Genomic DNA, 60,799 nt, shown 5'->3' on the forward strand with positions numbered 1-60,799 from the left:
TCTCGCATCACTCATCACATAAGACTTCCTCTTAAAATTAACAGAGTAATTTTTTGAGTTTTGTGTCTTTTATCGGTGTTAATGGAGGCACTGTTGCTTTGAAACTACCCGACCAGCAACGTTATCAATTGACAGGACTATACTTGTCGGCAGATAATTCGTTGACAAACAATATGGAACTTCATGGTCACCGTGGATGTAAGAACAGTTGCAATAATAGAACAAGAACTACCGCTGTCAACGATTTGGATTCTGATTTAATTTATTCGCTTAGAACATTCCTTGCGTCTTTGCATCAGAATTAAAAGCTGTTCACTGCTTTTCTTCTTTCGTCTTAAGTTCTTGCTTTCAAACACTTTCTTAGTGTTTATTTTTTTTTGGGGGGGGGGAGGGGTTGGTGTTTTTGTGTTGAACGTTGTTTGGTTAGTTGGCCTCCCGATTATTTACTAGGGACATCCATTTTGGTTGGGAGCTAGTATATGTCTCCTTTAGTTCCCAGATTAGCGTGGCTAACATCTCTATATACACCGAATAATATACTTCTATTTATTCATTTATTTGTTTATTTCTTCACAGTATCCACGATTTTACACATTTCACAAAATAAGCCACATACTGAAAACAATACCACACTCAGATACAGAACATAGAATATAGAATATAGTATAACGTGATCTGTTTTCAACTGCTGGTACTCCATATACAAGGGCGTGGCATTTCTACATGCTCAGAACAGCATGTAGCTCACACCATTCTATAGCCAACTGGAAGTGAGTTGTTGAGTTGTTAGCCTTTAAATAGCTAAGACACACGAGCTGTGGGTTGAACCCAAGCATTTTTACATCTCTCGGCTCTCACTTTTTGTGACAATATTGATTTATTTATTTATTTATTTATTTATTTGGTGTTTTACGCTGTACTCAAGAATATTTCACGTATGTCGTATGGCGGCCAGCGCTATGGTGGGTGGAAACCAGGCAGAAACCGGGGAAAACCTACGACCATCCAAAGGTTGCTGCCAGACCACGTACGGCCGGAGGCAAACTGGACTTAAACCCACAGCGACCTCATCGTTCCTCTCGGTCACGGAGGCCCCCTTTTGTGACAATAAACGATGGACGACGCTCGCGTTGCCTTTTGCGCACTTCCGCCAATATAGAGTACATGTCTTTACATCACACATGGCGAAGTTCCTCAAATACGTGCTTCAGGTGACTGGTTTTTGCCGGGCACCCCAGTTTAACTTACCCGGAAAAGAAACCACCGTCGTAAAAGAGATATTTTAGTAAGGCACTGGTTATCTACCAATAAAATCACTAAATTAATATAGTCAACAATATGAACATACATTCCTCGCTGTGTCGTTTCGGTCTCGTCAGAAAGTCTGTCAGGTACCTCATGAAGGTACCACCCTGGACTACATTGTAGTCCATCAATAACCTGAGCGCTTCCAGTTTCCGGCATTCAAATTCAAATTGGCCTGCAAATAATTTCTATGATTCCTGGAGTTTCTGGACCTGGAGTTTCTATTTTGAAAGATCTTGTGAACAAATCAATCTATCCAATCAAAACAATCGAAGGGTTTTAAGAATTTGTTTCCTTGAAATGTTACTAAAGTTCCACAAGGCATTCGCATACCAATCGTCAACCAAAATGGACGTTCAAAGTCAAAGATCAAACAAGGCCAATTCCTAAAACCACATTTAGCACAAACCACCAGAAAACTAAGGAAGTATATATAAGTACGACATTATGACGGAATCATGCAAGGAAAAGCAGTCCACAGTTTTCAATGATGTTGGAAAGATGCAAGGAATCTTGCAGTCGGCGAATAAGACCGGGAAACTTACCACAGTCTTCTCTCTGGTTAATATTTCGGTATCAATTGCCACGAGGAATGGAGATAATGGCGCAACTGGCACCAAGGAGTTTTGTTTTCTGCACTTATTTTAGTTTGGAATCAAGAATAAAAATAATCTGGAAGACATTTTGGTTCATTTCTCTCATTCACGTCTTAACAGTGGTGGTGATCCCAGCGGCAGCTACTTTGCACATTTTCACCGCGCTCTTCCTGAATTCCTCCAATCCACAATAAACTTTCTACACTCCCCCCTGTTTTGGGGAAAGGAATAAATGATATACGTCTGTCCACATCACTGCGAAACGTAATGTCAACGTAAGTTGACAAACGTGTAACGTTTAATGGCCCATTGTTTAATCCATTAATCCAGGTGTCACAACAGACATGCGTATACGAATGAATATGGTGTAACGTCATGTCGTCAATATTTCAGGCCTACTGTGGCGACATTCGTATATATACAAGCCGTCAACCTTTACGCAAATTCCGAGTCCATAATAACAAGATTCATTTTCAAAACATTCATTTAATACAAACCAAAAGCAACCAGAAAGTATATAATGTAAAAATTTGTGACGGATTAATGCAAAGATCGCAAGGTACAAGACTACATGCACAAGATGATTTATGTTCATCTCTCATCAGCACTATTTAACACACATATATTGCTTATATCACTACCCCCTGGCACGTGTTAGGATATTTAATACAGCGTCATTTCCAGAAAAAAAGACACAAAAGTCAAATTTCCCTATTAGTTTCCGTATGTTTATCGCTTAAATATTTCTCAACTTATACAGTTTAATTGGACGTGTTTCGTCCATGTAAGTGTTGCATTATAAGATGTTTGATAGTTTTACTTTCTCTTTGATTTCTTATAAATCTCAATGGCTGAAAAGTGTGCCGCCCAAAATAGCATTGATGCTACACGTACATGACATGCACATTTATTATGAACACTGACTACCACTCATGTGAGATATTTCAAGCGATATAGTAATGATTCGGGAAATTCCTGGTTTCTATCTGATAGTGGTCTTCCTCAAATACAAAAAGATCAGGTCAAAATTTTGACAGCATGGCTAATGTGAAAAGTAAACGTGTGTATTAACATGGTATGCAGTGGACATCTTTACTGATAAACCCTCTCTGATATAACAACTTAATACCACAGTATAATTACGGCCGTGCCAGTCATACCGTACTGCTTATAGTGAAGATTGGTACAATACTTCTTCGTTTTTATTTGGTTGCTCACATAAAATTAATTCATGGTGAATTTAGTAGTGGACATGAATTTATTTCATTGGTGTTTCTCATTTAGACAATTATTTAACGGTTAGATGGAAGAAAATGAATAATCCAACAAAATCATCCTTTCGCCCACTTTCTGACGCCACCCAGCCAGAGCATGATTCAAGCTTCCTAACTAAATGGGATAGGAGCTTATCAACCTGAGTGTCCATGCAGGCTCGGGAGTAAGCACCTAGCGTTCTCTTGTATACTGTATTAGAAAATGTTTTCACTAGGAACCGGGCGTATGTATCTAAACCATTTCATTCAAGAATAATGATAGTCTTTGGACATCATTTTATTTACTGACATTCCCCAATCGGGCACAATTAACTTAAGAATCGTTCAAACGCACATACAACGACCGCGTTGAGAAAAATCATACTTGAACGTCAAAATTGATATTTCCTAAATTTGCAATACGCATATAGGGGAGATAACTCGACGTCACTACTTGAGTGACAGTCATTTATGCCAAAACTTTACATCTTGCGTGCATTGAAGTTTTTTAGTGTTTTCACAGATAGTTCAGAAACAATATTTTAGACATTTAGTGACCAAATGTGACAATAATCCACGACTTTTTTACCACCTAAAACGACAAAATCAGATGACTAGTATCACATCAATAATAAGCTGCTCAACTGTTTAACAATCAGACTGAATAAGAAATAAATAAATAAGAAATAAAATCCACTTATCACCGTTCATTCCAGAAGCAAGTCATATTGTTTATTAATTTATTTATTTGATTGGTGTTTTACGCAGTACTCAAGAATATTTCACTTAAACGACGGCGGCCAGCATTATGGTGGGTGGAAACCGGGCATAGCCCGGGGGAAACCCACGACCATCCGCAGCCACCAACTGAGCCACCGAGGCCACCAAGTCACAATGTAAACCTTAATACATACATATAAACATTTAGATGCTCAAAAAAAAAAAAAAAAAAAAGAAAATCAATGAGATGCCAATTTAAATTTAAAATTCATAACATTTTTTTTACAATAATCACGACCGGGACAGTCTAATTTGATTAGTATTTATCGCCTTTCTCGAACATTATTTACATACATACGTCTAGTTAATTTAGTTAGAAATCATTAACGCTCTAAAACTGAAACTTACATGAAAGACTTACGTTTTTGATACGAAAATATTGGAAATGAATTAAGTTCAAAATCGGAAATTTACACAATACAGTACTACATAGGGGATTTTATCCATTTTTGCCGATCAGCGTCACAACTCCGTAAGGTGATGCAAGATTAAGTATTTCTGTTTTGTTGATTAAAACAATTTTCAAATCCTGGATCGCGTATCGCCTCGTTTCATTTGTTTGTATATTTCCACCACACCCAACTATGGGATAGTTACGCTGATCTGTTTCAGCTTCCAGTCCTTTTGAAAAATAAAACATAACCTACTAATTTAAAAAGAAAGTTTTGTTAGAGTGATGCTATAATGCTATTATTATATTATTATAACATAGCAATGTGTCATATTTAACATGATATCCTATAAGTCTAATACAATCTTCAAGTTGAATTAATATAATAGGTGTGATATATATATATATGCAACAGAATATTTTGCTGGAATAACTGAGTGCAATACAGTATCATTCAAAGAAAAGAATTTCTGTTAAATTTAACAGATTATTTTGCTGGAATAACTGAGTGCAATACAGTATCATTCAAACAAAAGAATTTCTGTTAAATTTAACAGAATATTTTGCTGGAATAACTGAGTGCAATACAGTATCATTCAAACAAAAGAATTTCTGTTAAATTTAACAGAATATTTTGCTGGAATAACTGAGTGTAATACAGTATCATTCAAACAAAAGAATTTCTGTTAAATTTAACAGAATATTTTGCTGGAATAACTGAGTGCAATACAGTATCATTCAAACAAAAGAATTTCTGTTAAATTTAACAGAATATTTTGCTGGAATAACAGAGTGTAATACAGTATCATTCAAACAAAAGAATTTCTGTTAAATTTAACAGATTATTTTTCAGCGAGCATGTCTTCACAGAGACGGAAAAACTTACTGGCCCATGTACAGGTAGCATATGGCAAGCCGACCACCATAATGCTGCATAATGCTGCACCGTCGTATAAATGAAATATTCTTGAGTACGGTGTAAAACTGAAAATATTGGAAATCATTTGCGCCCAAATACTGAAACTCACTAATATTAGCGTTTTTGGTATGAAGCTATTGGAAATTAACTGGGCACTAAAATTTACACACTATAGTGCTATAGTGGGATTTTTTTGTTTTTTCATTTTTGTCGATGAGCTTCAAAATACAAACGCCAACAAACGCCGTAAGGTGATGATGCAAGATTAAAAACGTCGGTTTGATTTAAACCATTTTCAAATTCCGAATCATGTATGTTGGCTAGATGTACATACCCCAGCTTTATATTCTCTTCAGTATCTCAAGTACATCTTAAACGCCATGGATTGGTTGAGTTGGCGTGGGGGCGGAGCTACGGTGTCCTTCCCATATATATATATACAACTGGGGGCATTTCTGAGGCTCTGCAACACATGCAATCACGATCACACCCGAGTCTCTAAGCCAATCTTTCCACCGCGAAAATGTCAACAAAAGAAAAGTTTCCAAGAAGCTTTTTACACAGAATTATGCCAGCCTCCGGATGGCCGATTCCTCCAAGATACCGGCGCCTGATCGTCGTTGTTCTCTTTGTGGATGTTATACTCTGCATTGCGCTACTGGCCCTGGCGATCAGGCACCAAGTAGACTTCACAATAACTGGTATCAACTGCCCGCACTTGCAATACACGGAGGGTGTCCTCGGGATAGATGAACACTGTGTTACCACGGTGAGCAAATCTAACGACGACATCTTGAACCAGGTAATGTATGCATGAAGCTTCCAAAATTTGCCTAGGCCAGATAGATTGACAGGTTAGCTCCACCTCCTAATACTCGAGATACCTCTCCACGTCATACGTTTATATGGATGTCGGGTGGCGCCATATGTTGTAAACATCAGAAATAAAACAACGATGCAGAATATAGTGTTACATATGTGTAATACAGATAAAATGTTCATTCACATATTTTATGCAATTGCTGAAACTTGTACATAGCTGACTGACAGACTGCTGGACCGCCTGACTGACTGTGTCTGTATCTGACTGTTTGTCTGTTACTGCTTGACCGCCTAAATGACTGTGTATGTGTATGTCCGTGTAACTGACTGAGTGTGTGACTGATGACTGTTTGACTTGAAGACTGACTTACTCTGCATGTTTGCGTCTGTCTGTCTGTCTGGTTGACTGACTTACTGTCTTGCTGACCAAATAAGTGACTGTCTTACTAACTGGAAGACTGTCCGACTAATCAGCTGACTGACTACCTTAATGACTCTAGGTCTAACTCACTCACTGCCTAACGACTGACTGTCCGACTAACCCACTGACTCACCACCTTTATAACTAACTCACTCACTGCCTAACGAGTGACTGCTCGACTAACCCACCGCCTGACTACCTTAATGACTGCCTAACTCACTGACTCACTAACAACTGAGTAACTCTGTGGCTTATTGTCAGATTCACTGACTAACCGGCTACTATCTATTCCCCTGAAAAACAGACTAAGCATCAGACAACTGACTGAGCATCAGACAACTGACTGACTGACTGAATGAATGAATGAGTTAATTGCCTGTTAACTAAATAGTAAACCAACACAGGGTATATTGAATTTCTTCAGATGGTGGAGACAAGAATGAAGAACAAAACTGAGGAAAAAGTACACCGAGGTAAAAGCTGCATTGACGTTTCTATTTCTAAGCATACAGTCCTCATGTACTTTAAGGTTACCATTACACCAGTAGATGGCGTTGTGATATAACTGAAATTTAGTATCGAAAATTACATAATGGTTTATTACTTTATTACAGTCAGTTTACCGCGATGATATATATGTTTTGCACATCTTAATTAAGAATTAACACCTTAAAAAATTCATCCCTCTGAAGTAAACTTTCACAAAACAAAATAAGTTGAGAAATAAAGCAAAATACCGCCATATCCCGAGATACGCTTTTCAGGTGGTATCTTAACAAACCGCTTACAACGTTAATTCCTGACAGGTTCTAAACATTGTTCATTGTTGTTCGTTTATCTGCAGATGATATCCCCATAAATATGAGACCCCACGGATTGCTGAAAGGTGTAATCATGGAGCCTGGGTCATATGAATGTGAGTTACATTGTGCTTTTCTGTTTGAGTAAACACGCTACTCCCACTCTCCGTCCATAACATTTTTCGCTTTCTTCCAAAGCATGGAATGTTTTGCTCATATGATGTGTTTCACAATTTCTTTCACCTCCCTCCAAACACACACAGTTTGTGGCTGTTTCTTATCCGGCCTGAAGCATTTTCATTTAGACGCTTCGAAGTGCACATAATGGCATTTCCATGTACAAGGTAGCTCCGGTTTGCAAGGGCTTAGTTCGAACCGTCTTCTGTGAAATTCAACTGCTCTATTATGACGCGAAGAACTAAAATAAGATCAGGTTTTGTCAAATGGAAAAGACACAAAACAGCTCATTAAGTGGAATATTGTACGTGATACAAAATATACGATGCCATCATATAATAAGTTCACATAGTGTATTTATGCTGAAGCTCGTGGGCCAACTGATTCAACATACTTTGTTTCCTGCGCAGACACATCTAAGGCACAGACGATTGAAACCTGGTGCGAAGAAAAGAGTGGTCACTCAGAGCTGGACTTTGGAGTCCGCATGCGCCACGGAAGACTGGTGGTGCCACGTAGCGGACTCTACCAAGTTTTCTCTCACATTTATTTCAGCGAGGACACGGACCCCAGAAAGTCCAATAATACAGAGCTTGAACACAAAATGTATAAGTTTAACATACTTCACGAGGACAGTGGAGAAGAAGAGCTGTTGCAAGCCGGTCTAACGCCATGCTTGCAATCACAAAAATGGCAGCCACAAGAAGAAAACGCCGGCTCGTATGCAGGGGCGATAACTCACCTACAAGCAGGAGATGAAATCTCAGTTCGTGTTACATATATTCATTTCTTGGAAGGGTGTAAAGGCGAGCATTATTTTGGTCTTCACAAAATAGGATCTTGAACTCAGATGGCAGAGTTAGAGCCGAAGTGCAAAGCTCACTCTCAAGTGTCAGTGGTTCATCCACAAAGCCTAGGTTAAATCCAAATCCCCTAAGGGGGGAGGGCTCAGTTGGTTAGCGCGCTAGTGCAGCGTAATGACCCAGCAGTCTCTCACCAATGCGGTCGCTGTGAGCTCAAGTCCAGCTCATGCTGGCTTCCTCTCCGTCTGTATGTGGGAAGGTCTGTCAGCAACCTGCGGATGGTAGTGGGTTTCCCCAGGGCTGTGCCCGGTTTCCACCCACCATAATGCTGGCCGCCGTCGTATAAGTGAAATATTCTTGAGTACGGCGTAAAACACCAATCAAATAAATAAATAAATAAATAAATCCCTAAGCCCGGGTTCTATCCCGGGCTTAGTGAGAGCACTGGATGGATGGGTGATTGACTGAAACGGTGAATGAACGAGCGTGTGTAAGCCGGAGATGCATAATAAGGATGGGGTGAACATGCGGACGACTGAATGGAGGGATTGTCTGGTGATTGCAATACCTCACCCCAATTTCATGTATCCCAATTTGCAAAGTTCTAGTCGGTGTAGCGGTGCCAGAAAATTCATGTATACCTCTCTGTGATAAAACTCTGCATCATTTGAGGTTATTCTTCATTCATTCATTCATTCATTTTTTAACCCTATCGTTAACTTGCACTTAAAGTAAAGAACATTTAAATGGGTTAAAACTGCGTGTTTTGTAAAAGGTGTGTAGCAATGTACTGTAACCAATGCCTTAGTAATAAAAAAATTTAATAAATTTAAGTGGCAGCAATTTATATTTGTTCATGTTGAAACACGTCATGCTTTGATATGAGATGTTATTTCTTTGATATATTCAATGTCATCCGTTTATGGGAAATGAGTTGACTCTTTTGTTTATGTTAAATTGTCTTCTGAACGTACAGGATTTATTTATCATACTCTTCAGCTGACAAGTATGATGTATATATATACTCATAACTTTATCTCCGGATTCTGTGATTATCGTGACCTCATTATACTGCACGGTTTCACCTTCCTCTTTCGGTGTCAGACTGAGGTAGCAGCAGGTTTAATGTGCGCAACTTGCATCTTGAAGACGTTGAGCAATTCTCCCATGGCGGAAAGGGTTAATTATGAAGTAATTCTCTGCTAACAGGTAAAGATACCAGCTGCGAGTTTAAAAATTCAGACTGGCATACTGAAAGCAGCAGCAAACTAGTTTCCTAAGGCACCCTGGGTTTATGCTACCGCTGAACCGATTGTGCCATTCAAATTTGGAAACACAGATTTTCTGACAACAACCACCAAGAAACCGGACTGTTTATTTGGGGGAACTGGGTGGAGGTCACTAACTCCTTGAAGTAAAATGGTTTATCCCATGCAACCGTGAACAGCATGTAAAAAATGCACCTGACTGTGTGCCAGAGGCCTATTTATACATTTTTATTTTATTCAATTATTTGATTGGTATTAAACGCCTTTAAGTATTTTTTACTTCTGCGAAAGCGGTTTAAGGATGCAGAAGGCTCGAAGTAAGCTGCCACTCGTCCCCAGATATTGAACAAGCCTCACGCAAACACGCAGCCGAACTAGCAAGAGCAGGATTCGAACTTAACGCAGACGTTAGGGCGTGTTCGGCTGTGGCGAGTGGAACTCTTTACGCAAATGAGCCAGCCAAGCTAAAGCTGTCATCAGAGGTAGTCATGCAGCGGAAGCAATAGCGCAATGTGATCTCCTTGATTTCGCTGATGAGACGGACGTGGTTGGGATTTTTAGTGCGAACCTTTTTGTTACATTTTACTTTTGAAGCGAGCTTTGGATATCCCGCAATTTTGTAATACGTACGTTACTTCCTTATTCAAGGAATGACCAGCCTTGATGGAAGTACCCGAATTTGATCAGCCACAATGATTAACTGCAACTGATCCGTCCGTGAAATTTATTAACTAAGGTTAACCACGTTTGAACCAAGGCAATTTACTTCCGTGCATTTGAAACTGACAATGTACATTGTCAATGTAAAGCGCAATATATTTCATAGTCTCACGTGGTTTAATACAAAACTAAAGGACGGATAAATCCTTGAAAATCAAAGTAACCTGGGTGTTAAAAAAAAGTAAGGATTACGAGCGACAGTGCACCAGTCACGTTCTTTCACTCTCGGGATTTGACAAAACATGAAACAAGTTTCAGCAGGTGTATCGCTGCAGAGCAATGTACTAACTATAGTTTGAGTTCTTTCCTGTTCTGAATCTAGTGCTAAGAATACCCATTTCAACGCTTTAGGGTATGACTCGATTCGGGATTTGAAACCTGAATCTACCGTTTATGAAGCAAACGTCCGAACTACTAAACGCCAACACAGCCGGTACAATGTTCGCTTCTCCACTTTTCTAAAGATATTTTCTCTACACAGGGATTTTGTATATATGTCTCATACATACATTAAATGATCACGTCCTTGTCCTGCTTTAACTTTGCACTTTGGAAGAGAGCGTAAATCAGAGCGTCTAAAATGATACGTAAATTGACTCTTAGTCAATGACTGAGCATATTAACATGCGCTCGGGACCCAGTTGTATATCAACAATAATGATATCACCGATACCCCATATAACACAAATATACATTACTTATAAATGTGCTAAATGTATATACATCGTGATCTAAGAACAAAACTCACATCATACTCGCAAAAGAGAGCATCTTGAAAATTAGTCTTCTAAAATGTTTCTTTCCCATGAAGCCCTTCTCAGCGCATTGTAACATTACCTATGTCGTGACGATGACATTTATCCTGACTAAAGGTTTATTCTAGTAAATAAGTAAATCTAATATTTAAAAGTATATTTAAATATATACTCTACATTCATATGTGCCATGTCTATATACGTTATATAGATATATGTATATACTTGGAAATTCCAGTATACATTTAGCCGGGCGTTCCTCTGAACTCTAAGGAATACTACACGCCCAGCTTTATACGATACAAAGCTGCCATCAGCAGGTCGTGGTAATAATACTCGTGTGTTCACGTGTCTATACATGAACAATGGGGGAACTGTTGCAGTGAACTGACGCATAACTTCGTATTTATCAAGAGGCCAGACACGTATGGAATGACGGCACGATGACCCTTATCCACTGTATATTGATTCACGTCGAAACCTGTTCCAGTATTGATTCTCATGTTAGAGGCTGACTCATTCGCACCTATCTGGAAAACTCATTTTTACTTTTGGTTTCGTTATTACTGAGTACACCAAATATGTCTACCTCTAAAAGTTGACCAGGCCGAGAGTTCCATCACCTCGTGTACGGTTAATATATAGACTAGTTTACTTAAACTTAGGCCGGGAGTTTAAGACTTTACCCATTTGCAACCAGATCAATTAGATAGCCCAGATGTTCAAAACTGCCTTCGTGATTAAGCCTGTAGTATTAACTTTAGTCCATATCGTGTTGCCACAAGTTGAGAAAGGGGAGACGAAACTCGTCTGTTAAGGTCTTACAAGTAGATGATAATTGTCAGTCACGTGATCAGGTCCAGTCTATTTGAATCTGTTAGCCGGGTGGTTAATGAATTGTCAGTTTCTTCTCAACCAATATCGCGGGGAAGGAGGGGGGGGTGGGGGCGTTGTGATCGTACCTTCTGTTTCTCTGGATATCCAGTCATTTCCCCGGCATCGCATGCGTAGGAGAAAAAATTTAGCGTAAGCTTACCAAATAAAATGGAAAATCCAGGGTATATTCTGGTCATGATATAATATAATACAGGAAATTATAGGTTTATATAATAATGTGGTATGTAAATACCTACAAATAATGGACCTATTTATAGCAATCACGCCACTTGAAAAAATTATCCCTTTGTCGTCATGAGGAAATGCCTCAAGGTTATCTTGTTGGTTTGACGATCAAATCACGTGACCACATTTCGTGGTACTTCCGTCTGAATCATGACTTCCAGGAAAAAACCAAAATACTAGTACACAATATAAATTGCACTATCTTGTGCGATGAGTCACATATACCGTATCTTGCTGTGTAAGAGCTCGTATTGTATCTGATCGAAAAGGAAACTGTGCACGGTTTTATCGATCCGATGTCAAGTATTAGCTCGATTCCACCCATTATGCGAGGCAGTTTCCTAGAAAAGACAGAAAGCTTGCCTAACAATGAAAATACAGCTCCGGTTTTACAGCGTTTATATTCTACTGAATGGCCTTTGTAAAACATACCAGACTGCGTAACAGTCACAACGGTGATAGAAACTATGAAAGTCAATTTCTTAACTTAAAAATATAACGGTATATATATACACAAAAATTCTGCGATGACGTCCCGTTTCAAATGGACGTTCTCGTACATGCCAGTTTGACACAGAATCCCAAAATTCTGGATTCTAGAAGTTTATAAAGGAGCAGCTGTTACTTCATACAAAATTCACTGTGGAAGAAAGCATGTCTTCAAATTCATTATTTCTTCAGCATAAAAAAAACACCATACGTGTACCAACGAGCACACAAGGTTAGATTAACACAACAGTCCTTTGAACTTCATGGACATCATTACCACATTTGCCACTAATAAAGAATATTCATTGGGTAAATTTGAAGCAGATTTGTACACCTTCAAAATGCGCCAATGCAAAATATTGAAAGAATACAAAATAATTTTCAAAAATTTGAGGTACCGTCAATGAGGAATTTCGTGGATAGTATATGTGATGTTGGCATGTGCTACCGCCAAAATGACATTGCATACCAATAGCTAGAGAAGTCAACAGCAATGAAAAGGCCTTCTGTCAGATTACCACGGCCCTTTAATGCAAGGCAACAGCCTAGAGAGTAATACAGAGAGCAGCCACGACATGTTTACTCCAAATAGCTGGCAAATGTCCACACTTAACCGATGAGATACGGCCTGTTGTGAATTAACCTCAGTGAGGGTTTATCCTACATGCTCTTGCAAATGTTTTAATAGTAGCAAATTACACACTTCCTAGCACCATGGCTTAAGCAGAATTGGGTAAAAAAAAACGTTGGCAATGATGTCACTCAGTTTTCCAGTTGTCACTCTGTTTGCGGTTTGGGCGGTTTGAGGTTTACCGATGATTGACAGCTGTCACAGATGTCGATTACGTTCCATATATTTGTTTATTTATTTATTTGATTGGTGTCTTACGCCGTACTCAAGAATATTTCACTTATACGACGGCGGCACACGCACGCACGTTCCATATATAAAAGCTAAACAGTTTTGATAGTGAAGCCAAATCAGCGACAACTGTGAAAGTTTGTTACAGGCTTGTGTAAATAGTCATTCATAAAACAAAGTGAGTCATGCCAAAAATTTTGCAGGGTATGACCCAGCATCATTTATACACATTACCACATGGCCAAATAAATCTCGTCAAAGTTTCCTGTTTCGTTTCATCAAACCTACTACATCTACACAGACCAACGCAGTCGTATCGATAAAAAATAACAGTTAAAAATGTTCCCATTTTAGTATTCTGAAAATTTTTTCATATTATCCGTTTTCTGTACAATATTGCCACACACAGAGGGAATAAGTTGAAACTTAGCCTACAGCCAAAATTTAAGTACAAAGCACCAGTTCTACAGACTTGTATACGGATACGCCCAACAGTCTTACAGGTAAGAAAATATTTTGGTTATCCCTTTTGTATATTTACAGGCCCAGAGCACTACATAATTTTTATGAGAATCTGCGGTAGTTGTGCGACAGTTGTCCTTTCACGAACCGCTCTCACTCGGCGTGGGTACTAAGCAATAGGCCGACGAGGCTCCACCAATACGGTCTGCATATCTCTATACCACAAGTAACGTGTGGAAACGTTCGTCAGTAACCCATGTATAAAAAGCCACCACCATGGTAAATGTGACAATACATGTTGTAAAACAACAATGAAACAAAGTTAATATCATACTCTGAGAACCGATGAAAGAAAGAAATGAGCGAAGGGAGAAAGAAAAAAAGAAAATAAAGAAAGAAGAGCAAAAAAAGGAAAGAAAGAAATAAAAAAAAGAAAGAAAGGAAAGGGGGAGGGAAGGAAGGAAGGAAAGAAGAAAGAGAAAGGAGGAAAGAATAGAAAGGAAGAAAGAAAGAAATGAGCGAGTGAATCAGTCAGTAAGCCTAGTCGAACAGTAATTAATATACTCACACATTTTTCATACTTGCATGTTGAACACAGCGTCCAACGTTTATCTTACGCCTCGGGAAGCCTTTATATTATGTACAGCAGAGCTTATTTAATTTTCGCTATTAAATACGGAATACCATAAAGCAACGGGCATTATAGAATTTTCCAAACTTCATAAGCACTGCTGTAAGTCGGACATAAAAAGCTGCGGATATACATGGTTACGTTGGTATTTACTGAAAGATGACAAATCAGGCCTGATTAACACTTCTTTTTTCCCCCCTCAAAATCTGCATCCATAATGCTTATATTAGTTGACGTGAAAATTTATAATATCCTAGTTCCATCAGTTGTACACAGATACCCTGAATGACAAATGTGTGGGGTGGACCAAAGTGTTTACGGTGCTTCAAAAAATCGTTTAACATATTCTTGTTAAACAAAATAAATAAATAAATACATGTAAACGCTTCCATCATTTTATTTCTCATTATAGTCACATATCTAGTTAAAGCTGAGAAATCCATGCGGTATGGCGGTCAAGTTTTCTCACAAATGCACGTGAGACAGCCAATAAGGAAATGTTTAGAAAAACAAAAACAAAATGTTTAAATCACTATTAGACGTTAATCAACAAATCTTGTCCTTTTATGAACAGATCAGCTGAGATAACTACATATTTTAATTCTACCTGGAAGTTAATCACCTAGGGACTATGAGTTTTAAACTCGAACAGGACGTTCGCAGGCTTAGAATAAGAACGCGTCTGCCTTGCATCATTCAAACCTTATGATTGCTTCTCTCTTACGAGTTACCAGCTTGATTTGCTATTATATATGACTTTTACATGTTGCCTTGGAAACTGGTGCTTTAGAAATGGATCTTGCTATTATACACTTGGAACGCCCCTTCGTACTCTGCAAGAGATATACGAATCTCGAACTTCACGCATGGATTTCATGGAATTGCTTCAAAATACTTCAGTCTTCATCACCCGCACATTCTCAATATAAAATCAACGATAGTACAAAAAAGGGGAAATACGACATCTTGTTAAATTACCTCAGTTACATAAATGTTTTATTTTAAATGTTCGTGTGGACGCTTACATAGTAGTAAATTACACGCCCCCCATAGCATTATGGCTTAAGCATGATTACGTGAGAAATATATGCAGTGATATTTATCGCATATACTGAACGTCAGATGGAGAATTAATTCAAATGTTATTACCCGTGAAAATCGCTTTTACTATAATGACGTTGTCAGTCTGACCAATGCGTTTTATTGTGCCCGCAATAGTACCAAAAATCATGTTCTATCATTCCTTGCAAGTCTTTTGGCGTATACGTTTGGCATGTACTTAATCATGTCATTTCCCTATAAATATGAATTTACGTAACACATCTTTCTAGATAGATTTATGATACTTCTCGAAATGGGAGAGTCATGTACCATCAGGTTGCTTAATGCTGCCTCTTTTAATACGCGTAATTTTATGTGAGTGAGTGATGATAGTGGTTTAACACAAACTTCGTTTATTTGTTATATTCCACACTCTGGGCAAATTGCATATCTTCATAAATACCAGAAACGTAAGCCATAACTATAAGCTCCAGGTCGTCACCCGCACTTAGTATCAAACCAAAGATTTCTTTTTTATTGTTTTTTTTTTTTGTACATCTACGCGTCGAAATAGACATTCGTATACCAGCTATCAAACAAAATCAACGTTCCAAGTTCGCAGGTGATGGGCGACAATTTTTCACATCTTGGAATCCACCAAAACTTTTGCATAGCTTTGTTCACTAAGATGCACGTGCATAAACTTCTCTTTTTTTTCTAAAAAGTAGTTCATCTTTGCACCCTCCAAGAGCTAAGTAAACTACCAGGCAAAAGAAAGGTTTCACCGTATTTTTTGTCATAAAAACAGTAAAAGCGCGGTTCCGGGTTTGATTCTAAGCAGGACTTAGTGTATGACTGCATCGTTTCCTCTACCCGAACGCACCGTTACGAACGCAGCAATTGGAATTGTGAAATTGCGACCACATGCAAAACGTCCTTTTGAGGCATGGCTCGTGATGCACGTGCGGTAATGTTGCATAAATACTCTTGCTCGAAAGAGCAGACATTCAGTGACCGAAAAAACACAAACAGTATGCCAAGACAACGCAAGCGCAACGAGACCAGGCCATCGGTATGTCCACCATGGGAGTCTCGCAACGTCACATGGCAAGAACGTTCAACTGCAGCCAAACCACCATCAGGAGGTTATTGATGCGCTATCAGCAGACAGGCCAGACCCAAGACAGACCAAGATCGGGAAGACCGAGGGTAACAACTGCGGCTGAAGATCGCTACATCCGGCAGATCCACCTCCAAAACCGATTCGTCACGGCGACGTCAACAGCGGCGACGGCACTAGGCCATGTCATCAGCCCCAGAACAACACTGCGTCGTCTTCGTTCAGTTGTTTTACGACTTTACCGCCCCTTCCGTGGGATGGCCTTGACCCTTTTACACCGTCAACGCAGATTGCGATGGGCACGTATTGTACGTCGGTGGCAGCGACGTGACTGGGCGAGAGTGTTGTTTACAGACGAGAGCAGGTTCTGTCTATTCAGGAAGGATGGCAGAGTTCGAGTTTTCCGACGGAGAGGCGAGCGTCTCGCGCCAAACGGCGTAAGAGACGTTTATCCGTTTGGAGGCGGAGGCGTCATGGTTTGGGGAGAGATTTGTGACCAAATGAAGACGCAGCTCGTTATTGTGCAAGGTAATCTGACTGGCCAGCGATACGTTCATGAGGTACTGAGACCTGTGGTCGTTCCTTTCCTCCAACGGCAGCCAAGAGGATCGATCTTGCAACACGACAACGCAAGACCAGAGGCATTGTTACAGACTACCTCGAGACCGCAAACGTCATCGTGTTGCCCTGGCCAGCCAACTCAACAGACATGAACCCCATTGAGCATCTCTGAGATCACCTTGAACGCCGTTTGAGACAGCTGGTGCCTCCTCCAACTAACCAACAGGAACTTGAGCAAGCTCTGTTAAATCTATGGAACGTTATCCCTGTTGACGTCATCCGGCGACTGACGACGTCAATGCGGAGGCGTGTGCTTGCTTGCATTGATGCCTAGGATGGCCATACTCGCTACTGATGACTGTAGTCCTTCATTTCTGTGGATACTGTGACTTTACATGCACTTGCCAGTTAACTTTACATTTGTGTAATTTTTTCTTCTGACCCCTTGTCTCTTTCATTGTGTTTTGTGGCTAATTGAATGCCAATATTTTAAAACCTTTTTGAGAGAATATTTCACAATGATTTCTGTTTATAACCCAATCTTCTTAATTCTTATATCTGCCTTTGTTTTTGTTTTATGGGCTCAAGAAGTGGGTGAAACCTTTCTTTTGCCTGGTAGTTTATAATGGATTTTTGTCCCAGCCCCCAAAGCTCCCTTTGTAACAAACAGCTGGATCACGAAAGCAGACGTGAATCTCTGTCTAGTAAATCACCGAACTATGGGCAATAATTTCCCTTCACATTATTGTCAACATCAAGACTTTGCCGAACTGATGGCGGGCATGCGCATTGAGCTGGTTCTAAAAATAAAAGTCCAGTAATGTTTACGATCCAGGCCAGATCACGTGAACGTTTGCTGACTGTAGGTGTCGCTGGCAATGCCCAAGTTCAGGGTCAATCATATGCCAGGTGGGCAAATTATATAACTGCACAGAAACTTTTATTTAGCTTTCTCTCTGTAAGAATTAGGTAAAATTCCAGCAAACCTTAAATGAAAATGTCATGTCGATCCGCTATTTTTCATTTACCTCTTTGAAATTTAAGATCTCAGAGACATTATTTATCTAGTAAATTTCACAGGCCTTGTTACGAGTGAGATATCTATTCCCAACACGTTCCATGAATACAACAAAGCAGAAATATCTCAAATTAATTAAAAGTGTGGTACAACAATCACATTAATGTATAAGATATAAGAAGTGTGTGAAGTGTCAGGCCATGCTTTCCCTCTGCACGTGTTGTTTAATTACATCATGCCTGCTTGTCTCGTTGACGTATGCATGAAGAGGTTTCTTAAAGCCATTAACTTTGTTAGGAATATATGGCAAAACTGACAGGCCTTACAGGGTATTCAGTTTTATGTTTAAACCTTACTAAAACAAACTACGGCGTAACGAGGGCTTCTTGGACTTTCTCCAATGTCTGTTAACATTTTAACCCACGTATTGGTGAGTCTAGGGTTATAGCAGTGTTATTTGCATTGTTTTTTTATTGTTGGCAAGATTCGTGTTTACCAGCGTGAACTCTACCGATATACATACCAATGAGACGTAGAATAAACGCACCTCAGGCTGGCCTCACGCGAGTTCATATCCCTCCGCCTCTTAATCGCTAATAAGTGACGTGAACGGAAACTGGTGCAGAGCCGCATACGTTTTGTTGTCACCATACTCCCTAACAGCTCTGGTGCACTGTGCAGCTGTCACGCAACATGAATCAGCCAATCCAGCCAATAGAAATAGTTCACCCTTCAACCTCTCACGGGTAATGTCGCTTGATTCATCCCCACCACGTGGTGTGTGCGAGTACGAGGAAATCTTGCTTACCTTACTTCGTTACGACAAAAAACTGTGTAGCCTATGTTACTTTGCATTCAGGTGAGAAAAAGAATGACATAGATATAATGAACTAAAATGGTGACATCGATTTGCCGCTTTCAATTAAGCTAAATGACTCTGACGAAGATCGTTGTTTTTCCGTTGGTTTGGTTCGGATGGCAGCCATTACTGAAAAAATACAGTTTTTGACAGAACATTTTCATGTGCGAAGTGAATCCAGGAAAGCAGATATCGGAAAATTTTTCAAAAGTTCATGCACTTAGTTTGATAAAATCTCATCACAGTTTTACCACAAACCCTCACATGTTCTCTTGAATGTTCCTAGGTACAGGTAGGTTGGTAAGCAACGTTATCATATCTTATAGAAAAGATGTATGTGCGCATGCGCTAGAACAAATTTTGACATCCACTAACTGTGGGTATTTTAATGTTTCGACAATAGACCTGCGTAATGTGGCCATGGCTTTTTATGCAATTACACATTCAATAAACACTGTCAAACCAATTCTGGAATGAATTATAAACCAAACAAGATCCCCTGGGTCGTTTATTATCAGATTAATCACTTTTAACGTAAGATATATAGATGTAAGTAGGAAAATGTGGCATGCAAAGAACATTTGCATACTTACCCTGCAAATAGTTGAGTGGTAAATCCCCTCGCAATCCCATGGTGCAAATTTTAATAAACGGCACAGAGAATTCATCATGCACACAATACGAAGAAAGATGACACAAACATCTCGCACAAAAAATAGACAACAAAACTGCAAAGGGCGCATGATGGAATAAGATAAAACTTCCAAGATCGACGTAGAATTCTTGACGTTTTTTCAAAAAAAAAACACACACACACAACAGGCTGTTGCTCCGTCATGTTGGAAAACACCGTAAGACTTGTCCACCAGGAAAACACACTTTTGTGGTATCCGAATGCTGAATGAATCGGCTACAGCCTTTGAACTTTTCTTCACCTACTGGACATCCGGTAGTACGCTAGGGCAAACTCAGAATTGCCGAATCTTCAATGAAATCTTGAGGATGGCCATTAACATGTAGGCCTACAATGCACGCGACCTGTGAGTGCGTAATTGCGCACTATTAACATCCTGATGGAAAACGTTGGCCGTCGGTAGGTTGTCAAGTCTGAGGCTGGGGAGGGTGGTGGTGCTGAGGGGATGACTGGCTGGTCGACATCCCAATCCCACACGGAAACTAGTAATTGAAGAAAATAAAACACATGCTCTTTTCCACTCCGCCACCATTCTGACCGCTGAAACTGGGCCTTTCATAATACAATATTGGAAAACCCCCTTCCACTATTTATATCCGCATGCGAAACAGCGCCTTCATATAATGATATCCACCTGGGACAATGTATAAGCAATGTATAAGCAACTGAGAGCTCCTGAAAACCCAATGACCTCAAGAGACTTGATCTTGCCTGTGGCGAGACTGCGAATGCAGTAACAAGGCATGCCGATAACTGTATGAACAAATCGGTCATCACGTGCTCTCCAAGGTCATTCGGTGTACAGGCTTACAGTAAACAAGCAGAGGGATCCGCCATGCATGTGGGGTGGGCTGATACATATGCAAGCAATTGTGACGATGAATTTTCTTCCACAAATATGTACGGTATGTATTTATAACGTTTCACACAACATTTCTTTCTTTTATAGGATAGCAACCAGTATTATGGGTGTAACAAATATCCCTTACGCTATATAGTATTAGCTTGACAAATAGGCCTACTGTCAAAAAACACAGGAGATAAAAAAAAATGTTAAACATGCATGTATGGGTATATATTGGCTGTAGCTATACATCTGAATAATTGCATAATCAATTAGTTATTTTAACTTTATTTTTCTGGTAATGGTTTTGAACCGTAAACATGCATATATATATATATATATATATATATATATATATATATATATATATATATTTGAATGTTTATGACAGTGTCTTAAGTTATTGTTATTGTTATTATTATTATTAATAAGTTATTGTTCAATGAACAGAAATGAACGGAATCATACATGTACTCACTCTTCAAGGTGAACTTGAAATTGCCTAATTTGGGTGTATAGCAACGTTAAAGTCATACAGTAAGAAAATAAACAATTTCATACTCTTGGTGTATAGCAATGTTATCGTCATACGGTAACTAAATAAACAATCACTTACCCTGGGTTTACAACTATGTTACTCTCATACAGTAAGCAAATAAACAATTACTTACTCTGGGTGTATACCAACGTTACCGTGGAACAGTATTAAAGGCAAATAAACAATTGCTTACTCTGGGACGCAAAACACCAATACTACCAGGGAAAAGCCTGTACATTTCTAACACTTTCTCACCGTGACATATAATTCTTTCTTAGTTTTTATGCTTTGAAGCACATATACGCCCATTCTTTGGTTAAAACAGAAGTTCAAAACCCTTACCTGATATACAGTGGCATTACATAAGAACTATAGCATGTGCCACAGACAGTTGTCCTCATTTCCCTGACTCATGTGGCTTATTATACTTAAATTGCCGGGGAAGGAACCCAGACACAGTTCCAATGGCTGATTCCGAACCAACAACCTTGTAACCGATATTAACCAAGACTATACCAAGGGTTGCACGGGAGTAGAATCCGTTGAAACAATACTAAACACGTCAACGGATGGAGAACAACTATGTACATGTGTTACAGAGTATTTCACATGATATCGCGTAGTACTACATGCACTATGTAGGTCAGTCCAGAAAGTTCTATACAAGAATACATGTAATTTCATTCATTGATCACGTGATACATGACGTATTATCACGTACGTCACTGTCACGAGTTTGGACAACACAATGTTGTTCTAATTCTTCAGATAGTTATGTTACTGCCAGTAAAGTCTAACTCAAAGACGAAGGTTACGTTATTTCTTTTAAACGGTTAATTGCTCAGTGTTATATAACAGGAATGACAACAGCTTTACGCATCGAGTTCGTTCTTGAAATATCAAATGTGTCTTTTCAGCAATGTAATACTTGGAACCTGTACAACTGTGCTGCAACACAAGGAGTGTGGGTGTGTTTGTGTGTGTGTGTGTGTATGTGGAGGGGAGTGGGGTCGAACTTGACTGAATACGTCCTGCCTGCTAGCTGATAGGAGATCTACGATTGAGCTCTGAGCATAAATGTACCAGTGTACGGTATATTTCACGCCACTGCATTCTTGTTGGGCAACCTCATGTATGTAGATGCACATAGGTGTAATCCCCAACCTTAGTTAATCAAAAGTTGTTTTTCGGGAATTTACATTCATGCAAACAGATATGAACGAACACCTCAAAAAAAAAAAAAAGAATAGAGCGCCAAAATTATATCTATCAGTGAAAAAGTTACTAAAAGAACTGTTAATATTGTAGTCACACAGACAATATATAAATTAGTTCCAAATCCAGAAAATAAAACAAAACAAAAACACTTACCTATGCCTTTGCTGGCTACATGAGTTAATCACAAAGCTCGTACAGGGTTAAAGCTAGGTCGATAATATTATAACTCTTCACACCATTTTGCGCTCAGTCTGTATCAAAGGCCTTCAAAACAACTGAAGGGTGAAATCAAGCGATGCAAGTCTTTCATAACACGGTATAAAACGCCAAGGCGTGGTTCGAGAATATTAAAATTAAGGTGTGGGGTGATAATGCTCGAACGCGTCAACCCACCGAGTCTATTTTGGGATTCAAAAAGTGGGTCTGCTAAAGATCCAGTGAAATTTATATACTGGCCGTGGCTTGCTAACTATGACTTACTCTTGTTTTACTCTCTATGCTCACTTTCACATATCATTGTCAAAATTGTCTATTTTGCTGAGCCTAGAGTTTACATAAGACACAAATTTTGTAAACATTATATGCATAAATAGCGCAGTATAAACTGTAATAGACCATTCAAGGTGCAGGAATATAGGAATGAAAGGCTATGACGCCAATGCCTCACGTGAGATCAGGGTAGAGGATGAACAGAAAAAAATACGCACCGGTGTATATTTATGCCATCTAAATATAGTGACCTACTTTAGTCTCGTAGGTCAACACAAATCTACATGTTTACATACCGATGTATCACGTTTTACAATAAACAGTTACTTTTTTCAAGTACACAGAATGTATACACTCACCTTTATCTTTTTCTAGTTAATATGTAATAATTATATTAATAAACTTCAATGTATGTAAGCGTCGAGTGCAAGATTCGCGAACCACTCAACGTAGACGATGAAAAGGGCGTTCCAAGTCCATGATCGCAGGATTTTATTTCCAGAACAACTTTTTTTGATTGTTTACAAATATTCAAGCACCCGGTGTTTTTTACATCGCCACGATGCATTCATGAACATTTGCAATCAAAGGGCGACTGAGATACCTAGCCACTATAGTTACATTTGACCTGAAAATCACCCACGGACAATGAGTTTATACATTTATGTTGGATAGCATGCCTGTAATAAAAAATGGTCTATACTGTTGGTTGGATATGTATCAAATATCTTATTACAAAATCAAGATTTGCAGGCCAAAGTTGTTCAAGTGTAGATAACAGTAAATCTGTAGTAAACTTACATTTTACGATATGAAAATTCCAAATACCATTTTAGGGCTTACATTGACGTGTACAAAGACGGTATTCATTCCTTGATTTAAATAATATCACATTAAAACGAAATTACTCAACAGGTGTAGAAAGCAGATATAGGGGAAATCTAATTACTGCCACACTCTACTTAATGACTACAACTTGTTTCGAACACACCACCGCAATTTAGACAGCTCAGTTAGCAAGGACTAACATGTTCATATGTTATCAGAGACAATCAACGTTCTGGTATTACCAGTCTACCGTATACAGTTATACATAAAATTACCTTATTAAACAGTATACCCCCTTCGTATTGATACACCCAAGAAAGTATATAAATTCCACATCATCTCTCCTTAGCGTGTAAGATAACAGGAAGAACTGACCTTATCTAACGCTCGGACAGTTTGTAATAGACGATCGTTGATCACCCCTGCACAGTTCTTGAGTAAGTGAGTGCTTGGGGTTTAACGTCGTACTTAACAATTTTTCAGTCATATGACAACGATACACTGTTCTTGACCAAAGATGTTCAAACCACTGAATATTGAAATTAAACGATTGTGTATCTCTTATAAGGAGTTATTATATGACACGCCCTTCCGGATAGCGTAGGTGTGTCCTGGATGTGTGTCACAGGGTCAGGATACTTTTGGCACAAACAGCACGTCTGAGTATGAAGACGGTGGCATATCGTTATGCCAGTAATGGCCGTGCATAGAGTGAGACATACTTGTGCATGTAGGCTATATTGTTAGGACTGGTTTCAACTGGTTGATATAAGGGAAGCATGTGGTTTGTCAGATATGTAGGCAAACTATTGTAGAATAAGTAAAACACACTTAAGAATGGCGTAACTGAAGCATCTATGGTATAAATTGATCTGGATAGTTTTAGGATGAAAATGTTAAGCAGACCTTTGCGCCCTGTATTATACCTAAAGGAAGAAACTGTTGTTTACCATTGATAGGCCTATGTGTGCAAAAGTTCCTTTCACTGTTAGCCTAATATTGACATACATGTAGTTAATACAGTGAAAAGAAATTATGGGGCACCAAAAAGAAAACACCTGTATCTCCAAGCATCAATTCAAAGAGCCCATGTGACGCGAATATACAGTAACAAAACAACGAATCTGTCCATACTCGATGACATCCTGTTGACCTACTCTGTACGTGTATCGTATAGCCGAAGTTTGGGCTGGCTGCCATTCTAGATGTGTTGATATAGTGCGACATAGCCAGGCCGAATCACCGCCACAAAATCGGGTCAAGGTCATGGTTGTGTACATACAAACAGCTAGCTGGGCCTTGCTCCTGACGACATAATTATTTAAAAGGAGGGGTTTCAATAACATGCCCTACATCTAGTCCAAAGGCTGACTCAGTTTAAGCGAAGGCCTCTATATGTTGTTGGAGCAGGGAGATAACAAAAAGAGAGCCGTGTGCAAACCTTATGTTACTCGCCCCGGTGAAAACAAGATATATTTTTATTTTAAAAATTCCCGGAGAGACTAAAAAGCAGAAAAACATTTCGGACTAGGAGTCGAAAGTTAATTTTTTTTTTTGTGTTTGAAGAGTTGATTTAACCGTTGACTCGTGAGGTGAAATAAATTTCTCTTTTACTTTTGTTATACGCCCTAGATTGATGCCAATCATCTCCCTGTACTGCCTTCGGGCAAACGCCTGGAACCATCGTCGGAAAAAAGAAAACGTACCTAAACACCAGTGATCTATTTAATACATCATGTGGTACAAACCTTTCTCGTGTTAATATTTATAGCAAAAAACGCCATGTCAGTGGGTCGTATCAGCGTCCCATACCTGTTTGGTCGTCATGCACTTCCCGGGTGACACGTGTCAGTCATAATTGAAAGGCTTTGAAAAGGGAAGGTGGAATATTTCAGGGGAATCCCATGCCCTTCTTCATTTGCCGAACTGTTGCACAGCACAAATATAACGCCCCATAAATGTCCATATTTATTTATTTATTTATTTATTTGATTGATGTTTTACGCTGTACCAAAGAATATCTCACTTATACGACGGCGGCCTGCATTATGATGGAAGGAAACCTACGACCACTCGCAGGGTGATTAGGCTAATTGCACGGCTTGGACTCACAGCGACCCCATTCGTGCGAGACTCCCAGGTCATTGCGCCACGCTAACATGCTATCGACCTCAGCCAGGGAGGCCCCCATAAAATGTGCAACCAAACATCTGGTGCTAGAAAGCCTTTGTTACCGGTATATTGCTTTTTCAGAACAAAAGAAAAAAGTAAGCGATAAATAAAGTGCATGTTACTAAAAGGAAGGAGACAACACATCTGCACTTAATGCTCGTTCTGAAGTCTTGTGTGTACTGAGGTCTGCTAAGTGGCAGACAGGCCAAGCTTGGCCTTCTGATGGACATTGGGTTCTGTTTTGTTCAGATCCAGACCTTGAAAGGACCCAGGGTCGATGTTGTAAATAAAGGGAAACAATATACCTCTGCCATCATGTCTAAAATGAATGTTAAAAAATTTATGTCGATTGATAAAATAGTGCGTCAATTCTGCTAGCGTTCACTTCTCAGAATTGACTATATAGGTCAGTAACCAACTACGTAATGCTAGGACTGTAAACACTACTCTGCAGTTCGGGATAATGTACTGAGGGTGGCAGGTAAGATCACGTCTATTTAACCATAACTTCTGCGTGAGGTGTATCGTACGATATAAATGCCCTGTCGTAGTTTTGGGCTATACTGCTAGCTGCGCTGCTACATTCTAGTCATAACGGTCCACGGTCTGCTTCTATAACAACACAAATATATATAACTTGCGCATAATTTCTGACTCGTCCAGCGTATTCTGTGGTCTTTGGGCTAGTACAAATTGTTTGAACCAGCCTGAGCTTGACTGCCATAAGGCGGCAAAATACGGGCTCCCGTTAGAGCGAGGAAACAGCACTGCTGGGCCCGCTGTCGGTAAAATGTGATTGTCATGCCTGGTGCCATCAATTATATATTATATCCTTAATACACACCTCTAGATCCCAATCGGTCATACCCAAAAGTGTGTATAAAACTCCCTTAATACACACACCTCCAGATCCCAATCGATCAGACCCAAAAGTGTGTATAAAGCTCCCTTAATACATACCTCCAGATCCCAATTGATCAGACCCTAAAGTGTGTATAAAACTGTCCCTAATACACACCACCAGATCCCAATCGATCAGACCCAAAAATGTGTATAAAACTGTCCTTAATACACACCACCAGATCCCAATCGATCAGACCCAAAAATGTGTATAAAACTGTCCTTAATACACACCACCAGATCCCAATCGATCAGACCGAAAAATGTGTATAAAACTGTCCTTAATACACACGTCCAGATCCCAATCGATCAGACCCTAAAGTGTGTATAAAACTGTCCTTAATACACACCACCAGATCCCAATCGATCAGACCGAAAAATGTGTATAAAACTGTCCTTAATACACACGTCCAGATCCCAATCGATCAGACCCAAAAATGTGTATAAAACTGTCCTTAATACACACGTCCAGATCCCAATCGTTTTCTACAGACAAAGGCAACAAGGTATGTGTCCCATGGTGAACATACAAGCCTACTTAACCACACCATGGTGGAGGATGTTTGATCAAGTTAAGAAGCGGGAACGTCTCCACGTCTTGACCTGTGAGACATCAAGCATTCATCCGGTTACCATTGTTACTAATTTCCTGGGAGAATATTTTTCATTTTGTCTTTGTATCGCGTGTTTGTGAAGAATCAAATGAAGATCTGTTACATAGGGCCTATTTCCCCCATGTAAGTTTATTGACACAAGTTTCAAATTTGATCACCGACCATCACTTATCACCAAAGATTTTGTGCCCTCAGGACAAAATTTTCACGATTTATTTCTTGTATGTGTAATATTCCCGCCCAAAAATGTAAATTTAGTTTTTAATGGATTGTGATATTGATAGTTCCTCGTGACTTTGTACACTAGAATAGCGTCAATCTGTAAAACACATTTTTGCCTTGGCGGAAATCATTCTATGTAAGACTTATGGCATGAAATTGTCATCCAAACTAATTTTTGTGTGTAAAATGTGAATATCGAAGGAAAAGAGCGAATGGAGACAGTAGTTCCTTGCTAAAGCACTTCACAATTAATTATTTCTTAGAAGGTGGTGTGTGTTGTCATGCTCTGTGCTCTGATTGCTTGTTTCGAAATGATTCACAGTCTTTCTTTGAAAACGACATGAATCAACTTGCCAACGGTTTTATTTTGTCTGTATGAAAATACGAACATCTTTACTGATTACCTCACACATCATTGTATTGAATGTAACGACGACATGATTTTGAAGCGAAGCCGACCAGGTCAGTTCTTAAAATTAATTTATATTCTTTATATTGTGTGTACTAAGAAAATGGTCAGTTTAGGACCAGCGTTTAGCGGCCACCTTGGCATAATGGCTATGATCATTTGGCGCATGTTTTGTTTGCATCCTTCACCTCACAGAATTTCACGAACACGTCCCGTGTATTGTTTCGAACAAAAATGGTCAGAAAATCTGTTATGTGACAATCTGATAAGTTGTTTGTCAGACCAATATGCAGTATGGTTAGAGATTTAAATATTATATCGCTGAGCGTGAAAATCTACAAAATCTCTTGTCCAAGGCTGTGTTTGAATCGGCACCATGTGATTTAAGCACGAATGCATGGTAACATGAGAAAAATAATGGTTTAGTGCTGAAGAAACAAGAGCCATGGGTAAAGGAACACTAGCCATGGGACAATGAAGAACAGATATAAATGTGGAGAGAGAATCCGGGATCAGTTGTGAAGCATTATCAATTTACGTGATATCATAAAACTTCGTGTCATAGGCCTTTGTCACTCCAACCCATGCGTAAATTATTTTTCCTCATAGTTCCTTGTCATTCAGGTATTTTTGTTTCGTTTTTCGTGGTTTTGGTCATAAAGAAACTAGCTATATCTACTATAACTACATAATGCCACTTGCCTATAGACAAATAGAATGCGTACCGAAATGAAATTACAGGACACATCTGATTTATTTTCATACTGGTTACTGTCGAACCTCTCGACATTTTCTTGTTTTGTCAGTTTTTTAAGTGAGTAACCATCTATTTGCGCAGATTTCCATGAAGACAAATTACACATCAAGCCTTGTAGTGGCATATTGTATAGACCAGAGAAGGACTGGTACAGTATATTGATAGGTTACCTGACTAAATCGCAGGTTTAATATTATTCCACTCAGCATCCCAATATTTCCCTTGGTTTGTAGATGATGTGACTAAGTGTAGTATTTCTATATTTTACATGTTGTGATTTAGTTGGTCGAATGTTTGACTTATCTCAGTAATTTGACATGATTAGTCTAAGAATGACTCATTATATCTGCATTTTCTACTGATTGGTCGAATGTTTGACTAATCTCTGTGTTTTGACCTGTTTAGTCTAAGGTATGACTTAGTATATCAATATTTTCACCTGATTAAGGTTTACGGTTTAATTTATTATTTCGGTATTTAGACCTGGTTAGTGGAAGGTTAGACTTATTTACTAGCTATTTTTGGCCTGTTTACTCGAAGGTTTGCCTGATAATCTCCGTATTTTGACCTGTTTAGTTTGACTATGAAGTGACTTTTTACTTCGGTATGTTGACCTGATTAGTCGCAGATTTTACTTATTATCTCGGTAGTCTGAGCATAGAGGGACTTTTTACTGCGGTATTTTGACCTGTTTAGTCGAAGATTTGACTTATTATCTCGGTAGTTTGAGCTGGTAAATTTTGAGCATAAAGTGACTTTATTTCGGTATGTTGACCTGTTGACACGAAGATTTGACTTATTATCTCGGTTGTTTGAGCTGGTGTGAGCATAAAGTGACTTTATTTCGGTATGTTGACCTGTTGACACGAAGATTTGACTTATTATCTCGGTAGTTTGAGCTGGTAAATTTTGAGCATAAAGTGACTTTATTTCGGTATGTTGACCTGTTGACACGAAGATTTGACTTATTATCTCGGTTGTTTGAGCTGGTGTGAGCATAAAGTGACTTTTTACTTCGGTATTTTGACCTGTTTAGTAGAAAATTTGACTTATTACAATGTATATAGGTGTATTTTGCCTTTTTAAGTTGCAGTACAGTATATGTGAATATTGTTTGCTTTCCATGAATTTGCATGAGGTATTGGGGCCTACTTTCTATTGCTGAGAATTACTCTGGCCATGGTATTTCTGGTAAAAAACCGCGGACAGATGAAATCGAAAATGAAACGCCCATGCATGTATAATGCAGGTACACCCACAATGTGAAATTCCATGATGATGAGCACAGGAGACTACTCCTACATAAACATGTGTAGGGCGTGTAACCAGCTTCCAACACGTTGTGTCATCGGTACCGTTGTAGTCCGTGGAATATCTATATAGGCTTTATGATCATATAGGATTAACGGATTTTATGTGGATTCCAGGAAATAAAGAAATACGGTTATCTTCCGACGACACCGAAGGCATTTCTGTCGTTTCTTAGTTCGGATTTGTGATTATTAACCACAGCTATAAATTATGATAGTTGCGAATGGCGTCTGTGTGTGTGGCAGCAGACAAAAACAGATTCTGAAAGTGACTATTAAATTGGCGGATGACGTAATTACCATGAAAGAGTAGGAGATCATATGTATGGAGGTTCATTGAAGACCGTGGGAATTCAAATACGTGAATGTGCGGTTATTTTTTGTGATCAGTTTTCACATGGAATTACGTCGTTGATGAAGCTTGTTTAACGTCGATAATAGAAGAAAATACAGGCATGGACGTACGGTTGTATTGTTAGCACTGGACCAAATGGATTTATTTGGTGTTATTCTGGAAATCCAGAAGGTGTGATTGATACGACGGGAAAACGCTTTCATCGGCGTCTTAGTGTTTTAAGTGATACATCGCAATATGTGTTCGAAAACAAGCCCAGTCACTAAGAATCGAATGGCCGCGGTTGCTTGGTTGTCAAACGAAGGGAGGTAAGTCAGTAACTGAAATTTTTCCTGACTTAGTAACCTCCCACTCTGGATTAAACAGAGGCACCCAAATTTACGATATATATATATATATATATATATATATATATATATATATATATATAACAACTGACTGTTCTTCGAATACCAGGTTTATGTTATTTGAACGAACGTAGGTATTACTGATTATCTTTTCTTTCCTGCGTTTTGTCCTTGTCATGTACAATGAAAATATTACAACAGAGTGAGGATTTATTCTTATTATTTCAAATTTGATTTATTTTCTAACTGATATTTGTCAAATTACGTTTTTTTTCTAATGGTTATTGCTGTTATCAGTAATCTATCGACACCAAAATTTTGGCTCACTTTTCCAACACAGGTCATCGCAGTGAATAGGGAACTTCATACACGGCTTTACTTGACGAGTTGTAGACCAATTATGAGTTCCGGACCGTTTGTACAAAACTATAAACCGTTTTTATCCTGTGTTGGACTTGGAATTTTTTCCCCGACTTTGCCAGAACATTTCATTTTATATTGAACTAAAATAGGTACAGAGATTCAACATGACGAGTACAGACCAAAATCAACTTTTGAGCCATTCCGTTCCTTTTCGGCAAAATTTTGGTTGTTTTTTTTTTTCTTTTTTTGTTTTGTTTGTCCTGTTTTGGACTTTGGATAGTATTCGGGAGCGATTATTTTCCAAAAAGCGGAATCTGGGGCTTTACCATGCATGGCACGTTACAGATCTATTCGAGAATTGCGCTGTTTTGCTCATTTTCAATTTAAATTATGACCTAAATGGTTGGTTATTCTGAAATTGAAACTTTACCCATACAAGTCACTCGAGCAGGTTTGAGTCTTGGGCATTTTCGTCCATTTTCAACAAAATTATGAACAAATTATGAATTATAAACTTTGATATACATATACATGTAACTATGAGGTAACTATTAGCCTGTGCCTCAAGTCAGTTGGAGACACACATTGCGACATCAGTTCTTCCAATATGATTGTAATTGTTATTATTATCATTGTTATTGCACTACCTCATTCCCCTAATAGCTCCGTTCACGCGGCAGCCGAGGGCCCCTACGAGCGTGGGGTTCGCGAACTTTACTTTTCTGCTAGAAGATTTGTCACACATACACATAGCGAGCGGGCTAAATTTCCGACTTTCCAAAACATTACTCGCCGTCATACAAGTGAAATATTCTTGATTACGGCTTTCCTATAAAACATTTACATGAACAGCTAGAATAAAACTGAGGTAAATAGACTAGGGGTTGGATTTCACGGCTATATACGTGTAACCGTTTGCTTGCACACACTGTCGTCGCTCCTCTGGTTTCAGGGGGCCTCCGTGGCTCAGTCGGTTAGCGCTCTAGCAGAGGGTAATGACCCAGGAGTCTCTCACGAATGCGGTCGCTGTGAGTTCAAGTCCAGCTCATGCTGGTTTCCTCTCCGGTCGTAAGTAGGAAGGTCCAGCAACCTGCGGATGGTCGTGGTTTTTCCCCGGGCTCTGCCCGGTTTCCTCCCACCATAATGCTGGCCGCCGTCGTATAAGTGAAATATTATCGAGTACGGCGTAAAACACCAATGAAATAAATAAATAAATTCTGGTTTTATTTATTTATTTATTTATTTGATTGGTGTTTTACGCCGTAATCAAGAACATTTCACTTATACGACTGCGGCTAGCATTATGGTGAGAGGAAATCGGGCAGAGCCCGGGAGAAACCCACGACCATCCGCAGGTTGCTGGAAGACCTTCCCAGTCTGGTTTTACTCTCTATGCTGTAGGTCTTGAGTTATATTTTTACCCTAAACAAATAAGTAAATGAATAGGCCTGCTGTGTAACTATTGTCAGGTACAGGTTTACTCCGGTTTGTCCGGTTTCCTCCATCCATCATGAAACCTGATCACCTTCACATGAAAAGTGAAAGTGAAAATAAATAAATAAGATTAGTGATGCTGTTGTTTTGTTGTTAATATGCACATGCTAATATTTCAGGGTGGGCAAAATCATGGACCAGGACGACAAATCACGCCAGCAATTTCTTGAAACCAACAATGTCGCGGCAAGACCTCCAACAGCAAAATCTGCGAAAAAGGGTGATCCCCTGATTGCGATCTGTATCTGCCTTATTACACTGATCATTGTATTGCTCAGCTGTTTAGTTATAGCCCAGATCAGGCGTCGCAGTGTGCCGGCTTGCTCGTACCCGAAAACTTTTTGCCTACCCTGTGAGTCCCTCCGACTCAGCCCCGGGGAAAACAAGTACCATTTCAAAGATTTTGGCCACGACCGTGTGGACCGTGCCCTGGACCAGGATTGTTGTGCTGAGAATCCAAAAGACCTGCAACGTCTTGTCGAAATTGTGAGTTACCGGTACTTTAGTGTTGATAACAGTGACGTGTACTGCAAATGTTCATTTTTTACAGCACCTTTTTTGTGCAATTTATGCATATATTTATTATGAAATGGGTGCTAAACATTATTCGTATGTCTCATTATACATACACGCTTCATAAAACTGTGCAAGTTATTTCTCAACACGCCATAGTTTTTTTCTCAGAATGTTTCAAAATTATTGGCTGCACAGGTGGTTGAAACGGTTGAAAAATTAGGGCAGAGAGAGTAAGACCGGCCAGAAGCAGCGACGACTGCTAGTGTGACACGTAAGCGGTGAAATACGGCATCTTAATTGTCAGTTAACATCAGTTACGGTTTTATTCTAACTATTCATGCAAAATGCTGAGATAATAGTGACCCACATAGCACCAATTTATTGAACGTTCTGAGTTTGGCTTCCCGAGCACTTCCAGTTTATGACTTGAGTTTTAAGTTGCTTGATAAATACAAACCATTGGCCTTGTGTTTACCGGTAGCCAGTGTGACCCTTTTCATTCAACGACCGAGGCCAAACGCTGCATGGTCAGTTGTTTCAGTTCAGTTCACTGGGACTTACTTTTACATTGCCGGTATATAAATCGTCTGCATTACAAAAAGTGCAGCGACGACGGTGGGATAGTTGGTAAATGGTGAAGTGTATCATTGGTGAAATCTGGCCACTTTTTACCTCTGTCGGGTTTTTATTCTAACTGTTGGTGTATAAGCGTAGAAAGTAGCAATGTGTACGCCCCTGTGGCCCAAAGAGAATTGGGTAAAAAAAATGCAGTCATGTTGGTTGCAATTTATCATGCAGAAGTAAGTGGCAATTTATCAGACGTCAAGTTACACATTTTGCACATCAGATACAATTGTAGCACACCTGCGACGGAATCAGTAACATTTACTTAAAGACATTTCTCAATTGTTTATCACGAACACATATCTGACAAATCATAATCAAAAGCGGATATATATATATATATATATATATATATATATATATATATATATATATATGTGTGTGTGTGTGTGTGTGTGTGTGTATATATATATATATATATATATATATATATATATATATATATATATATATATATATATATATGTGTGTGTGTGTGTATATATATATATATATATATATATATATATATATATATATATATATATGTGTGTGTGTGTGTCTGTGTCTGTGTCTGTGTCTGTGTGTGCCTGTGTAGCCGGAGTGGAGAGTCAACAGTGTCGGTAGAGTGTACTTTATTACTGGATAGTTTTGAACACAGTTTGAAAACAATCAACGGAAAAAAGGGTCAGCAGCCTAGCTGTGGAAGAGCAAATAAACCCCTTTTAGTACAAACTCAGTGAAAGTATGCAATCACTGACAGATTATTTCAATTAGAGAAGTTAACAAAAGTACAAACTTTAACAGAGAGATGTACCTTACATACAAATTACTGGTGTTCTCCCTACTGATCAAAAATACTAAGGAAATACAGCATGCTGTATTAGTACTGACACATTCATTACACAATTCCCAGCCATAAAAAGTTATTTTATCATACTTACAACATAACTTAGCTCACCACATTACACATTCTCTATAACCCTATCTTGTCTTGTGAATTTATCTCTGAACTAACCAAACACGTTTGAATTCCCACAACATGTGACAATTAATGACATATTTAATAATAAGATGTAGCATGCTTCATCACAGAAGTAAACATTACACAGGTATACAGAAAATGTGTACAATGATCCTTACCAGGAACAAACTATACAAATCTCGCAATGCCAGACCTAGCGCTAGACAATAACAACACAGCTGTGCCATTTTCTCTGTCGTTAGATTTAGGCCTAACATTTCTATACTCATTTCACTACCCACATCGATTATCAGTCACAACAACACTTTGCAACATCGTGAAAATACCGATATTTAAGAACGATGAAAAATACAGCTATCTTACCGTTAATAACAGTCTGGAGATCGGTTTGGCACAATTTCTTATCACGGCTCAGGTCATTCTCCGGACTTACAGTTCCTGTCCCTATCATAGGTTAAATTTACATTAATACCAGTTTAGGAATCACAACCGAAATTGAATAAAGCAACATTTTAGGTTGTTAGCGAACCTTAACAAACTTTAATGAAAACTAATTACCTCGGCAGTGAATGAGGTTCACAGTGAAAACACGTCAAAGGGAGATAACCCTACAAGGTGAAAACAACAACAAAAAGGCCTACTTATTTCCCCCATTACATATATATATCGGATATCAATCTGATTTTTCTTAGGTCATTGAAGCACTTAGAGGGGTACTGGGCGTGTTGGATTCATCCGTAACTATCTAATTTTTAAAACAATCACTTTCATGAGTAAGTGGTATTTTGTGATGGCTGTGAGGAATAAAGAAAATAATTGGAGATGGTAGTGTTTATAACAACTGCGGTGTTTCAATTGCATAAAGAAAGTCTGCTTCGAGCATGTCTCTGCCTTATATATAGAATTTCAACTGCAATGTTGTGTATTTATTTATTTATTCGTGTTTTACACAATACCCAAGAATATTTCACTTATACGACGGTGACCAGCGCTATAGTGAGTGGACACTAACGCCATGTAATATAATTCTTTGCATTATAATATATTAATACTATTAATACTGGCTAGTCTTTACTGACATTTCCCTTTTTTCTTTTTTTTTCTTTTTTTTTTGGACAGTTTGTTAAACGGAAACAAAGAATTCAGCGCTTGAAGGAACTTGGTAAGACTTGTTATTAACGGTTTATAAAATGTAACATTTATTGTAAAATTTTAGAAAGAAAGTATAACATAGATTTTGGCAAAAAGTGACTAACACAAAGCCAAGGGAATTTTTACTATTATCTTACAATAGACCAAATAATTACCATTCACGAAATGTCAGTCTCGTCGGTGAATACGTTACGTTTAAAAACTGGGAATAACACTCGTAAAATTGATAACGTGAGCTCCAATATAACATGCTGAATTAGACGTTGCATCATAACGGTTAGGACGTGACGTCACTTGACGAAAATTCCCATGTAGGCCTACTGACGGAGTAAACGGACTGTTGTCATCTGTTTAATTCACTTTTGTATCATTTTTTTTAAATGAGCTTTTGCAGTCATCGTTTCACACTTACACTTCATTAATCTTTTCACATTATTCTGTAAAATGTTTTGCGTCACTTGTTTGATCACTTATTGAAGAAAAGAACATCTGTTTAACCCATTTAAGTCAACACTTTCATATCTTGTATCTTCTAGCGATTTACAATGGTAGGAACACTCCTGAGGAAAGAAGAGTTCCCGCTACACATCTTGTGAAGTTGACCCCGTCTATCGTCACGATTAACGGTATTCAATCATACTGAGTTAATCAAACATATATATATATATATATATATATATATATATATATATATATATATATATATATATATATATATATATTGAATTTCCGTCACTGAAACAACTTTCCTGAGATCATTGAAAATACTGGCTGGAGTGAGACTCGAACTCACGGCTTAGGATGTATACTCCGTGCAACTTTCACAACTCTAAACTATTTATTTTGATTCTCTAATCATGCTTGGAATTTTTATTCGGTTTCATTTTTTACTCGTTTATCTATAAATCTAATTTTTTTACCTTACAGGTTTTTTTGACTTAATCTGTTAACTAAGTATAAACACTATAAGGGTAAAAAATGATGCCAGACGTGGTTTGCAGAAAACATGTTGTGAGATGTGTCTTGTCTCAGTGGTATACTTCACTTTGGCTTGTATCATAAGTCGACAGTAGTTTTCTTTGACATGTGTGAGAGATGTTTTTCATAAGATATACATTACCAGTTGAAATAGGCGCTAATTGCTCCACTGCGGTTCTATCAATCGGGATGTATTACTCCTCAGAGCTGAGTTCTGTAGTTCAATTGCTAGCCTTTCTGTTCTTTTCTCTTTTTTGTCTGTACTTTCTTTTGTATTCTTTTGTTGTCGTTTTCCTTATTCTTTTTTAAGTCCTTCATTTTTCTCTTTCTCTGAAGCAAACCGAGGCAAAGAAGTGGAATGGGATGACAGCGATGATAACTTGTCTTTCTTGCAACGTTTCACGAGGAAAGGTCATACAGTTATCATTCCTGAAAAAGGCTATTACTACGTCTACTCCCAGCTGATATTTGAAGAGGCCAGCAACAGTTCGACCGTTCTCAGCAGTGCTTGTCACGTTCTCATGAGACAGTCTGCCATTGCTGGCGTTCCGGTAGACGAGCTAATGACGAACTCTGTGACGATCACTGGAGGTGTATCTGAGGCTTCGTCGAGCTATTTGGGCGCCGTGTTTGAGCTTATGAAGAACGACACCATTTGGATCCAGGTCAGGGGCAGGGGGGCACGGCTTAACCCCATTAAGCACGCACACGGCAACTATTTTGGTCTATACAAAGTGTAACTTTGCAACCGGGAGTAGTTTCTGGCCTTTTTTAAGAGAAAAGGATATTTGAAAATATTTTTGTTATTTATCCATACAACTTTTTGGTTGGGATACTACAGGTCCGTTCAATTCGTTCCGTCCCCTCAGCTGCGCTACAGTGAATTCCCAAAGTAGATATAACATCCTGAGAGCTAGCTGCGGAGATGGTTTAATCTTCCCGAAGACTTTCGGATTTGAAACTCGCGGCGACTGTGTGTACAGCCCGCGGTTTGAAGCCTTCAAACTCTCAGGAGGAGACCCTAAAATACGGTTTGAATGTCTAGATTGAGGCAGTGATGTAATTGATGCAATCACGATAATCAATAAATTCATTGAATTCAGTTTGTTTCATTTGTGACCCAGTTCTCTGTGAGGAACATGGTGCTATGTATGTTCTGACTGTTTGTGACCTGAATGTGTTTACTTTCTGTAATAGCTTTACCCATTATTTGTGCAAAATATAATCCATGTCTTTCTCAATAAACTACAATTTTGTTTTTGCCGTTTATTTTAGTTGTTTCGCTTAATTGGAAGCTGACATTTGGGTATTTAGATAGATCCAACCAGATGAACACGCTGAGGCTTGCAAAGTAAGTTTCCATCGGAATTTGCTAAGCAAAAAAAAAACAAAAAAAAACAAGAGTCAATTACCCTAGCGAGAGCTGGATTCGAACACACGACCCTCAGTCTATATCACAGGGTGCGATTTGTCCTTGCAAGCTGCAAAACACGACAAAACAGCAAAGTTTACGTGCCTGTCTTCAGGATACAACAAAGGAAGGAGAATTTTTTCTATTCGATCTGAGTAAAAAGCGGCCAAGTGAAGGAAACAGGGTTTATGATATTTCACTCGGCAAACAGAACTCGATGAGTCTGTGTTACATACCACACTGACTGAAGAGCGAGACGGTTTGGTCTCCTGGAGAACACACTCCATTTACAATCATTAGGAGTTTCGGTGTGTATGGTGAGTCTGATGTAAGCAGTCCGTTGTGCAACGTTTGCTTATGATATGGTATATTGTTTGATTTTATCACCTGGAAACTCGACATCCACCATTATAGAAGCGCACATAATATATACTCTACGTTGACAGGTTTTCCTTTTGTTTACACAACGGATGTTCTCTCCGCTCAATCCAACACGCTTATAGTATAATGCATCAAAGAATTCACTTTATTCTACAAGTACTAAGACAGCAAGACATTAAGAATAGTGCAACATTTACTCATGATATGGTATTGTAACGAAATTGGAAGAGATTGACGAAGAAATGTATGAGTAAAGAATCACCATCCCACGAGAGACACTCGAGGCATAATTAAATGTCGTTTTACAACGCTGGGTAACTTACAACAAACTCGGAAGCTACAGGGAGCTTCCTTGTGTTAAATTAGATGGCCGATTTAACAAAACGCATGGTTGAAAGATCGATAACTACTGTGCAAGTTACTCATCCCTGCCAATATTTCACATTGCGATGACTCTCCGCCATCTTGCTCTGAGAATCATGACTTGACCAATCAGAGACCTTCTTATATCCCAACTCACCCAATCAGGGAGTGTAGGCCTACTGCATCATTATTTGGTAACGCAACACTTTCGATCATTACAGTATAAAAAGTGAGACATTCAAACGACAAGTGACCGGACTCGGAGTGACCCATGAAGGTAATGTGCAAAGATATACCCAGTTTTGGTACCAATAAATAGAAAGGACTGGACCATTCTTTACCATTCTCTACTGGACCATTAACCAAGTTAACTGGTAACTCAGCTTGGTGCTCAACCAAGATATACGGATCCAGAAGTGACTAACATTAACTGCATGGAATTACCTTCCGGTTATTAGTTTTATTAGTTACAGCATTCCCAACGTGAATGGAATGGTTATAGAAGGCTACTATACTTACGGTCACATATGTGGAATAATAGCGTGGACACGACTAAGTTGACCACATAAAGAGTTTCTATACACAACACACATTGTTGTGCTATGTAATAAACTGGTGAACAATTTATCACTGTTTTATTGGTTTATTGATGTTGACATCCCTATCATATCCAAAGTGCGATAAATTCTTAATTAAGCCATACCAAGCCTGGATTAGGTTATTAATATCATATTAAAGTGACTGTGGTAACACTGATGGCCGACATTAATGTATAAAATCACCGATGAGTGTATTTTCATCGGCTGGATGAAGTCAATTAGGCCAACTGAGTTGTACTTCGTCGACTGATCAATACAACAGGCCTACCGCCCCGTACCCGTACGTATTATTGATTTTATCACCTGGCGCACATAATATATACTCTGCCTGGAGGACAAGACTGCAATGATTTATCGATGTGGTGGTCAATTTTGACAATGTTGAGCTAAATGTATGCTTAAATTTAAATCTGGTATTAAGTCTTAAACCAGTTTTGAACAACCGGGCCCTGTAAAGTCACGCAGATAGAAATGCGATAAGAGACAACTTCGAAATCGGATGTAGCAAACTTGTCTGTGAAGAATGACAATTCCTGTGAAAAGGACAAATCATACGAACAGAACTTTCTTGTGAGCAAAACTCACCATTTCTCACTTCATGTCACATAAGTTACATCTTCATCTCCCCAACATGGCCAACTTTGTGGCACTGGAACATAGATAAAAACAACGATGAGCTCCACTGGATTATTTATTTGATTCAATTCGTGGTAAATACTTCCATTCTTAGGTTGAAAGTAGATCAAGGTAGCTAAATTACTTCATAACCAATGCAAAAGTAAAACCAAAGCGTGAAAATTCCTATAGGTTGCAGGCTAGAACCGTTGCTCGGACATGTGCGTTGACCGGATTTATTTTGGTCTTCGTCATATCCGCTGAATGTCCAGCTGCTGCATTTTGGGTAGTTCTTTGGCCTGCGCGGCATGTCTTCATCGTTACCAACCTGGATTACCAGACCCATACTGGTCTGAGCGTGGAACTGAACGTGACAATGAAACAACCAGAAACCTGTGTAAAATACGTACAAGACAAGGAAAAGACTATTAGAAATTGTTAGGCTTTGTGTATATAGGCGACAAATTCAGAATTTATAATAACTGTACCCAGCTGGACTTAAAATGTACCATATATATATATATATATATATATATATATATATATATATATATATATATATATATATATATATGCATATAGATGCAAATTTTAGTGCGGTTTTACATTGTTGTTAAGCTAATAATACATTGTTTATTGTATCTAAGTATATATATATATATATATATATATATATATATATATATATATATATGCATATAGATGCACATTTTAGTGCGGTTTTACATTGTTGTTAAGCTAATAATACATTGTTTATTGTATCTAAGTATATATATGGACATGTATTAGTTAAATAATTTTTACATCGTTTTAATTTTGAGTTTTATTTGGTTTTACAATTAAATATATATGGACAGGTATTAGTCAGATATTTTTACATTGTTTTAATTTTGTTTTGTAATTGGTTTTACATGGTTGTTAAGCTAATAATACATTGTTTATTGTATCTAAGTATATATATGGACACGTAGTAGTTAAATCAGTTTAAAAAATTGTTAAACACGTCATAAACAGCTATACCTATATTAGTTAAGTACACTCCTGGGAGTACATATATAATAAACAATGCACTTTCTTATGTTAGTTGCCTGACAATGGTTCAGGTACCTCGCGTTTTCTCAAATAAATAAGTGTGCCAGCCATACACCTCTTGTCATCTCATATGTTCCGCAATTTTAATTACCACGAAAGAAATTAACCTAATGCAGTTGAGTGAGCTCATGAGTACGGCATAAAACACTGACCAAACCAAAAGAAACATAGGGAGCGGCCTGAAGTCAGGACATTTGCTATGTATCAAACTTAGGGTGGCGGTTTCCTCTGCTCATTCTTAAGCATGGCATAACACACTAACCAATCAACCACCAATTGATAAATCTAGCAAGTAGTCAATCAGTCAATCAATAAGAAGTCATACTTGAGTTTTTACCTGGGTTATCCGCCACGAAGCGCAAGACGGCATACCCACCGTCTGGGACGAGGATAGTGTCCTTCTGAACGGGGTTGTCATAGTTACGATGAATGTATCCTTCCGCATCAAGGCGCTTTACAGCCTCCATTGTTGTGGAAATATTTACCTTAAATGACAAAATATGACATGAAACAGAAAAAAATTTACACGACATTTACCGATATTTTAACCGATATTTTTAGTCTTCTAATATTAACTGAATCGATATCCACGATTCAGGCTGAAAAAACAACCACGATTGTTCACGATTTTCGCTGAAATGATGCCCAATATCCACGATTTTAGCTGAAATGATGTCCAATTTCCACGATTTTAGCTGAAATGATACCCAATTTCCACGATTTTCGCGGAAATGATGCCCAGTATCCACGATTTTAGCTGAAATGATGCCCAATTTCCACGATTTTAGCTGAAATGATACCCAATTTCCACGATTTTAGCTGAAATGATGCCCAGTATGCACGATTTTAGCTTAAATGATAGCCAATGTTCACACAATTTTGGTTGAAATGATAACCAATATTTACGAGTTTAGCTGAAATGATACATTTACTGAAACAATAGCCAATTCTTCACGATAGTATATTTAGAAAACATATCTGCATTGAAAAGTAGTCAACGTAATCAAAATTAAATCCTTATGAACGAGAAATATTCTCAAAATATAATGCAGACCCCTCTCCACGCCCCTTCACCGATTAAACTGAATGGTGAAATAAGGATTTTGATGCCGTGTGTGCGTATTTGCATATAGTCATGCACAAAAGTTATTTATTTATTTGATTGGTGTTCAAGAAAACCCGTGTACTCGGATTAACGAAAATCCACTGAAAAGAGGAATCCCATCCTGTTGTATCACAGGTCAACGGACGATTAAATTTATTTATTTATATATTTGATTGGCGTTTTACGCCGTACTCAAGAATATTTCACTTATATGACGGCGGCCAGCATTATGGTAGGTGGAAACCGGGCAGAACCCGGGGGAAACCCACGACCATCCGCAGGTTGTTGCCAGACCTTCCCACGTACGGCCGAAGAGGAAGCCAGCGGACGATTAAAAGGAAAACAATAATTGTTCATTTTTAAGATGTTACCATATGTGTTACATTAGACGTTGCTACAACTAATTACTGACTCCAGTGTCATTCTGAACTTCTGTACCAGAAATGATTTCATTTTTCACAAGGAGGCAGAATAAATCGAATTAATATTTTTACCCCATAAAACCTTAAAGTGATTGATGTTTCCGAGTCAATAGAAGATGGAAAATTATGGTTCACTTATGTTTTACTCCCATGTTCATGAAAATAAAGAGGACTTCTGTTTTTCCCTTATTCCCTTACGTTGCATAGATAAAAAAATTAAAGTAATGAATACTTTATCAAATCCGGAGGAAGGCGCGGACTCAGTATTTTGTAAGGGACATTTACACTGTTTAGTATGAGGCGCGATGAAGGGGAGGTAATTCAAAGAATAGTTCCCCCTGTTCAACGCATGTGCCATCACAAAACTCTTCCACGTCTTCTTGGCTTTTCGCTTATGTTTTAAATATTGTTGACTGGTGAAAGTGATTGGTGACCATTGGCTTAGGTTATCAGTTTACGACTGTTAACCTAGTACATATAACATGTACTGGATAGAGTGAGTGAGTGAGTGCTTGGGGTTTGACGTCGTACTTTATAATTTGTCAGTCATATGACGACGAAAGAATCCTTAGTGTGTATGTGATGTGCCTCCTTGTTGCAGGACGGATTTCCACCGCTCTTTTATCTAGTGCTGCTTAACTGAAACGCCTTGCTGAAGGCAAGTAAGCCATTATACTGATAGGGTCAACCAATCGTTACACTATCCCCTTCATGCTATCGGGACCGGTAGCTCAAGTTTGAACTGGATAGAGGATTTACATATACGGTACAAATTCGTAATGTCGCCATTTTAACTTCTTTACCTACCTGTTTCAACGCGAGCACTCTGAAGGAATGTCCATGAAGGTGCATAGGATGGTTAATGTTCAAGTGAGTTCCTTCGTCCACAACAACTAGTTCCACAAGATCACCAATGGCAACATGTAACCGATGGACGCAGATACAATACTCTGTGGAACAGTTTACCGCCACGGATTCCGTGTCACAAAATAGATCCTAAAATAGATGTTCACAGTCTTATACTTGTTATATTTTTTCAGTCAGAAGAGTTAATGCGCAATTACCAAATTTATTGACCTGTAATGAAACTTGTTGATTCAGTGATGAAACCCCCGCGGTAGTTTAAAAACCAATGCAAGATATAGATACCCATCAAATGCATGTATAACATAAAGGGAAGTTTGATGTAACTATATTTCATTTTTTATTTTTAATATGTAATTAAAATAAAATGTTTCTATTACTACAATAGGAATATATTACCTTTATTACCGCTGATATTATTGGGACAGCAAGTTTGGTACAAAGAGCTAGAACGTATCGCTGATGTTGATAAAAGGAAAATTGAATGGCAATCTACCTGTGGAACGTCTTGGTGTTGAAATAAAAGTGGACTTGGTGGATTCATCAAGGTTATTTTGTTGATTTGTGGGGCGTAAAAGACCCCTCGTCGTTCAAATGCGTAGACCGGATGTGTCTGGGGGCTGTGCACGAGCAGATCGTCCAAAATCCGGGTGTCAAGAGCAAGGTAAAATGTGTGATCTGGAGAACGTTCGAAACCGGGCTCGAGTTTATCCGTGGAATTGACGCTGACGATGGGCTGACGTAGATCGGAGGATTCTGCATTCCATGAGTTGAGCCACTGAAACGAAAAGCATTTTCTTCAGCTTTACGTGCGTATTGTATGTATAGCAGCCCCGCAAAACTCGAAATATCTCGCGTTACTTGGCGTCCAACAGATAATCAACAGGCACATTATGTCAGTTGCACTAGCCCTCTGCCTGCTGACTTGAGCCAAAGCGTCTTTCTGTTTTAGTCTGTGAACAACCAAACGCCAAAAAAGAAAAAAAAAAAAACAATGGCGTGACAGAAAAATAATTTTGTGGGCAAGCCATACGTCATACGGATTTTTTCACTAACGGCATATGTGTGTTAATGTTGTTAATGTTTATTCGTTGATTTTTTTTTCGGGGGGGGGGCTGTTCTTTTTTGGGCGGGGGGGGTGGCGGATTGGTAAAATCACTGTCAAAATGTCGTCATTGAAACCGGGCTATAGGTAGACATCATCGTAATATGGACGAAAAGATGACGCTTAAGCAAAGTTAATCCCACAGCAAAACGAAAATGAAACGCAGTGGTCGGGTGTAGCTTCCGACATTTCTTTTCATCAGTGGAAAATCACAAAATAATATTCATTTATTTATTTATCTGCTCATATTGACGAACAGTTGCTTTCTTGTACAATGGCGGTTAAGTTTATGGGTGAACAAAAAAGAACGACCCTTAGTTCATCACCTTCCTTTGTCAGGATCGTCGTCATACGACTGAAAAATTGTTAAGTGCGACGTTAAACCCATACTCTTCATAGCGGATACGTCACTCTCTACTTTTCACTTTACGTCACTGCCAAGACTAGTAAATTCTGTACAGAAATCTTGAACAACGCCGAGGTTACTGGGGTCACGGTGATGAGGCAGGAAGTGATATCAGAAAACACAAACAATCCGTCTCAACTTTGGCTCTTGCAATACTCTATATACACGCATTGTCTTTAGCTAGAGTACGTACAACGTGATTGTAACCGAAACCTAAAACAATTTTATTTAATGAATGCTGATTAAACAGTTCCGCGGAATCTCAAGAAACACGTGATGAGGCTAAACGTAAACAAGACTACGTGTGTCTCATAAATCCCAAAGGTCAAGTTTGTCTTTTGGTGGCAGCGACGCATGCGCTGTGTAGGAGTATGCGTTAAAGTCCACGCATTCATTCACTCATTTCTTTGCCATTAACCTGACATATATCCGTGAAAGACATAGTAGCAAAAAGTGACACAGAAAATGTCATTAAAAACTTTTACCTTTCCAGTAGTGACATTTGTTGGTGGTTCGGTGGGTTCATTTTCCGATGCCCCAATATATCTAACAATTGCCAGCTGCTGTGGAAGTCGTTTCCTTTCCCCTTCCCCGCAGTCCGGTACTTCTTGAACCATCAGCCAATAGTTACCCACGTCTCTATTCGCCGTCAGAATGAAGTCAAATCTCTCCCCAGCAGCCATCATGAAGGCGTCCACTTCCAAAGGCTCAAAAGGATTTCCGTCCGACGCGATTATCGACAACACGTGTCCGGAGACCGAGACGGTAATTGGACAGGCAGAGACGCCATTATCAATGACCCGGAAGCGATAAGACTCCCCATGCCGGACGGAAAAGACAGCTCTTGGTGTGTAAAACGTTTCTTGCGCTTGTTTGGTTTCTTTGAACTTCCGGTAAACGCCTTGACCTGTGGGCAGGGATTTTTTAAATTTATTGTTTAAGTCAATACAGCCTATTTTTTCGGACATTGCCGAGAAATTCATGCCAGGCGCTCACAACAACCAGAAAACATAAACATAAAATTTTTATTAAATTATTTTAATTTCAATTACGTCCAGGTGAGTTATGTTTAGTATTGGTCGAAGAAAACAAAACAAAGAAAAACCGCACACATAAACAGCAAAAATGAAAACATATTGCTCTGAGACGTATATGGTAACTGAAATAGTTTTGTCGATCAATAATAAGGTTTTCACAGCAGACTTTGTACCATTGATCAGGAGTGACTTGTCTTTTATGACCTTTTCTCCGCCGTGCACGTGCGCCGCATACCGGTTTATGGTAGGATTGACGAACCATTCGTTCACTACGATCACGTGATCAGGCAAGTCATTATCATATTTATCAAAGTGAGGCTCTTTTGACGGAGACTGCCGAACAACTAGAGCCCCGAATAAGCCGTCAGCCCTTTGAAGTCCGGCATGTGAGTGCCAGAAATGAGTCCCTGGATTGTCGGCAACAAATCTGCAAATCAATAAGGTTATCTGGGTATATATGACATTTCATAACATCTTCCGAACTGATAAGATGCGTAGAGCGGTCTAATATACTGAAATGTGGACATTGTGAAAGCGGTAGCTACGACAAATTATGAAAAATTCACCACTAAGATCAGAACTGGCCTATGGCCTTTGTGCATGCTGGTTGATGCTAATAGATAGTAGATGACACAGGAAACTGACATATGCAAATTGGTACCGGATACTGTTTATTTATTTATTTGACTGCTGTTGTACGCCGTACTGAAGAATATGTCACTTTTATGACTGTCACCAACATCACGGCGTGAGGACAGCGCACAAAGCCCGAGGGAAACCCACAATAATCAGTAGGCTCCTGAATCATTGGGCCTGGCTAGCTTGCTAACTACTACGCCAAGGAGCCCCCAAATAGCGAATACTACTGATGTGGAGCTAATGCTCAAGGAGAGTGAAATAAAACTGTAGGTGCTCTAACAGAAATTCAACTAAGCAATAACCCATAAACTTTAACTTAACAACATGTGGGTATGATTCAAAATAATTTGTAGAATATTACGTACTGAGTGAAAATTTTTGATTCCGATATGAACTAAATTGTGTTCAAAAATTGCATGCGTTCTAATGGAAATCCCACTCAGTAATAACAAAAGAGGATAAATGTTATCATGCGAGCTAAATGGCTGAGCTGATATCTCTGACTCACCGATATTGAAATGAAGAGAATGGTGTTATGGGACACTGAGTGATCATTTCTGCACCGTCGTTGTACTGGGTCCCTTTCTGGTGGATACCGTGCCAGTGTAAGCTCACGCCTTCGGACATGTCTGGGTGATTGAAAACCTTCACCTGAATGTGGTCTCCTTCACAAACCTAAAAGGTGTATATCAAGCCCCCAAGGTTCACTACGAGAGTTTGAGTTCGAATAATTTCATCGCAAAGGTAAAAAAAAGTCCTACTCTATAATGTGACTTGTCAAAAATGTTAGGTAACTATTAGATCACATTTACTATAATAAGGGCGTGTCGTTAAAGTTGCACAAAACTTAATTTAGGGTAAACAAATAATAGGACGGAGGGACAGCATGGGCCTGGTTTCGCTAAATTTCTTCAAATTTTCATTTTTCAAAATTAAGCAAACGAGCTTCAAATTAAGTAACATAATACTTTACTTGTGACTTAAATTTTGTAGGGAAACAGTGTTGAGCTTAAGCAAAAACTTACCAACTTAAGCAATTTACTGAATTTAGTAATTTTGGTGAAGCAGGGCCTGGAACTTTTGTGAGCTTGAGAAGTTCCTCAAGGAAAGAGTTGTCATTTGTGTTTCTGTTAAAATTAACAGAATAATTTCTTGAATGTATACCTCAAATTCTTGCGCTGAAAATTGAAAGCTGTGGAAACATGAGACAGTGACACTTTAGCGATATTTAGTCCAGTAGGCAAATATCGTGATCCCATCTAAGTCTCGAGATATCTACTTAATCTCACTACCTGGATAGCTGGTCCTGGCAGATGTCTGTTTACGGTCAGAATTGCCCTTGGCGTGCCTTCGGCAGGAACGCAGTTCGGCCTGAAGCAGTCGGTCCTATTGAACGGACAGTCCCGACAGTGAACGGTTATCGTGTGGTACCACTCGATGGTGAAGTTGTACTCACACGTCCTGGGTGCCTCGTTATCCTTGCAATCTCTTACACATGGGTGATCTTTATAATCTACAAATGGATAAAAATAACAAATCTGGGCTTCAAATTCGTACGCCAGCTTAAACTATAAACTTTTCCAGGTTACACAAAGCACCAAAAAAATACATGCATATGAAAATTAAGCGAAAATATGAAAATTTCACATGCCAATTATTTCGATGTAAAATGTGTCAGTGTGGAATGTTTATACGTATGTACTGTACGTGTGCTTGGGGTTTAACGTCGTACTTTTTCAGTCATATCACAACGTGGTTTGTGCACATATACTGTGTCTTCTTTTGGCAGGGCGAGTCCATGCCGCCAAAGTGCTTCCGCCACTGAAGTGTCATGCCGAAGACACCAGGCATGACACCCAACCAGTCACATTATACTGACACTGGGCCAACCAGTCCTGTTTCCTTGCTCTAACTTCTCAGTGCTGAGGGCCAAGCGATCATTTTTAAAGTCTTTGGTATGACCCATTGCGGTTTTGATCCTTGGGCTGATATATATGTATCAGCTGTTTCATTTACTCTCCTAAAATTCAAATGTTAAAAGGATATGCAACATGTAAGACGCTGTAAAATAGCATTGCTAGCACTGTGCAAAGTATAAATCTAACGTTATTAATTTGTTTCCTCCTCTACCACTACCAATATGTTGGATTGGCATAATCAAAGTTATATGTAATATTCCGGCTTTAAGAGAGTAGAAATTCAGCCAGTTGATGTATTATTTTTTCTGGCTGGTTTAAGCTATATTCCAGAAATCAATGTAAAAACGATTGCCTGGTTTAGTCTGTGTGCAGCGGAAAGCGTAGACCACCGGAAAAACCACCAGCCTTCGTCAAACCCAAAGAAAACCTCCCACAATACACTCAGAAAATTAATCTGTTAAGTTTAACACAAAGTCTATTATCTGAGTGATGCTAGAATGTATTCTCTTATTGCGACATATTATTCTATTAAATATAACACACACATATTGTATTAATTCGACGTAGCCATTCTATTAGACAGATATAACACATATTATGCTGAATATGACACAACATATGTGTTATAGTAACAGAATACCATCTAGCATCACTCAGAGAGCACACTTTCAGTTATAGTTAAAAGATTATTTTTTAAGTGTAAAGCCTCTATTTATCCAATCAGAGGAGTATATGTGTGCGTTATTGGTGGAATGAAATTATTCCGATACGAATTTTGTGGGACAGTCTACACAGCATTATTTTATGTGGGACAACCTCCACAGCCTTATTTTATGTGAGACAATCTACACAGCCTTATTTTACGTGAGACAACCTACACAGCCTTATTTTATGTGAAACAACCGACACAGCCTTATTGTATTTGGGACAACCTACACAGCTCTATTGTACGTGGGACAACATACACAGCCTTATTTTACGTGGGAAAATCAACACAGCCCTATTTTACGTGGGACAATCTACACAGCCTTATCTTATGTGGGACAACCTGCACAGCCTTATTGTATGTGGGACAACCTATACAGCTCTATTGTACGTGGGACAACCTGCACAGCTTTATTGTATGTGGGACAACCTACACAGCCTTATTGTATGTGGGACAACCTGCACAGCCTTATTGTACGTGGGATAACCTACACAGCCTTATTGTACGTGGGACAACCTACACAGCCTTATTGTACGTGGGACAACCTACACAGCCTTATTGTATGTGGGACAGCCTGCACAGCCTTATTGTATGTGGGACAACCTGCACAGCCTTATTGTATGTGGGACAACCTGCACAGCCTTATTGTATGTGGGACAACCTACACAGCCTTATTGTATGTGGGACAACCTGCACAGCCTTATTGTACGTGGGATAACCTACACAGCCTTATTGTACGTGGGACAACCTACACAGCCTTATTGTACGTGGGACAACCTACACAGCCTTATTGCATGTGGGACAGCCTGCACAGCCTTATTGTATGTGGGACAACCTGCACAGCCTTATTGTATGTGGGACAACCTATACAGCTCTATTGTACGTGGGACAACCTACACAGCCTTATTGTATGTGGGACAACCTACACAGCCTAATTGTACGTGGGACAACCTGCACAGCCTTATTGTACGTGGAACAACCTATACAGCTCTATTGTACGTGGGACAACCTACACAGCCTTATTGTATGTGGGACAACCTACACAGCCTTATTGTATGTGGGACAACCTATACAGCTCTATTGTACGTGGGACAACCTACACAGCCTTATTGTATGTGGGACAACCTGCACAGCCTTATTGTACGTGGGACAACCTACACAGCCTTATTGTATGTGGGACAACCTACACAGCCTTATCTTATGTGGGACAACCTGCACAGCCTTATTGTATGTGGGACAACCTGCACAGCCTTATTGTACGTGGGATAACCTACACAGCCTTATTGTACGTGGGACAACCTACACAGCCTTATTGTACTTGAGACAACCTACACAGCCTTATTGTACGTGGGACAACCTACACAGCCTTATTGTATGTGGGACAACCTGCACAGCCTTATTGTATGTGGGACAACCTGCACAGCCTTATTGTATGTGGGACAACCTATACAGCTCTATTGTACGTGGGACAACCTACCCAGCCTTATTGTATGTGGGACAACCTACACAGCCTAATTGTATGTGGGACAACCTGCACAGCCTTATTGTATGTGGAACAACCTATACAGCCTTATTGTACGTGGGACAACCTGCACAGCCTTATTGTATGTGGGACAACCTACACAGCCTTATTGTACGTGGGACAACCTACACAGCCTTATTGTATGTGGGACAACGTACACAGCCTTATTGTATGTGGGACAACCTATACAGCCTTATTGTACGTGGGACAACCTACACAGCCTTATTGTATGTGGGACAACCTGCACAGCCTTATTGTACGTGGGACAACCTACACAGCCTAATTGTATGTGGCACAACCTACACAGCCTTATCTTATGTGGGACAACCTGCACAGCCTTATTGTATGTGGGACAACCTGCACAGCCTTATTGTATGTGGGACAACCTGCACAGCCTTATTGTATGTGGGACAGCCTACACAGCATTATTGTATGTGGGACAACCTGCACAGCCTCATCTTATGTGGGACAACCTGCACAGCCTTATTGTATGTGGGACAACATGCACAGCCTCATCTTATGTGGGACAACCTACACAGCCTTATTGTACGTGGGACAACCTATACAGCCTTATTGTATGTGGGGCAACCTACACAGCCTTATTGTACGTGGGACAACCTACACAGCCTTATCTTATGTGGAACAACCTGCACAGCCTTATTGTATGTGGGACAACCTGCACAGCCTTATTGTACGTGGAACAACCTATACAGCTCTATTGTATGTGGGACAACCTACACAGCCTTATTGTATGTGGGACAACCTACACAGCCTTATTGTATGTGGGACAACCTGCACAGCCTTATTGTATGTGGAACAACCTATACAGCTCTATTGTACGTGGGACAACCTACACAGCCTTATTGTATGTGGGACAACCTACACAGCCTTATTGTATGTGGGACAACCTACACAGCCTTATTGTATGTGGGACAACCTGCACAGCCTTATTGTACGTGGGACAACCTACACAGCCTTATTGTATGTGGGACAACCTACACAGCCTTATTGTATGTGGGACATCCTGCACAGCCTTATTGTACGTGGAACAACCTATACAGCTCTATTGTACGTGGGACAACCTACACAGCCTAATTGTATGTGGGACAACCTACACAGCCTTATTTTATGTGGGACAACCTACACAGCCTTATTTTATGTGGGACAACCGACACAGCCTTATCTTATGTGGGGCAATCTACAAAGCCATATTTTATGTGGGTCAACCCAAACAGCCATACGCGAGCTTATCGCCACCAAAGATTCTGAGAACAGCTAAATTTAGTGTCACCACGACACATGAGGCGAGGGTGAAGTTGGAAGGCCCCAGGATCAAACCGTGTCGGATCATACCAAAAATTTTTAAAAAAAATGGTACTTGCGGCTGCCTCGCTTGGCGCATAGCTGGTTGGCTGCATGCCAGTATAATATCTGGTGTCTTCGGCATGATGCTTCAGTGACAGCAGCGCTTTGGCGGCATGGACTCGCCTTGCCACAAGAAGACACAGTTTATGTGCACACACCACTAGTATACCGTAAGTATCTTGTCACAGATCCGTTGTTTTCCGTCCGGTATTATTCACCCGTAAAACTAAATAAAATATTCTTGAGAATAACGTAAAACAGCAATCAAATAGATATAAAAGTAAAAAGCGGGAATACCTTATTTAGAAGATTGCCTGGGCGCCTGGGCCGGGACTGAACCAACAATTCGTATGTATATATATAATTGTAGTACATTCTCTATTAAGTACATCTACTCACCAGGAAATGTATATTCGGTTAATGTTGGGACGATAAGGAATGCCGAAACCAAAATTCTTAAAATCTCTGTCATCTTGGATCCGTTACTCGCAATTCCACACTGTGAACAGCCGAGAGACGTGTTGATTCCTATCTGTGGCGAAGTAATAAAGGTGTGATACATGTAGATTAGATGAAACCGCCATTAAACTTCCTCAGCTGCGTAACAAACATCCTGACGTCAAAAGCACATACGATCCAATGACTATTGGTTTAGAATACTCGAGACCTGGCTGGATTTACTTATTTATTTATTTGGTGTTTTACGCCGTACTCAAGAATATTTCACTTATACGACGGCGGCCAGCATTATGGTGGGAGGAAACCGGGCAGAACCAGGGGGAAACCCACGACCGTCCGCAGGTTGTTGACAGACCTTCCCACGTACGGCCGGAGAGCCAACCAGCATGAGCTGGACTCACAGCGACCGCATTGGTGAGAGGCTCCTGGGCCATAACGCTGCGCTAACAAACTGACTGGACACGTATCAGTGCATCTCCATCTTAGCATCGTGATCAAATTGGCCAGCCACGGTTTAACCTGTGGATTTACATGTCATTGTAGTGTTTCGTCCCAGAAAAACTTTCTCGCCTGATGTGATTCGTAAGTCCATGCTTTATGGTTTCTTCTCTGATGATGGACAAGATGGCAGCGTAACTCTCATCAGTTACGAGAGAAAAATCATGACAACCCTTTTGGCCTACTGCTTGAACATGCTATGAGGAGCAATGCTCATTGATATAGTTCATTGGGCTACACCACTAAGTTGTGTTTCATTGGACAACAACCTGTGCTATACCTGTGTATCTTGGACTATTTCGTGTTTCCTTCTGTTTGATCGTTAGTGAGAGTTTGGCTTTATATATATTAGATAGTCATTACACTGTGAAGCTACAGTCATATATTACGACTCTTCAGTACAGATTCGCCCTGCCACAAGAAGACAGACACAGTACGGATTCGCCCTGCCACAAGAAGACAGTTACAGTACGGATTCGCCCTGCACAAGAAGACAGATACAGTGCGGATTCGCCCTGCCACAAGAAGACAGACACAGTACGGATTCCCCTTGCCAAAATAAGAAAGACACGGTACGGATTCACCCTGCCACAAGAAGACGGACACGGTACGGATTCGCCCTGCCACAAGAAGACAGACACAGTACGGATTCGCCCACAGTACGATACTCACCTATTGGTTCCTCGTCGTCATATGACTGGAAACTTTATTAAGCACGACGTACAATGTAAAAGTCAACGCTTACATGCATATACACGCTTGCGATTGTTGAAAAGCATTCAACTTTATATCACATGCAAGGGCAATATTCGGTTATGAATGTTTCAAGGAGCGTATTTGTTTCAGAACATCCACGGTTGCAGTGTAGGACTCTCAAGTGGTTACAACTTAACAAATAATTTCACCTGTTCCAAAGAACACAGGATTCTTTTATATCCAAATGATTCTCTTTGAGCTTTTTTGTTCCACTTATTACCTGGGGGCGTATGCCTTGTATTCACTGTGTCTCATGTCATACACATTAGAGTGAGTGCTTGTGGTTTAACGTCGTACCTAACGATTTTTTTTTCTGTCATATGACGACGAAGGAGTCCGTAAAATACATGTAATGTTCCTCCCTGTTGCAGGACGTATTTCCATCGCTCTTTTGTCTAGTGCTGCTTCACTGATACGACTTACTGAAGACAAGTAAGCTGTCCAGTTCGAGTCTCTATATTGATAAGGGTCAACCAGTCATTGCACTACCCACTTACTGCTGAACGCCAAGCGAGGAAGTTACAACTTCTTCTTTTATGGTCTTAGGATTCACCCTGGATCTACTGCCCCGAAGCGGGCGCTCTACCAACTGAGCTATCAAGGCCGGTGACACACACTTTATCTACCCGAAGGAGGGGCTGTTGCTTCAACTATTAGATACATATTGGGTTAGATGCTTAAGTCTTCTGCCTTTATGTATCACATGTGACACTATACGAGTTAAAAAAAAGGTAGATACAGTAGCGGACTGTAAAATAAATTCAAATTAATCAATAATCTCACCTGTCCCAAAGAAGAGAACAATCTTTGACCCCTACACTTCTGTAACATGCTTTAGTTCACTTCAGTAAAGCTTGTGTGCTCACTGCGCATAACCTGAAGGCTAGCCTGAAGTACATGAAGTGACCCAAATTTGTACAACACACAGTGAAAATTGGTGTGGCCCCTGCCGTACAGAAACCAGTCTGCTCTGTCAACAGTCAAGGTAAATATGACAAAATTGTGAGTTATATGATGAGAATCTGTATGGTATATCAGAAAAGCAAATATCTACGCGCTGTAGGAGTTTCTGGTAGACTATATAATGCATGCGGGTATGTGTAAACGACTCCTCCTCCACTGTGGGAGTGGTTTTGGTGTTTAGGTTTTAAACACTAGGACACACGAAACTTGGAGTCGATATACCATTCTCCGATCACGAAGCTATCTTAGCTTGAAGTCAAAATTTTAATCCTTAAATTTGGTATGTTCCTTTCCGTTATTTTAGCTGAAATTTGTTGTACAAATAATTTACTCAAAATTTATATTGTCAAGCAATATTTTGTCTTTGTTACATCAGAAAGTGATATGAATTTTAACCTAAGCCTAAAGATCGTTTAGCGATATCCGGGCGTATTCAAGATTCTGCCATTTTGCTTGGGGGTAAATTGTGACAATTGACGGTTCACTCACGTGATAAATATTACATGTGGAAAAGTTTACCAGTTTGATCATTAAAGTTTGGGGTTTTCTACGGTCACCCCAGTTCTTTAGGCCCATAAAACGAGACACCAGCTTAACAATTCTTGAAGTTAGTGTTCCAAAATAATGAAATAAGCAAGTAAAGAATTAGATAAGTTAGTGAAATAAATAAATGAAACTAAACTATCGCATGACATATGTAAATAATTACATATATCTTACTTTTCCTTACGTTGTTGTTCTCACACTTACATGTAAAAATTTTAATTTAAAAATTAAATAGTGGCTGTGGGTCTTAGGTCACTGACAAATCAACTGTTAATTGGTCTAAGGTGGTCGCTGTGAGTTCAAGCCCAAATGATACTAGTCTCCAGTCCTGTCGTACGTGGAAGGGTTTGCAGCAACCTGCGGATGGTCGCGGCTTTGCGTAGCCCTGTTTTCTCCCACCATAATGCTGGCCGCCGTCGTATGAGTGAATTATTTTTGAGTACGACGTAAAACACCAATCAAATAAATAAATGAATAAAAAAAATAAATAAATGTTAATCGATTGTCTCTTGAGGAATGGGATGTACCTAATTGACTTCGGAAATGTCGAAATCAACATTACTTCGGAGGTATTACGACATTGTATCTTAACAATGAGACGGTATGAATGCAATATGCTTACAGTGCTGCCTCATTGGAAAGCCATACCGATGACACTAGACTTGGCACTCCACCCGTGCACTCAAAGCACACGAACTACCATTACATCGTCTGTTTCCTGATGCTGAGCACCAAGCAAGCTCATTTTAAAGCCTTCGGTATCACCAGTTCACAAGAATGACGTGGATTATTTCTGCATTATAGACAAAGAAAGCTAAAATACGAAATAAAGGCTCATCATAAAGACAACTGAAAATTATGCGTAAAAATACTTTCATTTATTTTTTCAGCTTTTTTTTTTTGGCAGTGTTGAAGGGCATTCAAATATTTGAAAACTATGGTGAGCTTTATGAGCCATACTGACGGTAGCGAGGAGCTCCGACATCACATCACCGTTTTTTCCTGATGTTCACCAGAAGGAAGGAATTTTGGGGAACATTATTTCAGTAATCTTTCACTCACGGGTAAAAGTTATTCCAACATTCAGATAAACTTCCTGTGACGTCATCCTAATGACTGATAGTATGGTCCAAAAAGCCCACCTTAGAAGTCAAATGAAAGTATATTTATACATAGTCTTAAGTGGTTTATGTAGTGATGCCTACTTCAATTTTTAGAGGTCCTTTAGTTTAAATCACACATAAATATTGAGATTGTTGCATCGCTGTCTCACTAATTATTTTAGGACGGTCACATTATTCAGTTAAAGTTCTTGAGATTTTTTGGGAAAAATTCATTAGCATAGTTTCATATGTTCCTGTACTATATATATATAACAAGGTTAACTTGTCACGTCGTGTTTCAAAAACTTCACTCAGTGCAAATCTTTTACAAATGCCATTTTATTCTCCTCGCATGAACACAAACTCATTTGTTCCAACAGTCGTCAAAAATCAGCACAAAGTAAAATTAACCATCAAGAATCTCTTCAACTCGATTTTCAGAACAATCTTCACCAGTGTCGTCAACTTCTGCTATGGCCGGAAGTGGAGATTCCTCAGAAAATGATAAATCATCCGAACACGATGCAGAATCCAAATCTTCGAGGAGCTCTTCTTCTAACTGTAACAAGAGTGAGAACGAGGCTGGACACGCCTCTTTTTGAGTCTCAATCGTCGTCTTGAGGGCATCAAACCTTTCTATCAGCTCCTCGTACCCGGCGGCCTCCGTGTTCACATTTGTCTCGACGTTTTTGACGTGCATCTTAGTGGCGTACAACTCAGCCTCCAGTCTGTCTCTCTCCGCCTCCAGTTTTCGCCTGGCCGCCCTGAGGCTCATTAGCTTGTTGTGTACTCTCTCGGTCTCCTCTATCACCGACTCCATCTCTCTACGTGGAAAGGTGAAATGAAAGTGTTAATTTAAACTTAATTTTCGTCTTTTGTTTGCGGTGGTCGAATCTGTTTTAGTGAGATTGTGATATAAACATTTTTTTATTTATTTTGATTTAGCGACCACTGTTCCTTGGTGACAAAGAGCGGCCATTTGTCATTTAAAACCACACCGTTTTTAACTAATATGTTGTGGATATCTGTGTGTCTTACACGGAAAAGTAATTTGCCAAAGGTCGGTGGTTTACCCCGGCTTCCTCCACCCATAAAACTGTATGTGTAACCATATCTCACAGTATGGTATTAAACAACAATCAGACAGATAAATAAATGGATTTACCGATTTGTGCGTATTACTAGAATATTAGAATATTTCAATTTACCACAGCTGTCATGAATATGGATGGAGGTAAGCGTCAGAAAGCATAACTTTCCATTTCTGTGAGGTTGCACAACAGAGAAATCGCAGTTTAAAGTGAACAATCGAAAGCGCCGCTATGTTATCAGTTTTGTCCAATCGGGCGCTAGTTATTTCTATAACTCGACGACGAGTCTGTTTCGGCTCACGTCACCCGATAACAGCTTTGTCTGTTAACCATGTATATGCGCGTGTGGTAAGAGTGACTCAACATCAAGTTTCCGGTTGGTGTGACATGGCGCAACCCATGGCCTCCTTCCGCTTCTTATATGTTGAGTTACAGAGATACCAAGCACTGGATTCCGCCAAATATGTCTGTGACTATGTCGATCTGGTTTTACCAATCTTCCCAAGTATCTCGGATTGTATTATTTGTTGTCTTTTTTTTTCAAGTCTTAGGAGCCCCAGATGAGCTGAGATGGTGTAATCGTTCACTTGCTGCGACTGTACCCTTGATAAAATGAATGATGTCGCAGGCTCTAATCCAGGTCTAAATATTTGGAATTTGGCCTGAAATCAGGATGTTTTTCATGAGACCTGGCGAAGCGCGATATTTACTCCTGTACCTCAATTTGCTCCACCTGTAAAATCTGACAGACATATACAAGATGAACATATGTGGAATACATACCTATCATTCTTTTCTTTCGTGTAATAAAATTCGTCTACTCTTGTTTCCTGCTCCTTCAGCTTTCTTTTCATTTCCCTAATTTCTTCACCATCGCTTTCTTCATCATTTAATTCTGCGCCTTCTCCTCTGCCTGCAACTGGGATTCTTCCTTCCTGATTGGTCGGTAGGTTTGGTACCGTCACGTGATCTGGCATAGCTCGTCTGAAGGTGATGTCTACAGGGCAAAAGGTGATAAAACCCCATGAACTTCCCAGTTAACGCACTAAAACTGTAGCATGCCTACTACTTACGTAACTTTAAAATGACTTCAAACAGCAATTATGAAATGGGAGCTAAAACATTTTATTTGCACCCTATCACTGCTCTCACAAACGCCCAGAAATGTAATCTTTCTAGTCAACACATTACAAGCTTCATAAAACATACGACTGTGATGATAGATTTAGCTTGGTTTGCAACTATAATTCCGAAATACTGGCTTATATGATAGACGAACAGTTTATTCGTAACTCTGGGCACCAGTTAGCTCATTTGGCTAAATTACTGTGCATGCGTGCAGCCTAACGGCCCTTGGCCATTGAGGTCGCCTGGTCGAACGCGGCATTAATTAAGGAGGTTTGTCAATCACCTGGCAAAGAGCTTTAGTTTATTTCGGGCATTGCGGTTCCCTCCATTCATCAACCTGATCATCATGATATAGGCTAGATGAAAATTTTTCGAGCACGGCAAAAATATTAGCCAATTAAATAAATAAGTTATAAAATATAAGACTTTACACATAATAATAATAATAATAACAATAACAAAGTCTTGCAATTTACAGCAATCAAATATGGAAACGTATAATTCTTCATTTATCCTACAAAGGGAGGTCACTCTAATATACCTGGTTCCCACGGAAGGCGTTTCCAGTTGATTAAGGGTTGTCTCCTCTTTCTCCGTGCAACTTGATGGTTATCTTCCACGTTAACAGCGTATTCTTCCTGAAGGGCTGCATTTCTGTCATCCTGGCCTTCTTCCTGAAGGGTCGCAAGCCCATCTTCCTGACTTTCTTCTTGATGGGCTGCATTCCCGTCTTCCTGACCTTCTTTCTGATGGGCTGCATCCCCGTCTTCCTGACCTTCATCATGATATTCTGCATCACAATCTTTCTGACCATCTTCATCACGGGCTGTATCCCCGTCTTCGTGACATTCTTCTTGATATGCTGCATTCCCGTCTTCCTGACCTTTTCCTCGATGAGTAGCATCTCCGTCTTCCTGACCTTCGTCATCAAGGGAAGTATCCCCTTCTTCCTGACGTTCTTTTTGAAGAGCAGTATCCCCATCTTTCTGACCTTCTTCCCGATGGGCTGCATCTACGTAATCCTGACTTTCATGTTGGGTTACATCACTCTCTTCCTGACTTTCTTCCTGATAGGCTGCATCCTCATCTTTCTGACCTTCTTGTGCCGGATCCCCATCATCCTGACATTCTTCTTGTGCTGGATCCCCATCATCCTGACCTTGTTGTGTTGGATCCCAATCTTCCTGACCTTCTTCTTGTGCTGGATCCCTATTTTCCTGACCTGCTTCTTGTGCTGGATCCCGATCTTCCTGACCTTCTTCTTGTGCTGGATCCCCATCTTCCTGACCTTCTTCCCGATGGGCTGGATCCCCATCTTCCTGACCTTCTTCTTGTGCTGGATTCCCATCTTTCTGATCTTCTTCTTGTGCTGGATCCCCATCTTCCTGACCTTCTTTCCGATGGGCTGGATCCCCATCTTCCTGACCTTCCTCCCGATGGGCTGCACCCCCGTCTTTCTGAACTCCATTCGGAATGTGAGGGTACTCTTTTTCAATCTCCATAATATCTGTGTCATATATTACATACTTATTTAGCCTTTTTGGTACACGTGGATTGCTTTACTAATCATAGATGTATAGTTAACCTGTTAAAAGGCAACCTCTGATGCGTATAAAGATTCTCAAATTATGTTGCATGAAGATAGTGTCCTGGATAAATGACTGACTTAAACTTGTGCCGCATTGTTTCCCTTGCATGTTGCGTTAAGCACGTGTATATGTGTATAGAGGTTGTATAAACT

The 60,799-nt window shown here is 39.5% G+C and overlaps 4 protein-coding genes across 5 annotated transcripts; 2 read left to right on the forward strand and 2 right to left on the reverse strand.

The window, feature by feature from the left end:
* The first annotated feature begins 5,229 nt into the window (after positions 1 to 5,229).
* Positions 5,230 to 8,680, forward strand: LOC135479169 (tumor necrosis factor ligand superfamily member 6-like). Its single transcript, XM_064758940.1, has 3 exons — positions 5,230 to 6,046; positions 6,912 to 7,403; positions 7,875 to 8,680. The coding sequence occupies exons 2-3, from the start codon at positions 7,349 to 7,351 to the stop codon at positions 8,306 to 8,308; spliced, it is 489 nt and encodes a 162-aa protein (XP_064615010.1). The 5' UTR covers positions 5,230 to 6,046; positions 6,912 to 7,348; the 3' UTR covers positions 8,309 to 8,680.
* Positions 8,681 to 26,353: 17,673 nt separating this feature from the next.
* Positions 26,354 to 38,230, forward strand: LOC135479628 (uncharacterized). 2 transcript variants are annotated; one of them, XM_064759520.1, is made up of 5 exons: positions 26,354 to 26,439; positions 32,849 to 33,215; positions 35,953 to 35,995; positions 36,522 to 36,611; positions 37,300 to 38,230. In XM_064759520.1, the coding sequence occupies exons 2-5, from the start codon at positions 32,862 to 32,864 to the stop codon at positions 37,701 to 37,703; spliced, it is 891 nt and encodes a 296-aa protein (XP_064615590.1). In that variant the 5' UTR covers positions 26,354 to 26,439; positions 32,849 to 32,861; the 3' UTR covers positions 37,704 to 38,230. The 2 variants fall into 2 exon arrangements, with proteins under 2 accessions (XP_064615590.1, XP_064615589.1); XM_064759519.1 differs by lacking the exon at positions 26,354 to 26,439 and adding an exon at positions 30,271 to 30,833.
* A 358-nt stretch (positions 38,231 to 38,588) lies between these two features.
* On the reverse strand, positions 38,589 to 55,052 carry LOC135479627 (uncharacterized). The gene is made up of 10 exons (XM_064759518.1): positions 55,011 to 55,052; positions 52,914 to 53,042; positions 48,295 to 48,515; positions 47,511 to 47,677; positions 46,537 to 46,790; positions 45,812 to 46,233; positions 44,312 to 44,593; positions 43,759 to 43,947; positions 41,762 to 41,909; positions 38,589 to 40,725 (listed from the first exon to the last, which is right to left on the reverse strand). Exons 2-10 carry the CDS (start codon positions 52,984 to 52,986, stop codon positions 40,469 to 40,471), a joined length of 2,013 nt encoding a protein of 670 aa, XP_064615588.1. The 5' UTR covers positions 52,987 to 53,042; positions 55,011 to 55,052; the 3' UTR covers positions 38,589 to 40,468.
* A 2,193-nt stretch (positions 55,053 to 57,245) lies between these two features.
* LOC135479732 (high mobility group nucleosome-binding domain-containing protein 5-like) lies at positions 57,246 to 60,560 on the reverse strand. Its single transcript, XM_064759634.1, has 3 exons — positions 59,600 to 60,560; positions 58,714 to 58,927; positions 57,246 to 57,663 (listed from the first exon to the last, which is right to left on the reverse strand). The coding sequence occupies exons 1-3, from the start codon at positions 60,558 to 60,560 to the stop codon at positions 57,246 to 57,248; spliced, it is 1,593 nt and encodes a 530-aa protein (XP_064615704.1).
* Positions 60,561 to 60,799: the final 239 nt, after the last annotated feature.

Source organism: Liolophura sinensis, chromosome 12, assembly GCF_032854445.1.
Source record: "Liolophura sinensis isolate JHLJ2023 chromosome 12, CUHK_Ljap_v2, whole genome shotgun sequence".
Taxonomy (NCBI): domain Eukaryota; kingdom Metazoa; phylum Mollusca; class Polyplacophora; order Chitonida; family Chitonidae; genus Liolophura; species Liolophura sinensis.

Bases quoted from the DNA above. Each gene is read 5' to 3' on its own strand.
- LOC135479732 (XM_064759634.1), bottom strand. From the start codon at position 60,560: ATGGAGATTGAAAAAGAGTACCCTCACATTCCGAATGGAGTTCAGAAA. The intron at 58,928-59,599 runs GTATATTAGAGT...TTTGCCCTGTAG, and splicing joins ACGCCTTCCGTGGGAACCAG to ACATCACCTTCAGACGAGCT. The intron at 57,664-58,713 runs GTATGTATTCCA...CTTTCCACGTAG, and splicing joins ACGAAAGAAAAGAATGATAG to AGAGATGGAGTCGGTGATAG.
- LOC135479627 (XM_064759518.1), bottom strand. From the start codon at position 52,986: ATGACAGAGATTTTAAGAATTTTGGTTTCGGCATTCCTTATCGTCCCA. The intron at 46,791-47,510 runs GTGAGTCAGAGA...ATTGATTTGCAG, and splicing joins TTCTCTTCATTTCAATATCG to ATTTGTTGCCGACAATCCAG. The intron at 44,594-45,811 runs GTAAAAGTTTTT...TTTTCGTTTCAG, and splicing joins CAAATGTCACTACTGGAAAG to TGGCTCAACTCATGGAATGC.
- LOC135479628 (XM_064759519.1), top strand. From the start codon at position 30,763: ATGTGTTCGAAAACAAGCCCAGTCACTAAGAATCGAATGGCCGCGGTT. The intron at 33,216-35,952 runs GTGAGTTACCGG...TTTTTTGGACAG, and splicing joins TGCAACGTCTTGTCGAAATT to TTTGTTAAACGGAAACAAAG. The intron at 36,612-37,299 runs GTATTCAATCAT...CTTTCTCTGAAG, and splicing joins GTCTATCGTCACGATTAACG to CAAACCGAGGCAAAGAAGTG.
- LOC135479169 (XM_064758940.1), top strand. From the start codon at position 7,349: ATGAGACCCCACGGATTGCTGAAAGGTGTAATCATGGAGCCTGGGTCA. The intron at 7,404-7,874 runs GTGAGTTACATT...TTTCCTGCGCAG, and splicing joins GGAGCCTGGGTCATATGAAT to ACACATCTAAGGCACAGACG.